Here is a 64,843-nt window from a genome sequence, read left to right as displayed (position 1 = left end):
AGGCTACTTAATCTTTTTTACTTCCGTGCGGACGGAGGCGCGGGCGAAAGGTAGCAATCACAGTATATATTTGAATAATTCTTTTTAGTACAAAGGTTATAGATCTCAAATCGAAATAAATAAGATTAATTAATAATGCACGTATAATGAAAATAAAATACGTGTCTTAAACATATCTAATTTAAATTCAAAATTTAAGATTTGTATATATTTTCTTTGTTATTGATATTATTATATTTGTATTAAATTTATTTTGTGGGATATTCCAGGGTAATACTGGCGGTGCTGGACGGGCTGCTGAGCAACGAGCTGTCGGACGCGCTGCGCAAGCTGGCCGCCTGGCGCGAGACCTCCAGCCCTAATAAACGATACCCATCATTTTACAGGTACGTAACCTCTCCAAGTAACATATATAACACTAGTCTAGTTTAACCAAGAAAATAAAAGTCTTGGCATGAGAGGCATCAATCGGCTTCTTTGTTACATCACTTTTTAAATGGTGCAAAGGACTTAATTCCATATATTTAAGAAATATTACGAGGGTTTTTATTTTTAAAGTCTAACTGTAATTGATTATTTTTATGCGCTTTAGTATGAGATCCCAACCCAAAACCTGCAGTTTACATATCAAGTGAAACCGCTTAGTCACTGACGTTCAAAGACATTTAAATTATGAGAAACAAGTAAAATCTTTCTAACATTATAAATGTAAAAGTATAGATGGATGTATGTATGTTAGTTTGTAGCCTAAACGGCTGAGCAGATCGCTATGAAATTTGACATAAATGCAGAGGATAGTTTGGAAGAAAACATAAACTATTAATTTTCTTTTCATTCCACTCGTACGGAGTCGCGGACGAAAGCTAGAATGTATATAAATGTGTTACAGAGACATAGTGTTCCTGTCGATGTGGGCGCTGGGCGAGCAGAACATCGACCTGGTGGCGCTGCAGCGCGAGTACACGCGCGCGCTGGAGCAGCTCGGCGGCGAGGCGCGCCCCACCGACCTGCCGCCCTCGCCCACCGCGCTTTGCTGCCGGCATTACTTCAAGCGGCTAGCACTCGCGCGATAGTCCACTATTATATCTTACATGTCTTTACCCCGTCGAAAGTCTCTCCCCTGTCGACACATGTCTGTCCTCTGCAAATAGCCATGTGTAACCACCTTACATAGTGAGGAATATAAATGTATCTCGCCTGTTGACTAATGACTTTCCCCTGCCACTTATAATCAGTATCTGAAGCTAATCTCTAAAAACTAATTAAACTAATACTGGATGAAAGACACCTCACCATTCACATGTCTTTCCCCTGTCAAGTCTAACTCGACTCTGGCCTAATCCGCCGAGGGAATGCCATAAACAAGAAACTCAACTATCAAGTCTCTCCCCATCTCGCCTTACTTATTGGACTACCACAATCTAAATCTTTTGATTTTTGTTTGCTGACCCCTACAGTATGGCGACTAAAGCCTCCTATTAAAAGGTATATATTAACTGTTATGCATGTCACCATGGTTTTACATTTTAATTACTATTTTATAACTAAATGTAGGCATGTAGAGTATGGCGGATCTTATTATAAAACAAATTCGCGTCCATAAGTATTTCCGAGCCGATATAATTTGAATAGGCCAATAAAAAGCGATCATTCAACATTTACTAATCAGTCAAAACAAATACTCGGGCTATGTTACAAATAAAAAATAGCTTTTTAAAATTAGTTATAACAGTTTTACAATGCATATTATTTGTATGCTTAAAAAAAGTTTTCTTTAAAATAATTTTTCAAAAATATTAAAACAATACCAAAAGGAAAATGTAACAAAAACATCAGATTACTTATCCACTTTATTCTCATCATGAGTATAAAAATATATAAGACAAATTTTATTTAATAAAAAGCAAGTTTTTGCAAATACGATGAGATAAAAAGAAGAAAATATGTTCTACTCATGTTTGTGCTTTATCTCTGCCTATCTTTGTACGAACAGCGTGACGCTTTCTTAGTCTAAAACTTCATAAATATTGGCCTAAATTAGATTCAAGTAAGATTGCCCCAATTTGTGGTTATAATTAACAAGCAATATACTTTAAAGGTTTTTAACGAGTTTTGTGCACCTTTCAAAAGCAGACAAATAAGTATTAAATTTTTAATATGCAAATGCAAATTTACTATCATTGAAGGATAACAAAATATTGCTGCGGAGTAAAGATTTGTATCTTTATATTGCCATGAATACAGTCATTTAAATTAAAGACAGAAACATTTAAAAAGTTCTGAAATAAATACTTTTTGAATAATAATTTGTAAATCACACATAGCAACATAGCATTAATTTTTAAAGACTCGAAAATTTATTTTATCATATTTATTTTTATTTATTATACTCCTAATCGAAATAATCATTACATTTTTAATTATATCTTATTAAATATAATCAAATCATCGCTAGTGTATTTTTTATAGTTTTAAAATTCAATATTCTTATAAAATACAACGACATGTATCCTATGTTTTAATTCTCGGATAATCAGGAAATTAATTTGATAACTTTAACGTTTTGTAATTTGGAATGTATTTGCATATTACTCGTGTGCAACTGCCGATTGCCCTATGACGTCACGCGTTAACTATTGAGTAAGCGCGTCGGTGTTGGTGGGGTATCATCGGCAAACCTGCGCATGAGTAATAACAGTAAGTTTCCATTGCAGTGACATTTGTATCGACACTGATATACCCTGGAACGAAAACAAGTCAAAACCCATAGTTACAAATATTTTTTCAATGCATTATCTTTGCTGATTTTTGAATAGTGGGTGCTAAATTGAAGTTTTTAAATTTATATTAGTTGAAAACGAAGTGTACATAATTGTGAATGTTGTTTAGAATAGGCAGAAATTGCCATTTAATGATATAGTATTAAATTATGTTAATCATTTAATTATTATCAATTTTTATTGATAAAATGCATTAAAACCAGCATGTAACGTATTGTGTAAAAAAAAGCATTGATTGCAAAATAAACAATTATTTTACATGTATTGAGTACATTTTGTAATAAATTCATCAACTTTGACTAAAAGGTCAAATTAATGTATTGCCAAATGTCGAAAGTATTATTTATCAAGTCATTGGAAATATAGTTTAAAATTAAATCACTAGAATGGTGTCAGTATGATGGATTAGAGCCTGCCCCACCAAATTGTAAATTGTCTGATTACAATCCAACCAGTGGTGGGACAGGTCCTTAATATTGTAATCTTATAGCATCGGCGAGGGCATCGCCATGCCCCCAGACTTACTATGGCCTAATAATATTACTATTGTGATCAGAGCTTATAATCTACTTCAGTCATATTTAAAACAATTTCAAAGATATTTTAACAGAATTAAGTCACATCACGATTGTAATATTTTTTATTGTTGTTAAAATTCACTATTCTTTTCCCACAGCTCAAGGAATATTATTAGTACAAGCAGGACATTTGGCTTTGTTTCACTTTGAAAATTAGTTTGAATATTTTGTACATGACAAAATAATCCCTATATTCAGATTTTAAATATTTATACGAAAAAAAAGAACGACATTGGTACACACAGGCTAGCATTGTTGTTTTTTTGTAAGAAAATGCAGAGTTTGTCTGGTCGTAAATAACAAGACAATTTTTCTGTAATTGAAACACTATGGATTTCCATGACTGTACATTCAAACATTATTTTGAAAATGGATTCTAAAATAAATGAGAAAGGAATTGAAAGCTTGTGAGGTACAAAATTCTTTATACTGTGACACTCAAAAAGACCTAACAAATAATGCAAACTATTCAACATAAATGTCGTAAGATGTATTTAAAATTATATTTTAGTTAATTTGTGATCATTGCAGCCATATCTTTTGTTTCATATAAAATACAAATGTTAAAGGTCTCATATTGTATTTTTATATCTTGAATAACAATTGTATGTAAAAATATAATAATAAAAGACATGCAATCACTTTGATGTGTACTGTAGCAATATATTACTTGAATATATTTAAGTTATTTTACTGTAATGGACTATATTAAAATGCATATAATTTTTGTATAAAAGAATAAGGCTTGAATGTTGATGTTTCATTTACTCAATTATTCTGATAAACCTAAAACCCTATATAAAAATCTTCCATCATGGTCATAATAGCAATCATTTATTTTGTATGTGGCACCTTTTTTGTATGCTTTTTTAGGAATCCTTATTCGTTCTGGATATTCCATTAATGTGATTGATTTATTGTCTGGTTCTTTATATTCTTTTAAATCATTTTCTTGCTTATAACTTATTAAATCAATTTCCTTATTGTCTACAAATTTTGATTTATCTGTACTTACAGTGTCTATGATTATTCTATCTGGAGTATTCACCTCACTTCCACTTTCTAACCTTTCCTTTATTCTTGTAGTTAAATCCTCTAATGTCATTCTTCTCGGGTCTTTCACTACTCTTTTGTTACTTTTTTCATTGTTACTGTTTTGCTGGTTATCTGGCATTTCTATATCATTTTCAACATTATCTTTTTTAGCACACATTTGTATAATCTGTTCAAACTCACCTATTTTTTGTGCCTGAGTTAAGTCAACTTTTATTGATTTTTTACTGAGAGGGGGTATTTGTCGTTCAGAAAATTTTAAGAAGTGTTTACTTAAGTCCTCAGGTATATTTAAATTTCCCTCCTTAAGTTCTCGCCAATTTCTCATAGCTGATGCATCATGTCGTGCTATTCTTTCTTCATTGGCCGGCTTCCAAGGATATTTTAATAATTTCTGAAACATAGTAAAAGTATGATGAAACAGCTTTGTATTGTTAAACATCGAGATATAACACTAATGCATTTTATAAATGTATTTGTTCCATCTCCAATTTTTATTAATCTGTTGAAAATCGTTATGTTGCAAGAATCAATTACCATGTACCTATCTAATTTAAATTACTATTATAACAATACCTTTACAACTGGTACTGTAACAGGGAAACATTCTGCTATTCTCTGTGGTGTCCATTCATCTGGTTCTGTTGTAGCGAGATGGCGGATTTGTTCTTTTTCACTCCAAGTTAATAAATTAGGCAAATCCTCTTTAAAATACTTCTCCTTTACAATTTTGTATTGCAGGTCATGTTTTCCTATTAAAGTTTCCTTTAAATGATCGTTGTAGGCATCGCCAACCTGGATGAACAGAAACAGTTAATTATGTCTTGTAAATCATAACATAAATAAAATAACAGACCAACTCACGTTATAGAAATTGCTGTTTGATTTTTCAACAAACTCCTCCGCATCATCATCTTCGATCTTAATTCCCTGCTCTTTAAAAGCTTGTATTCTTTTATTCAATCCAGGGTTAGCAGTAACCTCTGGTCTCCGCCTATTTCTTAAATTTCTTACAATAACCTTCCCAGATAAATTTAAAAAATATTTCAATTTCAAACCAAACATTTTCAATGATCAAATAATAATGCAAAACTATACTAAGATATTCAAAACAAGCGTAACCTTTTAGTTTTTTGAATTAAAACAAGGGATTGTAAAAAGTCAACAAATCTATCTAAACGTGACATTGACGCATGCTGAGAAATGAGAAAGTGTAGTCAAGAATCAATATTAATTTTAACAAAAAATTGTAATCTTTCATAGAATTCCAGTCATTTTATTTTACTGTAACTTGTATTTGTAAGTTGAAACTTGTACCTATCTACCTTTTTTAATTACAATTATTTGTTTTGTACTCCATTTTAATGTTATCTGCGGAGAATCGTCCCATTTGTGATGCTTTTTTGTCATTGTCAAATGATTGTCAATTTGACAATCGGTTTGTACATATTGAGGTCAAGATAATTTTAATAATCTTTTAAATGTACTTTATTGACTTATAGTTTTACAATTGTATATTTATATTAAAATCTAATCTATTTATGTAAAATGGATGAATCAAAAAAAGAGCCTCAAACGCTCAGTGTCGAAGAACTTAAAAACAAAGGTAACGAATGTGTAAAAGATGGGAAATTCATTGAGGCAGTTTTACATTATACACATGCTATTAAAATGGACCCTAGCAATTACGTTTTGTATAGTAATAGGTCATTTGCATTTTTGAAACTGGACCAACATTATTTATCATTACAAGATGCAAATGAAACCGTTAAATTACAACCGCAATGGGCAAAGGTATGTTCTGAAAATTACTGTATAAGGTTAATATGACTTTAGCATGTTTTCATTATGTTCCTTATTATTTTTATAGGGTTATTTTCGACGTGCTGAAGTTGAAGCAGCAAGTGGTTTGTATGATGAAGCAATTGTCTCATACACTATAGCTTTAAAACTTGATCCTCAAAATCAGAAACTGATAGAGTCCATTAAAAATATAACGGACACGCAAAAGCAAAAGATACAAAGTAAGTACAAGTATTATTAATTTTTCTATTTTACACCATCACTGATTATAAAAAAAATTGAGGTACTGTTTCTTTAATTTTGTCACTATTCTTTCTACAATTAGTGATGATTGAAGTTCCATTATCATATTTGAAGGCTACATAACAGAAACTCTGTGAATACTGCACTTGCAAGTCTTCATGGATATAACCATTTATGTAATTCCTTACTTAACTGCCTTGCCATACATATTTGTGGAGCCATAAATTTTTAAAATATTTGTTTAACATTGTTTATTTATAAAAGTCATGATAAAATTTTGTACATTAATGTTAAAAAACCAGCCTGCACGGAGCCAAATAGGTTAAGAAACTCCTCCTTTTCAGTCAGATAAAATGTTGTATTTACTTTATTTTCAGGCAATCAAAACACTATTTGGATATGCACATGTCTGGGATTCATTGTTGGTATTGCAGTTGTTATATTGGATTACTGTTGCACAACCAATCCAACATTAGGGGTGAGTATATAACTATTGTAGTTTGAGAAGAAATGTTTTATTTCATTATAAAGATAGTATTTAAGTCGAGTAACATATGGCTCAGTTCAGTATTCTGTGTGCTATATGAAAAATAATAGATTTTATATTTTCAATGCCACTGAAACATTTGACCTTGAAAATATTCATATGGCCTCTGATGTGATAATTTCGTGTCACCCTACTATTCTATGGAATTAAATTAAATCTTTCTTTTCAGCATCCTTTCAGTATGGTTGCATTTTCAATAGCATTGGCAGGTTTAGGCTGGTCTATTGGAAAGGCTGTAACATTGATGAATACATGGGGTGCAGGCAAGTCTCTCCAGCCACCTGAGGATCTAGGTAACTTCTATTTTTTAGTTCTCACCTTTGTTACTTAACTGTTGGTTTATTATATTAGTAATGTTTAATGGATGGAAGGAAGTTTGTTACTATGTATCCTCAAAGTATCTAAAGGATTTCAATTAAAATTAGCACATATGAACACTATCTGCAAGAACACATAACTTGCTAATTTTTTTTTTTAATTCTGCATGTATGAAGTTGTGGGCAGCAGCTAGTTGTGAATAAAAGTTTAATAAGAAATAGTAAGACACTGTTGTCATATTAAGTTCTCAATAATAACAAGTTAACACAACCAACAAACACCTTTTAAAAATTCTAAATTGGTTATGTGTGATGTGTTGTTTTCCAGTTGGAAGTGACAATGCAAATAAAGAAACTGCTCAACCTGAAAAGAAGCCAAAGTACAGCAAAGCACAAGCAAGACAGAGATTTAAACAGGGAAGGCTCTAGTGATTTATTAATGTTCATTAGTTGTAATGGGAATACGGGAAATATTGTAAGAATTTGTTGTTTTTATTGATATACAAAAGACATAAGATACTTGCCATTCTTTTGAATGTTTTACCTTACCCTTAGTAAATGTTTGTAATGTATATTACTTGGATGGGTGTTGAACTGTCCATTTTCTTTCTTCAACCAGTTTTTTTTCATCTTATCAGAAAAGTTTTTCTATTGAACTTCAAAAAACCTTTATAATGAAGCAAGCTTCCAGTCATTCCTACATAACACCAGACAAATTGATCATAATGTGTGACTATTGTTTGTAATTATTTTAAATGCTAAATTAAAAGCCATAAACACGGTCAGTGTAAAAGGCGGGAAAATAAATAAAATTTTGATTATAACTTACATTAAGTGTTTAAATACCTAATTTCGCTTTTTTCACGCAGAAATTTTTACATATTATTTACATTGTATTTATTATATCGCAAAATATGTGAATTACAAGATATGTACTCATAAAATTAATTGCAGGAAATTAAAAAGTGTTAGTGGCTGTTACATAGTCTTTAAGACAATAAAATAATAAATTTCGACCTTAAGATATAAACTCCAGAATCTATAAATACCACAATGTTATTCCTAGGGAATTTAAAAAAAATAGTCACATTTGAAACATTCGTTGAAATATAAAGAAATATCGAAATATATGTAATGTTTGTTGTCCTAAATTAAAATATACAAATCCAAATAAAAACTACCTAAAGGGAAAATATTTTATTGATCCTAGTGTTGTAAAATATTTTTAAAAAAATGTTATTTAATACAATTTTTCATACAGTTGGTCTCGTGTCCTTAAACATAAAAAAAATTCGGGGACTAAAGATCTATACAACAATTATCTATTATTTATATTAACTATTAATGATCTAGGAATTTACAATGCATTCGATGATTGACTTATATGGACATAGTCCAACATTTCTTGGAGAAATGTATACCTTGTAACCATCCAAGTACATTTGTGCAAATATTATTTTTTTGTAAGCAAATGCAGCAAAGTAATAATTGTTGAGTAACGATTTGTAAAATAAAGTTAATTAATTAAATAAAATACTAACAGGGGATAATTTCAAAGTAGAATTGTAAAAAAATCAGTCCAGCCCAAATAAGTTTTGACAGTATTCTGCTCAGTGAGGTCATATATGCAATTAAGTTATATTATTACTTATGTTAAATCAAAGCTCCTTATTCTATGTTATATACCTTATGTCACTAACATTAAAACTCTGTTTAAACTTTTGACAAAATATGTACTTACCTCAGTTAACAAGTATAAAAGCTATACTAATATTATATACATAAAAAGATTTTATTGTTCTCACGACACTAAGTTACTACATCACTTAATATAGTAATTATTTCACACAGTAGTTATTCTAGGAATCTATTTTGTCCTTCGGTTATAGCCCTAACGTAACTTTATGTACAAGGAAATTTTTTACATAACCAAATAAGGAGCTTTGATATATTAAACAGTATCAGATTTTTTGTGGTGTCTCCAACATAGTATTTCCATGTAGTTATAAATATTAATAATATTTAATTATTACATCCATAAACCAGTACTGCAACAAGTTCGGTTATTTCAACATATGGTAACTAACTCATAGTTTCCTCTATACATAATCAATATTAAAATTGATTATATTTAAATGTTGAACTTTTTCTTTTAAATTTACCAAACTTTTTAAAAAAGTTTCGTCATTCACTGTCTGAAATTGCTTTTTTTCTTCTCTTTGCCTGTTTAGGTTTCACAATTTCTTCCTCCTGAAACATAAACCCAATAAATAATCACTTTTTATAAGTTGTATTAAATACAGATTTAATAATGAAATTTCCTGGGCCTTGAATATTTAAATCGAATTTTTTATTACGCTTACGCAAAAAAGTAATTTCCATATTTTCGCAATATGACAAAGGCTGTTATATTTCTGGGTAGACCATATCTATACTAATATTATAAAGAGGAAAGATTTGTATTTTTGTATGTATCGAAATAACTTAAAAACTACTGGGGCAATTTTAAAAATTCTTTCACCATTAGAAAGGTAATTTATCTATGAGTAACACTGTTTTTTCATTATTTTTTTAATTTCCCGCGGGCGAAGTCGCAAGAAACAGCTAGTAATAGATAAGTTTATACTTTTGAGATGAGATTTGAGAAATAAATTGAATGATAAATAATACCTCACTATCCTCATTAGAGGAATGTAAATTTTGATTAAGAGGTAAAGAATTAGAAATTAACTTTCTGGCTCTTCTTGATATTGGTAGTTCGTCTTCCCATGCCAGAGAGAACAGTTGACTGTATTGTCTCTGAAAGAGAAAAATATGTGTTTTACCTCTGTAAGAGATATTAAAATCTTATGTTAAAACAATGCTTACTCGTAAGCTGTCACTGCTATTGGACTGTGATTGTTGTAGAGCTTTTTGCATACATTCCATTTTGAAAATAGACATATCATTCTGTTCCACACAACGTACCCTTATTTGTTCCAAATGACCTAAAACCTTGAGGAAAAAGTAAAAATATCTTCAATTATAATGTCTTCCTTTTTTGTATTGAAATACAAAATTATACAATATGGTAATTAACTAATATGGATAAAACGTCATGCCAAAGTATACTAAAATAGAACATACTTGCTCAGCAGAAGGTGGTGCGTTGGGAGGTATACTCTGTTTACCAGGGCGTTTTCTTTTATTTGGACTCGTGCCAGGGTATCGAGTGCTTAATAAAACTGAAAGCAAATCTCCAACTTTGTCTTCAAAGTCCTGACACCAATACATAATTGTGGAGACAACAAATGTATCATCATCATCCACTGTTCTACAAAACATTTGTCGCAAAACGTCTGCTGTTGGACGCTCCTGCTTCAACATTAACAAGACAGAGGTGACAGCTTCGGCATGACCTTTATAAGATAATTTGGGAATGATTGGTAAGACATCTTCAACGGAGATATCATGAGCAGTTAAAAGTTGCCAAAGACAATACTGCTCGAATGTCTCCCATCCAAGACTTGTTGAAAGCATTGTTGTAATATCATCAGATTTGAACATCATCAAAGTGCCCTGCAGTGTAAGGCACACAAGGCGCTGTAATTGAACAGCATCCAAAGTTGAAACTATGACATTCAGCAGTTTAATGTGGTTTTGAGCTTGATCTTTGAACTCTCTATAGATATCAGGTATCAACCACACCAGTAGATTAGCATCAGTTTCTTGACACTTTTCAAAGTCGTAGGCCAAATTGTCAGCCAGCTTCGTCTCTAAGTGATTGCAGTAATTTTTATATACATCAACTTTGAATTTAACATTTTTTTTCCTTCCCGCATCTCGCTCTGTCTTTCTATCTCTTTCGTAACATACTTTCAGGTAAAATAATAAACAAAATCCTACATTTTGAAAAGAACTTTGTACATGGATCTCCTTAAATATATCTAGTACTATTTTTCGCTTTGCCTCTGTTCCTTCGGTCAAATAAGTGAACATGGCAAATATAGGAGAATCTAGTACAGCTTCTAGTTCCGTAGGTGTAGGATTAGAAGTAATTTTGACAGGAGGAGCTTCTTGCAAAATTGCTGCAAACAAATCTGCAAGTGCGGACACTGTTGGCATTGGACTTCCACATGCATTAATGAAGGCTTTAGTGGCAGTTGTAGATCTATCATCTAATAATGTTTCAGCAAAAGGACGTAAAAGTAATGGCAGTGCTGCTGCCAACTCTGGTCTTTCCCTTGCTCTCACTTCGGATAGTGGTATATCATCATCATCTGTGTCTTCAGGTAAATTGTTATGAGGTTCGTCTTCATCATCCGAAAATGCAGGTTCATCTGGCCCCATCTTAGGCAAATCATCAAGACCTTCTTCACGGACACCAGAACATCCTTCTCCATTGCTATTGCTGCAGAATTCCTTGAATGTTTCTCTAACAGTTGTCCTTAATTCCCTATCTAATTTGGGTGAATCAAACAATGGTTGCAAATTGGGCAATACCCTTTTCTCAATAATTTGCTGAAGAGAATTAAATATACCTTGTCTGACTTTATCTGAAAATGGTGGATAATAATTTGGAATAATACGACACAAGAAATCTAATAAAGTTGCTGTAACAGCTGGATGTGATCTCATGGAATGGTGCATCACTAAGATTGCTGGTTCAATATTCATTATGTTATCTTTGTCAGGGTCATAGAACAACCAGTCATAAAAGAGTGCAAGTTTGGCATTAGATGCTGCTACATTAGATGTACATGTAGTGAGAAGCCATCCAATAACTGCCCATCTTGGAATGATGTCTGAACATAGCAATTCATTTGTTGGATGTATAACACCTACAATGAATCTTATCATATCACTACGAAGTGATTGAGATTCAGGGGTAGCTAAATATTGCCTTTGAAACCATTCTTGGTATTTTTTATGGTGTCCAAATCTAACTTGAGAGGTAAGAAAAACTAGTTTTCTTTCCATATCTGGTGTTATCCTTGATTGTAAATATCTTCTTGAAGTTCTTGTGTTCAGTATTTGTAAGACACTTGTAAAATTTGGACATAGTGATCTGGGGTTTGTAAGAATGTCTTGCCATAATTGGTGAAATTCAGGTATACGAGCCACATTTTGAAGTAGTCTCACCAAATCCCGCCCTAAAGATAAAACATCTGTGAAATGTTCTCTTATAAGAGTTATTACAAAATTGACTTCTTTTTGACGCAATGTCATTAAATGTGGTACATTGTGATCTTCAATCAATCTCAAGTAAGTATATACAACCATGCAAATTAGGACAGGAAATTTCTCCAACCATGCTTTATTTTCAATGTAAATATCTAAAAGAGATTCTACTAGATAAATGTTTTTTGGTGTTATATCTCCTCCTGATGCATAACGCATTAGGTTCCAACAAACATTATCTACTCCTGTAACAGAATTCCTCATCATTTCTTTTATGAGCCATAATAACTGATTCCTTGTAGTATCATGAAATCTTAAATATCTCTCTAGAATTAAGTTTGACAAATTGTTGAGCACGCATGTTAATCCATCTCTAGTGATAAGTGTTAGATCTCTGTAACATTTGGTTGCATTGTGGGGTTCAGTGAGAATAGAGAGGAGCATTCCAAGTGATATGTCTTCATGATTCTTACAAACAGCATTATTGAGTGCATCGTGTGCCTCCTTCTCGCTACAATCAGCTACAAGAGACTGCAAGAAAGTGTACGCTCTTTCATATCTCTGTAACAAAAAGTTAGGTTAATGGGGACATTCACCACTATCTTAAATATAATTTAAAATTTCGCGCTATGACTACAGCGCCGCCGTCGCTACTACGGTGAAACTGCGTTTTACATGGCCGACTAAATTATTCTTTGTTGAGGAATAGCAAATTTGTACTCATTACCTCTTCAATTTCATCCTTGTTTTCAATAACAGTGCACACAAAAAGTTTAGGTATGTTAACTTTTGCCTGCTCCATCATTAAAATATTTTCACAACTATTTTAAAGATCCAAAGTCTGACTGCATGGCTATTGCCGCTGCCACTGCCGTGGGAGAAAAATACACATATACATCCAATATACCATTGCAGTGTACTCTACTTACAGATTAAAATTCTAGTTGACATGTTGGTGGTACAACAAAATGATAGCGCACTTTTGTGTTGCTATTGGAGAAAAAATCGTGTACCTATGTTCCGTTATCAACAAACATTACTGTTTATTTTCAAAACATAGTTTTATAAGGAGTTACTTTTTTACCTTTTACTTATGCACGTTTGTTTAAAAATCAAGAACTCAATCATCCAAGAGTTTTTTCGTAATAAACCTATTAGACGTTAAGCAATGCATCTTCATTGACACACCTGACTTTCTCTTACGTGTTTGTATGGGTTATGATAACACATACGCTCAATTAAAGTAGCTAACCAAAGTATCTAAATTATATAATAAAAGTTATAAATGATGCTCGAAAAAGATACGTATTACGGCCTTTAAGGTTATAATTTTTCATTTTCATGACCGAAAAAGGCAACATTGAAAGTTGTCAATCTGCCATTTTGTTTTTCGTCATCAACAAGCGGAGTTAAATAAAAAAAACACAGTAATACGCCATTTTGATAGTATTGTAAAAGTTTCCCGCTTTACGTTTGTGTTGTTAAAAATAAAGGTATAATCATAGTACATACATTGTAACCACAACATAAGGTGAGTTAATTTGAATATTTTAAAATGTACATATTTTTTGAACACTTCTGTTTCGTACCGGTGTACCGTGACTGCCGGTGAACTACACGTTAGGTTTTAACGTAATTCTATTATATTTTTAGAGGGGTTATTCCAAAGTAAGTGTCATGGATAATCAAAAAGAAAAGGAACGAGACCGATCTAGGCGTGGGGACAGGCCTTCCCGCTTTTCAGATGTTGAGAGAGATCGATCAAATGACCGCGATCGATCGGAAGGAAAACGGCTGTTTGTTTCAAATATTCCCTACGAATACCGATGGACTGATCTTAAAGATTTATTTAAAGAAAAGGTAATTGTGAACAATTGCATCTCCAAGATCTAACATTGCATTACCAAATACATAATAAATAAAATATCCTATAAGATAAACTTACTAAGATTCATTGATACATTCAGGAAATGAGCTTCATTGATTTATTAACTTACATAAAATAAACATTTCTGTCTCAAATCAGTGTTATGTATAAACTTGCACAATTTCAGGTAGGGGATGTGGCATTTGTTGAATTATTTACTGATGATCATGGGAAGCCTCGGGGATGCGGTGTTGTCACATTCTCCACTGCAGAAGCTGCTAAGAAAGCACTATCAGTTATGCATAGATATGAGTTATTTGGACGAAAACTTGTATTGAAAGAGGAAATGGGTAAGAAAAGCAATGAGGATAATGTTACTAATATTATAAATCATTGTTTGTTAGAATTTGCCACCTAAATGCTGAAGAGATCTTGATGATATTTGGCATAGATGTAAAGCATAGTGTTATAGGACACATAGACTATCTACTTTTGTTTTTTTTTGAATTCCCCACAGAGTGATAGCTAAAACGTGGGAGTGATAGCTAAAACGTGGTATTGGGTCTGTGTTACCGGTATAATGGACAAACCCAATACTTAGTCCTAAGTTTGTTAATTACTTGATTCAATATTGAACTAACTGTTGCTCTTGACCTTGCCCACATAAAATTAATAAAGGGTAAAAATATAGCCTATGTTACTAACTGATAACATAGAATTTTTTAAATTCATCCAGTAGTTTTTGATTTATTTCAATACACACGAAAATCCAAAAATACAAAACTTACTTCTTTATTATGTTAGTATTGATAAAATTATGGTATTACAGGAAATAATGATAGGACTAGAAATAACACAAGATCTGGTGGAGGAAATTCAAGGAATGCTAGAGAAGAAAAAGACAAGTGAGTCGAGATTTTTTTCTGACTTATTATGAAATAAGCAGTTTATACATTTTTTAAGATATAATAATATACATGTTTCTTTAGTTGGGGTCCAAGTAAACCAAGAGAGTCTGAGAATTACAACACATATGGCTTGAGTCTGCAGTTTTTGGATTCCATCAATGTCCAACCACCCCTTGTTAAAAAAGTATTTGTTGCAAATGTAAGTATGAATATTATTAACATTTCTTTATTTAAATGCAAGTAATAATTAGAGGTAAAAAATATTGCATAGTAATAAAACTTTTTTTTTGTAAACTACGGAAATGGAATGAATGATAGATGAAAATATCAATTTTTTCAATGTAGAAGCGTCATAGCAAATTTCTAGATAGTGCTTTTTGTATTATTATTTAATAGTGTTATGATTTATTGTTTAGTTGGACTATAAAGCTGATCGCACAAAGATAAAGGAGGTATTCAAGATGGCGGGAAAAGTTTATAACATTGATTTGGCTGTGGATAAAGATGGAAATAGCAGAGGCTTTGCTGTTATTGAATATGATCATCCTGTTGAGGCTGTACAGGTAAAATTATTTTTTTTCTAAGTAAGTACTTTAAAGTGATTAGTTCTAATTGACTCAAAAAAAAGATTATTGTAAATTTTTTTCTTTCTGTTGTTTGTTTTTCTCAAACATTATTACATTTTCAGGCAATTTCAATGTTTGACAAGCAAATGTTGTATGACCGCAGAATGACAGTCCGTATGGACCGCGGTACATCAGATAAAAATGAATTGAAGCTGCCGGAAGGTTTGAAAGGTATTGGATTAGGTTTGGGACCTAACGGGGAGCCATTGAGAGATGTCGCTAGGAATTTGCCCCAAGGACAGAGTACAACAAACATAGGTTTGTCTGGGACTAACCCGCCTCTGGGGGCGGGAGTGCTGGGCGCTGTGCCCACTGCTGGAGTGGCACTCAATGGCCTGGGCTCCGGCTTGCCTGCAAACACACTTGGCCCTAACACCGCTCTCGGCGGTGGCTTGAGCTTGCAGGTAATTCTAAATAAGGTGAAATATATTTGATTTTTTTTTTATTTCATAACTTTTAACTTGTGCTGGGCTAATTTTTCTTTCTAAGAAATTAATTTCATAGATTAACTTTATAAACTGTAGCCAAATATGTTTAGATTTTTTTTTTTTTATTTATAAAGAACTAAATCTTGCAAATATTATTTTTTTACTTATATTACATTTTCATTTATCCATGTTTTCTTATCTGTTTTCTTTTTTGTTAATTTTTAAATCAACTATTGAGAAACTTCAAACATCAATCATACTAATTGTAGCGCTACTTGTGCATTGCAGGCTCTAGGGTTGACAGGTCTGGGAGCATTGCAGAATCAGTTGCTCCAACAAGGTTTAACAGCGAATGACCTTGCGACTGTGCTCTCAGCGCAGGCAAATGTTAACACAAACAATATGGCAATGAACACAACGGATATGTCATCTAACATGATGCCCAATACAAATATGAACAGCAATGTGATTGGCAACCCTGGACTCAGTAGTGGTCCATTATCAGGTATGTTATGTTGTTATAGAGCGTCGATTATCCGAACTGCAGTCTGTAGTTTTCAAATAAGAATGTTGTTTCTTGTGTTGAATCTTCTTACTAACTTTATAAATGTGTGAGTTTAGATGGATGTTTGTTAGAGTTTGTACATTAACTGTTGAAAGGATCTTAATGAAACTTAGGACAGACTTAACACAGTCTGGAAGAACATATAGACTACCTTCTTTAATTTTTTTTTAATTCCACAAAGATGAAGTTGGCCTTCATCTATACAATGGTAGTTTTCTTTTAAAAATGACAAAAAAGTATGGTTTTTTAAACATTATGATGTTTATCTCTTGTTTAGAAATGCCTCAATCTTATAAACAATATAGTTTAATCTACAAGATTTTTCAGTCTTATTTGATATATTCTTCATACTTTACAATTTTTTTTAGATATCTAAATAAGCTCTTATATTAGTTTGGATGATCGACGCTTCATTACAATTGATTTATTAATGAGTGAAATGTAAAATATTCCTTTAATAGGTTTTGGTCCCGTTCCAGGTCCTAACAGACAGGTAGTGAACACATCAGCTTCCAGTCACCAGAGTCAGAACTATGTCAGAGATACCAGACCTGAACAAAATTCAAGAGATAAAATATCTGATATGGTGATAATTACTAATGTAAGGGATATTTTAATTATTATTTTTGTAACTTTACTATATTGTCTAATATGATTTAGTCTGGCACCATATAGCTTTACTGCCACATGCCAGTTGTCTGCTATTGTAAATTTTGAGCACTACAGGTCTGTTTTACTGGAAAAATGTAAATGCAGCATAAGATAATCTAACATCTTCTCGTATGAAACATTTTTGAAGAAGCGATTGAGGTGTATCTCATGCTAGAATAAAATCCTTTCACTCTGCTTACGCCCATTTAATTACTTTTAGTTCATTGTTTTTGTTTTACATGAAAAATATTATATTAAGTTAATGTAAAAAGCAGCATTGTATATGTTACTATGTGTTACTAGTAAAATTAAGTAGATTTTGCCAGAAGGGAATGCATGTTCTTATGCCAGTTATTAGCTGTTGCTCTTCAAAAAGCGACAGGCGCTCATCATAACTAGTATTGCTATTTCACAATGAAAGGCGTTTTGTCAAACAAGCATTTATTTTGTAAATTGTCAATATTGGATCCGGTTATTTAGGAGCTAGTTACGATTACATTACTAGGGATGAATGAATGAATTAATGATTACATAGCTTTTGTAACGTCGTGTAGTTTTAGCTGTTGTGTTGGTTCGCAGCTGCCGCCGACGGTGACGTGGCAGCTGATCCGCGAGAAGTTCAGCGAGTGCGGCGACGTGAAGTTCGCGGAGATGACGGCCTCCGACACCGCCGTTGTGCGCTTCCACAAGGAGTGGGACGCAGAGAGAGCTATCAGTATCCTTTAGAATTATTGTATAATTAACTTTTTAAAACGAAGTAAAACATGTGTTTTATAAGGTATGTAGGTTCTTTCGTTCGAAAACTAAACAACTTCAAATTCATAGTTTCGAGAAAAATTGCCGTGAATTTCTGTTATTTGAGCGTTTTATTTGTACCTATAGAATGGAAAAAAAATTATGTTTACTGTTTGTTATAGTTTATTTTTTACTAATTATTTATTTCTCATTTAACCGTAAACACTACAGTGTTAGTTTGAAAGTTTTTCTTTTTCCATAAAAATGACTATATTTTTGGAATGGTTCCAAATATTAAGATTCGCTCGACTAAAATGTTCGTTTTTTTGTCAATAATAAAGCAATGAAAATATGATTTAGCTAAAATGGCAGTTGTTTTGTTTTTTAACAACTGGATCAATTTATGAAGAAAATTTATGTAACAGCAATGATTTTCTTAATGAATTTTTCAGAAATGTTTGACAGGACCCGCATCGATGGCAGGACGATTGATGTGCGTTTCTTCTAAATGACAAAGGTTTGAATTTTCATGTTAATTTTTTTATATCTGCATGAAATTGTGTTACACAATTATATAAAATTGAATACAAAATTCCATTGATAATTAAGTAATCTTTATGTATGTTTAATGTATTTAGGTGGGAATTATCATCCTAGTTATTGGGTATAACGAGATTCTCTAGATTAAAGACAGCCCACTAAGAATTACAGCTTGAATTATTTGTTTTTTTAATAAATTATATGTTGAAAATATCATAAACTCAGCTTAAAAAATTTTTAGGTTATTTGTATTACTTACAGTTTCGGCAGTCGTCGCATTATTTGAAACTTCTTGATTATTGTTTGCGGTAATACGCTTTAGGTGTTGGTACGGTTATCTAAAACTTTTATAACAGTAACCAGTTGACAGGTTTTCTTGACTTCAAGTAGAAATTAAAAATATGATGGTATCTCATTTACATCCGATCTCTCGTCTGTGTACTCACACAATCAGATTTTACATCCTTCTAATATTTTAAATGGAAAAGTTTTAATGGACGAAGGAATGGATGGATGTTTGTTAGAAGGCTGAAGAACGGCTCAAAGGGTCTCGATGAAATTTGGCACAGATGCAGAATATAGTCTGGAAGAACACAAAGGCTGCTAATAAAGATTTTTTTAAAATTTCGCACGGACCAAATCACGGGCAACAGATTTGTATTATGTATATTTATATTCGAATTTATACTTTATTTTTAGTATGTGATTTATTCGGAGTTTTACGTATATGTAAGTTGTACAGGATGCATTGACTCTTTTATGTGGTTAATATTATTGTAGTAAATGGTATCATTACAACATTCAAATTTCATAAAACGAAGTTTGCTTTTTCTAACTCAAGTTTATTGTTCGAGCGGCAAATGTATTCGCAAGTCAAGGGAGAAAAGTAGATATTGACTTTTAAGATTTGATCAAATGAATGAAAAAAGGCTTTCTAATCGACTGTGTCACTCGTCTACTATTAAGACACTATTTTTCGATTTCGATCGCATAATCAGATTGGGTACTTGATTTCGATACTCTGTTATCGATTTCCAGCTGTGAAACATGAATTAATTGTTGTTTATTGTGGAACAAAGGAATAAAAACTTCTTTTTGAAATAATGAAACTTGTAATTTTGGTAACAGATAATATGGCACACTTGTAAGTTTGACAGAGATTTTTGCTTCCGCGCCGTTCCTTTGTTGGGTTGAAAAAAAAGTCAGCGGAAACGTCACCATAGATTGTGTAGCAAAAGTATTATCACAGAGCAAACAATGCTGTAGTAGCACAGATAATAAATGTTTTTAGTTCGAAAAATTGTGGTTTATTAAAATAAAAGTTACACGTATGCAACTTGATAGTACTGAGCAGTGCAGGGTGCAAGTTTCCTTTGCACGTGAGACTCACGATCTGGTTGTGAATTGATTTTTTTGTGTTTTCAGGGATGTGATATCGATGTGTGTGTGGTGTGAGGGCGTGTTGTCGTCGTCTTGTCTCGCCGCCGCCGCGCTTCGCCTCCCACTGGTCGATGTCCTCGCTCTCACCCTTTTATATCTTGTACTCTAGAATATTGTAGTGTTAAAGTGTCCTATTGTGTCATGTACGAGGTTTTTTTCAATAAATAAATTACACTTCCAAAGGATGCATTTCATATTACTATCAATGTTGAAGAAGCGTTGGTATTTTAACAAAGGCAAGTATTCTTTCAGTCTAGGTAATGTATATTTTTAATTTTCTTTTTCGTATGTGCCGTAGTCCAAGGAAGATTGGAGTGGATGGTTTTTGTGGCAATATGTACGGATATTTTTTTTTTATTCTATGGAACTTCTAAGGTGAAAAATCGGTTGCTTCAAATGTTTGGTCTATTGGCACAATATGTTTCAAATGTATATCGTAATAAAATTGGTTCTTGTGATGCCCATGGAATCTTATTTATATTTTCTTTATAAATAGTCTAAATACCTCGATAAAATATATTGACTCGTAATCATAAAAATCGCAGTCGCTTAAAACTGATGTCTTAGGTAAGATCCTTCAAATTGTTACAATATGTTGGTAAATTTCTCTATATTTCTACCATTGAGAGAAATTAACCACATGTTTGGGATAATTCTGTTAATTAAGTATACATTTGTTCCGTTCTATTGGTTCCTATATTAAATAATTTATAAATTTTGATGAATCTGCTTTGTATTTTACTTGTTTGAAATGTTCTTCACAGTAGGAGATATGTGGCATTTCCATGGTTTGTTTCAAGGCTGATGGTAAGTTGATTCTATCGAATATGGGTTATTTCTTTGGGTTTTGCATGGACTACTAGACTGACGCAGAGTACATTGAAATTTTACTTGAAAATCGTAGTATGGAATATTTCTTATAACTTGTTGGCGTGTTCAGCAATGATTCTGGTGCGAAATAATTGGTCGTTGGTGGGATTTTTTATGACGAATTCTTCATGTCCTTGTGAATATAATCTACACGTCTTCAACTTTTTACATCGCTAAAAATTTTGTTTGCTTGCTTTTAATTGTTTGAATGTATTACAGGCGTAATTCCAGTGAATGGAATTATAAATGCTACATATGATCTTCAAGACGGATAAGAATGTCGATGAAAAGAGATAAAGCAAACCACAACTATTGAGGGTATTTGGAAAAAGTATGAAGGTAAGCTATAATGGTACTAATTGTATCAAAATTTGCGGATTACAATTTTAATTATTATATTCGACACTTATTTTATGGTTATTTTTTTTTTCGCAGGAGTTAAAAGATACTTCACAATCATCCAGAATGTGGCCTTTTGTCAATATTTGATGGATAGAATTGATTATATTGGTTTTGACCGTGACTTGCGGGAGATTAAGAAATTCATTTAAAATTGTCATATTCCACCAGGTATGAAGTCTTAAAAGTAAAATTTAGATGGTTGGGATATTAATAAAATATAGCTTTTTTTAATCGTCATCAACGTAAACATACGATTCTTATTTATAGAAAGCCAACTTACAAAGTATCATTATTTTGTACGATATGGTTTTCCAACGAATCTTGCGAAAAAAAAAGTAGCGAATTCTAACCTAATATAATTTTTGTTTTAGGTTTCATGTTCAGAAAACGCAGTACTAATGGCATATCGAAAACCTGATTTGAGTTTAAAAGAGTAAAATACATAGTAAAAGTGCAATATGTCTGGATAGCAACACCCCTAATTTACTGAAAATTCAGTCTACCTGCTAACGAATTTAGCTGTAACATGATAATAATGCTGTTAAATTAAGTCATAAAATATATTTTAAGAATAAATTTAAGGGGTTAAATAATGCATAAGAATAGATATAAATGCGTTATTGTTATAATTTTGTTTTATTTTCCTAAACTATCATTCACATATATTTTTTCATACATAAAATATAAACCTAAAAGCCACATGTATGTTCAATTTATAAAAAACTAGCTTTCGCCCGCGACTCCGTTCGCGTGGGATAAAAATAACAAAACCGGGTAGCTTAGGTGTTCTTCCAGATTATCCTCTACATCTATGCCAAATTTCACCGAAATCTGTTCAGCCGTTTAGTCTACAAATTGTAACAAAAATCCATACATACATCTAAACTTTCACATTTATAATATTAGTAAGACATTACGCATATTGATGTCATACAAAATTATATTATCAAGCTTGTATGAAAAACCGGAATTTGTTAAACTGATTTCCTAAATACTGTAGAATATAAAGAGCTCAAATCTCAGGGGAAATTGGATAAAATGTCTACATGTCAATTCTTCATTTTTAGTCACTTATCAAATATGTACGAATTATTCTAATCTAACGATATTTGCACACTCCTAATACAATCTGCAACTGCTCTCTGCGTATTATACGACTGCTACGGTTTTCTACTGACTTGCTACGTAAGCTGTAACAGTTGGCTACGTAAATGCTACGCTAAAACTAGACATTTCCGCCGTCCCATATCCCTTCGTAACTCATGTACGGTTGTGCTGCTGATTCTGGAACAATTCACGAAGAAGTAAAAACACAGTTTATCATTTTTATAAAACAATTTATTAGTATATAATAATATGAAACCAGTAAATAAGTTTTTAAAGGTAAACTTGCTTATTAATATTGTATGACAAAAAATAATCTGATGGGACGGCATTGTTTGTACACAATTTATTTTCCATTAAGTGTACGTTATATTAATAGAGACAACCGTAGAGTGGTTACTCAATATTTTTGTATTTTATTTATCTACGCATGTGAGGAAGAAGGAAAATTTGTAGAGCAAATTGTGTAACAACGCAGGAGGTGTATATTGCAATGGTTATAACTGACATTTATCACTAAATAAGTTGCCTTGTATTTCAAACGGCTAGTATTAAAGTATCAGTGTCCATCTGTCAGGCGGCCAGTCCACTCCGCGTCACACCACACTAAGCCTATCTGATGTGACGTCACTTACATTAAGTCTCGAGCACCGAGCATTTTAGGATCCTAACAACCGAATTATCAATGAGGATGAAGCATTCCGTTAATTTTTTAACGAGCCATTCTAGTTTATTTACTTGTTTCACGTGTAACACGGGAATGGCTTTAACGATTCAGATTGACTTAGAAATTAACATCATAAATAAATATACATAGTCAACATTACATGAAAGAAGTTATGCTGAAACACTTATATCTTTTTGTACAACTTTTAAATTATGTGTAAGCAATAAACCGTTTTCCCTGGAATAAGAGGAAACGGCCCACTCAATGTCAGAACTCTGTAATTTCCTAGTTGTCTACTTTCCGTATTTGGATAGCCGTTTATTTTATTTATAACATTTTCAGTATTACCTCTTGAAAGAGGTAGCTACATTTTTAACATAAAGTCAACAGACAAAGCGTTTTAAGAATTTTGTTGCGTACTACTGCAATGCCGGCGGGGAAGACGCGCAGAGGCGCCCTTCCAGACTTCCTCCGCCCCCGCGTTCTCTCGCACCGCGCTCAACCAGTTGCGCTCTGAGCTACCACACGGTAACACCTTACTTTGTTAACTTATTGACCTTGTTACTATTTTACAATATTCAATACAAGGCTTTTTTGATATCGGGAGAGGGGGGAATCTTCAAAAGGATAGCCTTCCTTCTAGGGAAGACAAGGTTATGTGAGGTTTGTATCCGCTAAAACCTCTAGTGCAATGAAGAGGGTTCCGGGATCACCGTGGAACTCACCTGATCAATACAAAGCCTACTATTTATTTACTAGTCAGCAAAACAGTATATATTTAACAAATGTCTATTTCGAGTAGTAAAAAATATAAAATGTTTCCACTCCACGTACGCCGTAGTCTTATAAATCATTAGTCCACATAGTAGTTGTAGATACTAGAGTTACTGTTATTAACTTTTCCTAACAAGAAGTTGTGTGATCATAGAGTAGTAATTAAAAAACAATAAATTCGAAGTAATATAAATATAATGGTTGAGAAAGTGGCGTTTAAAAAAAGATTTAAAAACAAACGTAAGATTAGACAAAATTATATAAATGATATTAGATCTGGTATTAAGAATTCGACTACGCATGGCTTGCCTTATATTGTGAACCAAGAATTACATTGGATAGAAAGGTATGCTACGATATAACCGTGGATGTCCACTGTTGAATATAGAAAATGTTGCTATCTGAAATGTGATGTATATTTTTTTCTAGATTAATTTGGGCGTCGAGTTTCATATTTTCGCTAATAATTATATACAGTCTGCTTTCATCGCAATTTTCACGATTTGTAGTGAGTATTACAGAACATGGAATTTTTTATCTTTTTTATATTTATACTACGGTTATTTTATATTAAAAAATAATACGAGTATATGTGATTCCTCAAAATATTTTCCTTAACAGAATTCGCCGACAGTAATGAGCGTGGAGATGGATTATTTAGAATGGAATATCTCATATCCAGCCCTCACGTTATGTCCAATAATAAAGATAAATTTGACGACTTTTAATAATTTAGTAGTGTGAGTGACATTTATATTTTAAAATCAGCTACCATTGCTCAAAATTTTACAAAAACGTATTATCGTCCTTCAAATTTTTAATTTATTTTTAATATGGGGTGTATTTGTCTTTACATTTTTCTAAAAAAAATACCACGTTTCTTATAAACTAAAATCTAAATAAAGGAAATGAAATACTGTATTTGATTTAAAGGTAAACGTTGTTACTTATAAAATCGTAGTAAATCTAATAGAAGTCCAAGTCCAATAATGTACATAACCATTGATAGTTGCGAGAAATTGTGAAATTTAATAACCCTTTATTACAATTAACAATGATTCTTTGAATTGTATGACTCATAACACATATTTCAGCGAATTATCTAACAAAACGGGAATATATCTGGAGTCATATGTGTGGGCTATAGCAACAGCTTCTGTGCTGAACTTAAATACCTTAGCTTTGGTGGATCCTGGTAATACCAACGTAAGTAAAATAACAATATAACCTACTACATCGGAACCTCAAATAAGTTGTAACAATCAGGTATATGATAATGCTATTTGCTTATTACTTACTAACTTTCGTCCGAGAATCTTTCCGCGTAGAATTAAAATAAAAATGAGTAGCCTATATGTTATTCCAGACTATCCTCTTCGTCTACGCCAAATTTAATTGAGATCCGTTCAGTCGTTTATGTTACAAACTTGAACAAACATTCCTACATATATCTAAACTTTCCCATTTATAATATTACTAGCTTTCGCCTGCGACTCCGTCCTAGTGAAAGTAAAAAAAAAAGCTCATGTGTTCTTCCAGACTATCATCTACATATATACCAAATTTCATCGGGATCCGGTCACCCGTTTAGCCTGCAACGGGTGCAATTCCTCCATGCATCTAAACTTTTACATTTATAATATTAGTATGATTATGATTTGATATTTAACATAGTTCTTATATTTTGTTTACAATTAAATGCAAAGATAAAGTGTTCTAAGTGCTATGCAATAAAGATGGGTATTTACAGACATCGCTATTCCATTAATTAATGATAAAAGAGTACAGTTGACTTTTCTATTTCAGCCAATAAATCCCGAAGAGTATGCAAAAACAGCAGCTATGCTATTTAATCAATTTGACAAACACGCTCTAACCACAAACTTCAACTATTCTCTGTATATACAATCTGCTATGACTGAATTTGGGATGTGCCATGTCATTAATTCTAACGTCGCAGTATTCGATGACCCTCTGTGAGTACTACTTGAGTTTAATTTGATACAATTCAGATGATTTAACTAGTCATGCCTGAAGTTTTAAATGGGTTAAGTATTTATGCTCGTTACACCTGAATTTGTAGATTTTTTTTTCAAAGAGCTATATTGGGATTTGTTTTTAATAAGTTTTCGGTCGTAGTTCTTAGAGCGTGCGCAACTTTGTTTAAACTATCGCACAATAGTTGTGCGATTGACGATTGTTTCGCAGCCAGCCAATTCAACTGATTAGATGCACAATTAAAAATCAAGTTGTTTGCGCAATTCCATGAGTATACTCATGGGAATGAAAGCGAGACCAAACAGTTGTTTTATAGTTTAGTCAAAAGTGTGCACGCCCTTACTGTAATATTGTAAAAGATTACATACTCGTATAATATTCATGTTTGCAGGAAATGGAGAAGTGATAATGTAAATTATGTTAAAACTAACGTCGAATTATCTGCGTTTGACGCAGATTTCTACGCTGATGTTATTAACGACGATGTTGTATCTCATGTTCGTAAATCCTTTATATTTAATTAAAATACCATATCTAACTAATATTATAAATGCGAAAGTTTAGATGGATGGATGGATGTTTGTTAGAGTTTGTAGCCTAAACGGCTGAACGGATCTCGATGAAATTTGGCATAGACGTAGAGCATAGTCTGGAAGAACACATAGGCTAATCACTTTTGTTTTTTTTTAATTCCACGCGGGCGGAGTCGCGGGCGAAAGCTAGTTATTTATAATGTTACCTTGTATCAGTTTCCGGTGCACAAATTACCGCGTAAAAACATATAATTAATTCTATTATATTTGATCTGTATCTACTAATTTTAAAAAGGGAAAATTTGTATTTTTTGTATGTATTGAAATAGTTCAAACGTAGTGCCGATTTCAAAAAATCATGCACCGTTAAAAAGGTACGTTATCAGTTAGTAACTTAAGCTAGGTTTTTTATTATTTTCTAATTTCCCGCGGATGAAGTTACGGGCAACAGCTAGTCAGGAATAAAGTAGGACAAAAATATATCGTCTTATGTTTTGTTTGAAAAATCGCAATAAATGTATAAGAGATATTAAGAATTTTAAAGATTCGCTTCGTTAAATATTGCCTTTTCTCAGATTTACGTACACAGTCCGAATGAGCCGATGATAAGTACCTTTCCTTCGTACACCGTAGACTCAGATGGCTTTATGACGTACGGCTTTCAAATATGGAGCACAAAAATATCAAAGGAGCTTCGTTCTGCCTCAATACAAGTCCGACAGTGCAGGTACGAGGCAAAACAGCGAATGTTCCACCTCGTTTCAAAAGAATGTCTAACGGACGACTACTGAAAGTAATCACATACACTTCGCTTCTCAAGTGCAATCTTGCCGAAATTTTAATGGAATTTGATTAAATAAACTTTAATTGCTTACGTTAATTGCTGTACAATGTATAAGAAATGCATTGATAATGTGAGATAAATGAAGGTGTAGACGAAGATAGGAGAAGTGTTACGCGGACGGAGTCGCGTGCGATATTTTTTTTTTTTTGTGACTGATTTGTCACTGTTTGCCTTGAAGAGGCATTTACAGATTCACCGGGCTTGAGGTGACCGAGCGCAGATGGCGCTTAGCCTAAGCCTCTTTTATGAGTAACTAGGCTCGAGGGCTCCCTCAGGAGCCTCGGCTCGGGCCGTTACTTCGTTATTATTACCGGATTGGGAGGCCACCGAGCTCTTAGATCGCTTCGGTGGTCGCTCCATGGAGTGACTTAGCACAAGGGTCCCCGAGAGGGGACCTCGGCTTGGGCTGTCACTCAATAAGCGTTTAGCATTCCGATTCAAGGGCGCCCGAGAGGGCCGAACCTCGAATTGATCGGTTGCTGCTATCTGATCATGCGCGTGCGATAGCTAGTAATTTATATCGGGAGGAACAATGAGAGAAACGAAAAGCAAATAAAACGGTATCTTTTTAAATTGTAGATTTCTCGATGAGCCAATAAGTACAAGGTATCCAGTATATTCGTACAATAATTGTTTATTGGAATGTCGTATTCAGTTAATTAAAAAGCTATGCGGCTGTGTACCACATTTTTATAAGATCACAGGTCAGTAGACAGAGGTTAATCCTTAAATTCAATTGGGTATTTAAATTTCAACTCTATGTTCTGTCACATACGTCATTAATTAAAAAAGTTCATTATAACAAAATAACTCTAGTTAATGTATGAAGCTTTTTAAAGGATAAAAACAAAAGTTCATTTTTATTTTCCTTTAAAAATTTAATGTTTTACAAATGAGAACGAGTTTCGCATGAAACGATTCTAGGCCATTAAAGGTTTCTTGTTTGTTAATAAGTACCAACTTTATACATCAACATTTTTAAATACTCATATTTATATTATAAAATACTTCGTATTTTTAAACGATTGTAATACAAAAATGTTTGTACATTTTTTACACGTTAACGATTTTATACTTTATGACAAAAAAGCAAATATAACGTGCGTTATTTTGTCGTTGAGTTTTAGCAACTAATTCCTATACATTGCAGGAAATGAACGCACCTGTAAACTCTCCGAGCTCACTTGTTTTGTTCAGAATAGGAAAGAGATCATGGCATTATCCGTTACTAAGGAGACATTGATGAAATTTAGTTCAAGTGCCCACTTACCTAGAACTCCGAAAGACTGCTCCTGTCTAAGCAACTGTGAGACGGATATTTATCGTAAAGATCGCGAGGAGTACACACCTGAACCGTCTGCGAGCAGAGTGAGAATTATTTTCACCGCATTCCCGAAAATGAGAATCGTAAGAGATAGAATCTTTAGTTTTTCAGATATGTTCTGTAAGTTAATTTCTTATAAAAGTTTAACGTTATAATACTGACACAAATAAAATAATATCCATTGTTACTAAATCATAAAAAAACATAACAGTGCTAGAGCACGCTATAACATCTACGCACGAATTAGCAGGCTCGCCCGGTGTAATACCATGACCACACAGAAAACAGGCGTGAAGTGGGAGCAATTCCGCATTTCGTCTGATGAGTATGGCACCAGAGGCCTAATAAAAGTCCCTTTCTCTTACCATCCTTTTCTTATAAGGAAAGAATAGGAAGGGAAAGTGGATTTGACGTTGGAGGAGACGTACAGGAAAAGGAAATATCCTCTTTATGTGCGACTCCTCCTCCGTCGATTTGGCCGTTTGGCGTTTTGGCGGATTCAGGCGGCCGCTTGCTTGTTTGCCACCTTATGGTATATCATTAAATAAAATCATAAAAAAAGGATTTAGAAATTAATGTGTTTTCACTAATATTACACAATTTTAATTCTCACCTTCACTCTGAGTGTTTTGTGCTAACGTAATTATCTTATGACATTCAGGTGAAGAAGACTAATCGAATGATACCTGCTACGTCAAAATCGGTTCAGTCGTTTAGGTTAAGTCGTTTTAAACTCACGCGCGAAAAACATTACACACTTTTTCAGTCAGTTAATAAAAAGGGAGACATATAAACAATGCCTTAAAAATATTATTTTTTCCAGTGAGAAGTGGTGGCGCTGTGAACACATGTATTGGAGCCTCCGTTATTTCAATAATGGAAATAATTTTAGATATATTTAGATATCCAATATACTATCTAACACAAGCTACTGTAAATTTCGGCCATAAACTAATGTATTATTTTCTACGTAAATTATAAGTTAAGAGTAATTATCGATATTGTTTAATATAGCTAAGTTTAAATAAAATTCCCCGACATATAACATGGAAGAAAATATATATTTTTTTAATTTTTTTAAGCTAGCGATTGACCACGATCCCACCGACTGAGAGTGAAGATTTGGTCGAAAGATGGTACGCGCTACCCTAATAAATACTCATTCACTCTTTTCTTGAAGGCCCCCACGTCATATCTGGCCGTAAAAACCGACGCTGGCAACTTAATTCAAACCTTCTTCTAACCAAAGTGTAATTATGTTTTTTAAGTTCTAAATTCAAGAAAATTCCATTTTAATTTATCTTGTTTCATAGCATTGGCTATTCATACTCGTATACTATTTTAATTAAAATATTTAGTACTGATTTAGAATTTCGTAATTAGTACAAAACATATGTTTTAAATAAAGTTTGTTTTGAACTTTAATGTCTTTAATTATAACGTAATAAAAAGATCTGTCGTTTACAAATATTAATACGATGAAATAAAACCAGTACACAAGAGAAAGGTTTATTAATTTTCCGAATTACTGTTAAATTCATTTCCATTCAACGACGATGTTTAATAACGATTAAACTTTTTTTTTTAAACTCAGCGCTTCAATAATAAACGTTAAAGTACGTATCCATCGTCGAATCGAGTTCTATTCACTGAGAGTCCAATGTTTTTCAATTAGATTAAATGACTGCTTTTGTTCGATTTAAATAAAAAAAATCACGTTTTATTTTACCTTAAAGTAATGTATCAAAAACTATAGTTAAGTATCAATATTGATAAGTGAATACTCAATCATTCCAGCATTATACTTTCAAAAATCATTCCATTACTGAAGGTAAAGGTGCTAGGTGCACTAAGTACAACCATAAGTATCTCCGACAGCTATTTTGTTGGCGATGACTTGCCTAATTGATAGTTCTCATTCCGATTTGCAGGATGTACTTGTAGCGTCGTCAGGTTGGCTCGTACACAAGACGTCTGTTCTTGTTAACTGATTCAATAGTACTGATAATGATTAATTTTGTTTGAGTGCTTCTACTGTTGGCCATGGGATCTCAGTGTGGCCAACATAGACACAATCTATCCCAATTCCCGTCTATTTCGTAACATAAATATAGTCTTCCATTGTAAATATATCACGATATAATCTGTTTCTACTTAAAAGTCTCTTTACCAAAGTAAATGGCTTATTATTTCATCATTACACTTTGTTTTACTAGATAATTATACCGCTGTGGTAATTATTGTAATTGCCACAGACAACATTTCTAATGAACCATTTAAGGCTCGGACTATTTATGACTTTCATTTTTGTGTATTATACTTTAATAATAAAAACAAAGAAAAAATATAAATAAACAGGTGAGACGATACCTATAATAGGAAAGTCTTGACATGGTCACGAAATCAATAATGCTTGTCAACTTCTTGGTTTTTACCTATTAGATCTCACTAAAACAGCGTGAAGTTTTTATGACAGCATGATTTACATATAATGAATTTGTTCGTTTTTTCAATAAATGCCGCATAAAATACTGTGAATTCGTTCGCATTGGAGTATATTTAAAGCTATAACAATATTTATTTATACATACAAGAAAAGTGCTGCAAAATATTGCGACAACACGGTGCATATTTGTTGAAGCGGTGGCTGTAGGCAATCCGCACGAGTGTTATACAAAAAACATTTTATTTTAATTAATGAAAGTAACAATTTTTATACTAAAACTTATTCTACATACAATGTTTAATATAAATGGTTATTTTTGTACTTATTTATCAGTAAGTTATAATAATTATGATCAGAAAGTAACTAAACCTTTGTATTGAAAATTAGGTGACCGACAAAATATAAAATATATAATACGAATACATCCCTGCCTTAATAAAGTTTTTTTCATATAGGTAAGGTATTTAAATAGAAATATTTACTTTAACCGGAACAAGCGCTCTGAATACCATACGATCCGTTTCATTCAGACTTCTATCTTTCAAAATGATTTCCTTACGGAGGATCTTTTTAAAATTACTGTCAAAATTCTCACCTTACAATTTTATTGAGACACGAGACGAACTTGATCCTATAAATTACGTCAGCGTTCATATATTCTGGTTGAAATTCTATGGCATGTGGTACAATAACAGCTCTTGGAAGAAACTGAAGTTTTGGCTTAAAATTTTCTATACTTTCATAGTATTTTGGCTAGTTTGTATAATACCGTGTATAGGAGAGATATTTTACTTGTTACGTCGACGTGGAAACATCGGTCATATAGCTGAAGGGTGAATATTTAAATGTGAATATTTTAGTAGAAGCACTCTCGGTATTTATGAGTTAAACGTAGAAAGCTTTCACAACCAATTAGATTTGTCTATTTCTATCCACTGGCTTATCACTATGAACATAAGTAGGATAAAAATAGAGTATAGAACTAGAAAGAGTGATAAAATACATCTATCCTTAGTACTAACTGTGGCTCGCTACTTCTACTGCGTGAAATTAAAAAACAATAAAAAATATGGCCTATGTTACTCACAGATCTTTCTAACAGTGAAAGAATTAAAAATCGGCCCAGTAGATTAGTTTTAGTAGTAATTTATACTAATGTTATACAGAGGATAGATTTGTATTTTTGTATGTATTGAAATAACTCAAAAACCACTGGGTCGATTTCAAAAATTATTACACCATTAAAAAGCTACGTTATCAGTGAGTAACATGGGTTATATTTTTTTAATTTCACGCGGGCAAAGTCGCGAGCAACAGCTAGGTGTTCGACTATAGGTTTTAATAGAAACTATCGTAATTATTAATGTACCAATTGAATTTCAGACTGTATCTATTTCTCAGCGAAATGTACACGTACTTTAAACTTATAGTTTTTTGGTACAAGAAGAAAGAGATTTTGAATTTACTTAATTTTATGCATTGTCCTGAATTTAAGCCGCAAGAAATTGAACATAATGATATTATAAAAAGAAGAATAAAAACTGCCCGATTCGTGATGTGTGCTTATACGGGGATGTGTGTGGGTGCCGTCTCAGGTATACTACTTTCCAATATTATAAATGCGAAAGTTTAGGTGGATGGATGAATGTTTATTAGAGTTTGTAGCCTAAACTGCTGAACACATTTCGATGAAATTTGGTATAGATGTAGAGGATAGTTTGAAAGAACACATAGGCTACTCCCTTTTGTATCTTTTACTTGCACAATGACGGAGTCGCGTGTGAAAGCTAGTACACATATAAAGGAAAGATAACAGAAAAGGTTATTAAAAGTAACGAATGGATGATTATCTATGGACGTGTAAAACCATATCAGTATTTCGGCATGAACAATACAATTACTTAGCCTTTAATTACTTTTATTATTTTTAATGCGTATATCAACATTTTAAAATTTGTTCATTTGTAATAAACACCATAAACAGATAATCTATAAAATGTCCTGCCAAAGCAATGTAGATTGCGTTAACAACTAAATATTTAACTAGAACATGCTAATACGGTGCAAAGTAAGTATTTACGATTGTTACCAATTTACAACTGTTTTACAATTATTGCTATGAAACCGATTCCGATTAATAAACCGAATTATTTGTTCCAGTGGGAATACTAATGCCAATAACAGAGAACTTTGTTATATTACCAACTAATGTCGAATATCCGTACATCGACGTGTACAAATCACCGACATATTATTTCATTTATTTTCATCACGTAAGCAAGTTTATTTAAATTAGCGATCGATTGGAAGAAATTAGACTATAATTCATAAGCTAAAACTAAAAAAAAACCATGTTTATTAAAACAACAACTCAAACATTCAATATTCAATACACATTTACATTTAGTATTATTCAGAATTTTGCACTAAGGCTGTGGCTAAACATTATGTGCTGTAAGGTTATATTGAGTTTAAATTTCGCTTCTATTCAGATATATTACAAACCCGCTACGTGCATTATTGACGGCGTTATGGACACAATATTGGCTGCTTTTGTTGCGTCTGCAAGTAAGTTTATTTTGTATTATTTTGTATTTTAACCTCCTTTTTTTACCAAATAGCTGTGGTGCAAGCGAAATTAAAAAGTAATCTAATTAGTTTATGGCCATCTACCTGTATTTATTCCAAATTTCATCCTGATACGTTTTTTAGATTTACTTGATTACAATCATCCATACATATTTACTACTTTATATTATTAAATGAAAAAATAAAAAAGTTATTAATTCTTTAGTTCAAATTTAATTAACTACGAGATAACTTTACTTAAATTAATATAGAAATTTCAAGGTTAAGGTTGATCTTTTAAAAAAATAAACATAAATAAAATTCATTCGATTTATATGCGCACCAAACGTGTAGTAGATATTAGTTTAGTTAGAAGGGCTTTGATAGTAGGTAGATTAAATAGTACGCCAGGCTCTGTTAAACGCAATCAATAATAGATCATTACACGTTCAACTGTTTCTGTAAACCATTAGTACAATCCTTGTGAATAAAATAGTACGAACTAATGCTCACTTCTCTGAGATCAATAATATTTCCTAAGTGTTAATCTTACTTCTTACTAATATTATAAATGCGAAAGTTCAGATGTATCCATTTTTTTTTTGCCGTAAAACTCCTGACTAATAGATAAATAGTTTTAATAGCACATATGATGCAATCTTTTTTATTTAAACCTGAAATCTCAGGCAACGACTAATTATAGAATTAAATTTGTATTACCCTAAACCTAGAGACACTGTATACTTAAACACGTGTTTTAACTCTGAACGCTCTAGGTTTTACTAAAAATATATTTACCATACTGTTTTTGGGTATAAGTACGTTCTTATTTATTGGGCTAGATTGCATTTCGCTACTAAGCGTAATAATGTTTAAACCACCATAATTTGCCTAAAATCCGAGCCCGGGCGCTAAAGTCACGGTATAAAAACTTGACGCACGTTTCAACTAAAACGTATTTGAAACTCTGTTTAAGTTTTTTTATCGTAAGGTTCATATGTTTTTCTTTGTTTCAGTTGGACAAATAGAAATATTATCATTTAACTTAAGAAATTTTAAAGCAATGGCCCAACGTCAAGAAAAAAGGCAATTAAAAACTTTTAATTCTAGAAGTCATCCTTATCGCGATGATCATGTGAAGTGTGTTTTGAAGAAATGCATTAAACATCATGATGCTATCATAAGGTTTTATTACAATTTAGACTTTCTATTTTTGAAAAGTACGTAAACTGTATTCAGGTAATGTTACCGACAAAGCGTGAAGGCGACAATAAAAATTTTACAAGTGTCTGACATCATACGTCACTTTAAGAACGAAATCGTGGTATAAAAATCGCTGACTCTAAAACTTGTTAGGCAATTTACAAACAGGCGTTTTACAATTTGTTAGTGACATTTATATATCTATTTCAGGTATATCACAATGATAGAATCTGCATTCAGTTTGTCGTCGGCTCTACAGTTTATGTTAAGTGTCATGGTACTTTGTTTAGTTGGAATCAATTTTTTATCGGTGAGTTTAAATGTGTTATTTAGTGTTATACGATGCCATCGCTCAGTAATAATAAAATTAATATGTCGGAGTGACGAGGGGTATGTAGAATTCAATTTCGAAGGCAGATTATATAAACTGTAACGATTCTCCATTGTAGGCGTGCGTATGCCGGAGATAGTGAAATAACAATTGCTAACATTAGAAACACTATCCTTGGTTGACTACCATCTTAATTGATAACTTCACGACACAATCTAATCAAATTGCAAAAAGTTACAGAGATTAATCCATTGATTTTATAATAACAAATCGTATTTTTTTCACTTTTGACAACTGTCTTCCGTCATTTCATTGTCACCTTGACATCAATCATGTCATGCCCGATGTACATTCAGCCAGTACTCAAAAATATAAGTTGCCAGTAACTTTAATCGTTTAAAAAGTATCAATCAATTCGTCCCGTTAAATATATATATTTTTAAATAAAGTCCAAGACGAGATATTTTGCGTGAAATAAACCCGTATTGTTAACTTAATTTTTTTTTTACTTACTGAATTACAGATCGAAAACCATTTGGATCATTGCATGCAAATAATGTGGATGGCTATATATTTAACATGCATGTTGACAGAAGTGTTCATATTGTGTTGGTTTGGTAATGAATTAATTTTGAAAGTGAGTATGGTTTGCAAACGATATTAATTACACGTTAAAATTGTTGACATTATTCACTAAAATGTTATATAACTAACTAATAACTTTTGATTCGATAATCATCAGAAAAGAAATGAAAATTGTAAATTAACCAGGTTTCATACAAAATCATGCTAATACTAATATTATAAATGCGAAAGTTTAGATAGATGGATGTTTGTTAGAGTTTGTAGTCTAAACTGCTAAACGGATCTCGATGAAATTTGATCCAGATGTAGAGGATAGTCTGGAAGAACACATATTTCACTTTCCTTTTTTTTAATACCACGCGGGCGAAAGCTACTATTAGTTTGAAATTTTAAGAAGTTTTAAGGGTTTCTGATATTAAACTTGATAGGGACGTTGCATGTAAGTTATTATTCAACAGAGTCTGGAACTTCAAAACGCGACATTTGATAGTCCTTGGTTGGACATAGATCAATCTACGAAAATGTACATAATTATATTCATGGAGCGATGCAAGCGCCCCCTTTTAATTACAGCTGGAAAGTATTTCTCCCTCTCACTCAGTACATACACAAACGTGAGTTTTGATGATTTTTTTTTTACTTAAAGCCACTCAGCACATGTGCTGATCTTCCGTGGCCATCTTATTTTATCACTTATGTTTCAATAGTAGTCCTCCATTGGTCGAAATTCTGCACTTTATCTTATATTCACAAGAAATTGAAGAAAATAACACGCAAATGCCTAAAGCTGTGACTTAATAATTATTTTTAACATGTATTCTTATTCTTCGTATTCTCTTTCAGCTTATTAATTGGTCTTACAAAGCATTTGCTGTTATGAGAAATATGAAAAACAACGTTCTAGACAAGTAAATCTGCCAGATTAGTAAAGAAAAATAATGATAAGCTATTCTATCTAATTAGATAAGAGCCAATTAAATTAAAGAAGAAATTTTATTCCATACTCTTATTAGATTTTAGATACGAAAACAATAATCAAATAATAACTGTAATTGTATTTGTTAATCTCTTATTTTTCAATAAAATTATTTCTATTTCTATTTCTAATATTGTTTGAATAGCAGTATTGTATCATTAATGATTAAATTCTGGTTAGTAAGTGTTTTTTTTTATTTACACAATATAACATTTCTAAATGCTCTGGATTAAGGTAGAAATCTTATAATCGATTTCCAGGATCGATCTGAAGATTATTAAATTATGTAAATAGTACTGTTCGGTACAGATATATGTTATGTGGCGAACATATAGTTTTTTTCGCGGCCCTGGTTACTCGGGTAACCGGGCGCATTTTTATTCCGCGAAGGAGGGTAGATTCAAATCCCTCTCCCGTTCGGTCCGTCGCGAGTAGTGCGATGCGGTGAAAAGAGTCGTGTACAAGCAGCCTATCTATTATGTTGGTTATGGAAGTGTTATCTCAAAGGTTGTTGTGTTTACTTGTCCAACAACAATAACGTTGCATACGGGTGCATCTGCAGGCAGCATTGCTGGCACTTATAGACTTGACAGAACTAGACTTGACTCGATTGACACTAACGGTGACCAGGCACCTGCAGGCGGTGAGGCAGTTATCGAACAGGTAAGTGCCACTATATTCCTTTGTTAACAATATTATGCCCTCCGGTTTATGGCTAGTCTAAGGGTAGGTTGTGCCACAGGACCCGAACCCGTCTTGTACGACACAAGTACAAAATAATACAAAAAAATATCTATCGTCCTCTGAGCAAAATAATCAGGATTATCTCCCGTTCAACTTGACTTCCTGTTATTAGCTTTTTATTTGTAACTTTATACAGAGAAAAAATGTACGTTTACTCAGTTCCTGGAAGGTTAAAAAGGTCGCTCGAATTATAAGAAAATATCGTTCGAGAGATAATTAGATATCGCTATCTAGGGCGAGCACTTAATCATATTACCTGCTTCCAACGAATCACTTTATTTTCCATAGGATGACGTTGTCTTTCAAGGAAAACCCGAAATTAAAAATTCCATATTTAGTATTTTACATAAATAATTATGTAAAATATTAAATATGGAGTAATATTATAAAATATGTCCAAAAATAACAAGATAACTCAAGCCCGTAACCCAAAGGGGTAGGCAAAAACCATATATAATGATAAGCTCTGAAACATCTAATAAATATTAATAATTAAAGCAAAAAGAAATTAATGAAAGAATTGTTTCGCGGATGTTTTCATCCGTATATTTCCCCTGAGTGTACAAAGGTATGACAGAAAATGTACTTTTACTTGTTTTTAATTAACGGTCCTTTGTTTTCGGTCAAAAAAAACATGTCTCACTTTATGTTCGAACATGAAAAAGAGAATCTGCAGCGTGGCATTGGCGGCGAGTGCACCGCGCGAGCACGCCCCATCACTTCAGCGTAACCTAATTTGTCTTGGCGTTTCACTTAATTAAGTTTTCAATTTTAAGTATTTAATCTAACCACCAATTAAATCATTTCTTTATTTAATGTTGAAAACTCAAGTTATAACAGTATAAAAGGTCAATAAAAGTGCATTTTCACTATCTTTTAAAAAATGTCCACTGACATCTATACTAATATTATAAAGAGGAAACATTTGTATTTTTGTATGTATTGAAATAACTCAAAAACTACTGGGCCCATTTTAAAAATTCTTTCACCGTAGGAAAGGTAATTTATCTGTGAGTAACATAAGCTATTTTTTTAATTTTAAGCGGGCGAAGTCGCAACCAACAGCTAGTATGTATATAAATTTCTTCGACCATTAGTCATCTCTACCTATAACTTTCTTAGAAAAATAGAATATGACAATTTGTTACCGAAGTGAAAATTCAAGGTTAAATTATTTTTAGAAATGTTTCATGCAACCGTTTAATTCATGTAGAAATTCAAAGAACCTTTGTAATAAAATTGTATTAGTTAATTAAATAACTGAAAAAAACTTCAAGTTTCAAGAGATAATATTAATTAGTGATATTTAAAGTACAGTTTAATTGGGACACTGCAATTAGAGAGATATTTACCATATTTCTTTTGTGTCCGAAATTAATAAAATACCACAGCTAAAAATATTTGGAAAGGTTACTATTCATTTATTTCATTTAACTGCATAAATTACTTTAAGGTTTAACTGCTGTCCGGTCAGTTTTAACTAAAGCCCGCAACATATGCTCAGTTCTAACTAAACACTGAACTGTTCAGCTAAAATGTAACTGTACAGTTCTACTGACATTTAAAATTTAATCATACTTACTTGGTGACTTCCTTACTTGCATGCTTGCTTCCTTACTTGCGCTGGCGCAGCGACCCAAAGTAGGTCATGGCCTCCGACACGAGAGACATCAACATCGTCTGTCCTGCGTCGTCGCCTGCCAGTTCAGGCTCAAAAACCATACTATCTGTTAAAGCTGTTAGTAATAATTAAGTTAGTATAGCGGCCTCAATCATCTTATGACTTTGTTATATAAAATTCAAATATATGGTGGATTTATTTTTCAAACACGTGTGTTGTTTTATGTTAAAACAATAAGTAATTGAAACAAGTATTACTAAATAATGTTCAGGAAAATCTCAGTACCAAATGTTTTTCTTTCTTATTCTTCGTGTTAATTATACGAAATAGCGAAGATTTGAAAAAACCTTAAATCGGGCTTATCGCTTTCAATTCCTTCATCAATAGGCGTTACCAGAACGATATATTGTCTTCGTTCTCGCAGAAAACCACCATTAATTAGAGGTAACGGCAAGCGCCGTTTCTTATTACTGGGGAACACGCGAACGTGTTTTGTACTCGACTTATCAAACCTGAACTTCATTTTACTTCACTCAATTTGATTCTTGTGAAACAATTGCTTGTTATTCTGGCTTTATTTATGTTTTAAAGGGATTCCTTTGATTTTTTTACCTTTTGTTTTAAATTAAATGTTTGAAAACGTAGTTCTCAATTATTAGTGTTAGTGACTCTTATGTTTTACGTCCAAAAGAATAATTTAATAGTCACTAAGGGACCATTAAATGAATTCTTTTAAGGGACAGTCTTAGTGCATATTGAATAGATTTGTGTGTAAATTATGAGAAAATAAGACACATTTCGAAAGATTCTTATTCTCACACATCAGTTTGAGTTACGGAGTACTGGTAGTACAGCTAATAAGTATGAAATCTGCGTTAAGTGAGCCCACTTAACGACTCTGAGTACAGCTGGTAACTACAATTATGTTTCTAGGTAACGAGCCATTACTCTTTCAAAATTCGAAACATAAATTACATTCTGCTTGTAATAAATTACCATTTATAAGAAAAAAGTTTTCCATAATTCCGTCGGTGTGTTATTAATGCTCTCATTAATTTCTGTTAGGAAACTCGCCTAGTGTTTATGGATCAATTACATCAAAACTTCTACGAACTATGGAAAAGTTTAATTAATTTTGCTTCTACACTGAATGTATAAGATATCTTTGATTACGAACGCAAAGTCGTTACAACATTTCGATTGAATTGACGTAAACGTGCTTTAAAGTTTCCTTTATAATGTCTAAAGGAACAAAAATGTTGCTCATGAAAGTTTGTAGATTAATTAATTACACGGGACTTGGTAATTACTGGAACGAAGGTTCTGGAAATTGTTATTTGACAATATCATTAAGTGCTTACATAATTATGGTATTGCTCGAAAATCTCGCCGCTTGCTTTGGAGATTTCCCGAAAGTTGAAAAGAATTCTGCGGTCATGTTTTCCGTGATACACAACACGGTGTTGGCTAAAATGTTTCTACTATTATATTACAAAAAGTCGATAAGAAAATTAAACATTGAAATGGCTGAACTCGGCGCGGACATGGAAGATGATGTGATAATGAATAAACAGCATAAAAAAATTAAATACGGCCTTCTTTTGTATTTTGTTTCCGTTTATTTGTCACTTCTAGCTTATGGTGTAGACAGTTTGAGAAAATGTGTAACTGAAGGTAATTTTAACACTAAATTATATTTACATTAGCTGTTCCCGTGCGGCTTCATCCGCATCAAATTATGAAAATTTTATTTTATTGTTTACATTTGTCAAATTATCAATAGGAAATGTCAAACTGACATGACTTGACAAACCTTGCCAATCTTGTTTCCTTGATGTTGGCACTAACTAATGGTCTCTTTCCCACATTAGGGTTTTTATCCAAAATATTTACCCCCTAAGTTTAAGTCTCTTTAAGTGTGATCTACTATTTTATTTAATATTAGCTGTTATTCGTCACTTCGTCCACGAGAAATTAAAAAGTAATAAAAAATATAGCCTATGAAACTCACTAATAATGTAGCTTTTTAATGGTTAGCAAATTTTTGAAATCGTCCCAGTGGTTTTTGAGCTATTTCCATCCAAAAATAAAAATCTTTCGCCTTTACGCGTATAATATTAGTACTCGTAGATAATTACATTATTTTCAGGGACGCCATTCTATACGGTAGTGACATATTATCCAGGTTATGACAGCACAACATATGTGGCGAGTGTACTGAGAGTATTTTTCTATATGACATGGTTGTATATGATGCTACCGATGATGGCAGCAGATTGTTTGCCTATAGTGCACCTTATTATTATGGCTTATAAATTTATTACATTGTGCAACCATTTCAAGAAAATAAGCAAAGAATTCCGACGAAATAAAACTAATACGAGGAAAGAATCTGCTATATTAAAGCTTAAATTGGGTTGCATGCAAGGAATTTTAATGCACCGGAAATTAAATTTGTAAGTTTTGTGATACAATTAAAATTTAAATTAAATTAATAATAAATTTAACACGTTCGATGCTTCCGCGACTTTTTCATATCTGAACTCAGCGAGTTGCTGGAAACGTGTTATGTTTGTTATGGCTTTTGTTTTTTTATACAGATTATTAAAAGAAGTGAATCGTGTTTTCGGCATGATAATGTCTCTACAAGTTTGTGAGAGTTCTGCTGTTGCTGTTTTACTTCTGTTAAGATTAGCGGTGAGTCAACATTTTATCCTGCAATTACTTATGTTAATAACAATATAATGCGTATTTTTATGTCCGGATCTTTTACAAAATCTTTTAAAGTACTATACCAGTTACGATAATTCTACTCTTAAAAGACTTTATTAATACTTAGTGTTACAATAACTGTTAGGACATTCCAAATGTCACTAAAGTCTAAAAATATCTCCTAGCATTCTACATTTAACAAAATTCGTGGAACAAAACAATATTAAAACATCAAATCAAAATTGTTTCGCGTATACACAGTTCTAAAAAAATTCGGCCACATTTTTACGTCTATATTTAAAACAGGAGTCTCGATCAGAGGATCGATGGGTATATTTTTCAATAATGTAGTTTGGTTCAATTTTATTGTTTTATTTTTTACTAGATATAACTTTTAACATTACAGATATCTCCCCGACAAAATGTAACAGATGCGATAATGACGTATACATTTGTTACCTCCTTATTCATATTATTGGCTCTTAACCTTTGGAATGCCGGTGAAATAACTTACCAGGTACGTCCACTATTCTAATGTCTAAAAGGTTAAGTACACTTATGGCAAAGAGAAACCCGCACGTTATATTAAGTTTATTAAGTACTTACCTAAGTTACTTAAATGAAATTCGTTCTGTTTCTAAAACAATTCTATTGATACTTACCATTGGCATTTGGTTTAAATATTTGTTAATTTGATAAATACTTGACAATAAAGCATTAAAATAAACTAAAGGGATTTTTAATGCAACTACTTAGTCCAATATAATAAAGTGTAAACACACACTTCTTTTTTAGCGTAGGATGTTAGCCATCACAGTATATTTTTAAATAATTCTTACATTATTAAAAAACCCTACACTTACGATATGGGTTAGGCAATATATTTTCACGCAATCAAATTTAGGGGATAAATAGATTGGACAAAACCTTCATGTGGGAAAGGGATCATAAATTATAAGCACCCAAAATTAAGGAAGCAATGTTATTGTGGTAACGGTAATTTTGAAATTTGCAATTGATAATTTGACAAATGTAAATAATAAAATAAAGTTTTTATAATTTCACGCGAATGAAGCCGGACGGGAACAGCTATTGTTATTATAAGTTGAATTCTTTTAAATTATTACCAGGCTTCGCTTTTGTCATTTGACATATATTCCTGCGGCTGGCATCTGTGCGATTCCTTCCCACAGCATCAAAAGGACGTCAAACACCTGGTCCTTGTTAGCACTGCACAAGCGCAGAAGTCGCTTATTTTGAAAGCGTTTGCCATACAAGAATTATCGTATGCAACTTTTGTTTCGGTAAGTTATATATAATAATAATAATCATTAAATCTTGGTTAAAGATATTTAAATGTACATTAAAAACATTCTAAACGCGATTCAGTTGCGAAACAGAAATTGTGACATGTTTCTTCGAATTTGCTTATTGTGGCAATATTGTATTCAGGGATATTTTGGGTGCTGTTATTGAGTTCCGCGGAATCTGTCCATACAAAAAAGCCTTGTAAAACTTAATTAAATAATCTTCCTTTTGGTGTTGTTATTAGTATTGATAAAATATTTTTTTTTTCAGGTGGCCAGACTGACTTATTCTATATTTGCAGTATTTTATAAATGAAATTTTAACTCTATGGCTTCTTGTCATTTAAGTGTATAGAAAGTAAATATCATGTGCACTTAATGTAGGTTATACACAAAAAATAAATAGTATTGAAATAAATTTGTATTCTTGTAATTTCGCCAAAACAAGCACCTGAGCCGAAAACCTTATTTGGCGACTTCAGTTAATTTACTTTCACTTCGCTTGTGTCTACAGCATTTCTTAAATGAGATAACCGAAAGTCGTCTTGGGCAATTTTATCATTGTATTTCTATTGATTCTTCCTTCAAGAAGCGAGCCTACAATTTCCTCAAAGGCCGGCAACGCATCTGTAGTTCCTCTGGTGTTGCGGATGTCCATGGGCGTCGTTGACCACCTTTGTGTTCCCGCCGCTCGTTTGCCCCCTTCTCATATAAAAAAGACTATGTAATGAAAGAAGATAATCATCGTTAGAAAGAAAACAGCCAATAATAGATTGGACGCTAATGATATTGTCTAAAAAACCTGAAACAGTAAAGGTAACATTTAACTATAATAATCTGTGCCCAAAACTCTTTGCATTTATATTGTTACTAGCTTTCGGTCGCGACTCCGTCCGCGTGGTATTAAAAAAAAACAGAAGTGAATAGCCTATGTGTTCTTCCAGACTATCCTCTATGTCTATGCCAAATTTCATCGAAATCCATTCAGCCGTTTAGGCTACAAACTCTAACATCCATCCATCCATCTAAACTTTCGTATTTATGATATTAGTATGAAAGTATGATTTTAATGTGAAAATTTTTAATTAATAATATACGCTGGCTAGTTAGTTAAAACGTAAACATATAACCAAACCAAACTTTTCCAAACTGAAATTAATAACCAACATCATCTTTCTCAAGTTACCAAAATAATAAAAGTGTTTTGTATTGTTTTATATTTCGACACAATGTTTCATTTTATCCTTTTGCTGAAAAATAGACAAAACGATACTATTTCAAAAGAGAAAAAAATTTCAACCGTTTTCAAAAGGCTACTTAAACGGCCTTTGAAACATCTAGTTGACCTAATTAGTGTTCTGTCCTTAACAATCTGACGAGATCTCTGTTCTTTTATTTCTACGCTTGCACAATATCAAAAATTAAAATAGATTTAATATAATTTTGATAGAAGGTGAAGTATCTCAAAGCAACAGAGGAATTATATACACTTACTAGCTGTTGCCGCGCGGCTTCATCCGCATGAAATCATGAAAATTTTATTTTATCGTTTACATTTGTCAAATTATCAATTGCAAATGTCAAAATGACATGACATTACAAACCTTGACAATCTTGCTTCCTTGATGTTGGCAGAAACTTATGGTCTCTTTCCCATATTTGGATTTTTATCCAAGATACTTACCCCCTAAGTTTAATGGCTTGAAAATATATAGCCTAAAGTGTGACGTAAGTGTAGAGCTTTTTATTAAAAAAGATTTATCCAAAAATATGCTGTAATTGCTGACATCTTAGGCAACAAAGAAGTGTGTGTTTACGCTTTATTATAATAGTATAGATAAAGATATTGGAGTGTGAGGGATGATGAGCGATGTTCTCGTGAAAGTATATATATCGCTTACAGTCTTTGCATGTCCACTATAAGTTATCGGAGTTCTTTATTCGGCTCGCTTTGAGGTGAGGCCTGAACATGTGTTTGCATTACTTCGCAATTTTTACAGTCTAAACCCAGAGCTCTTTTATTCATTCCTAGCTGTTCCGGTGCGGCTTCATCCGCATGAAATTATGAAAATTCTATTATTTTATTTACATTTGTCAAATTATCAATTGCAAATGTCAAAATGACATGACCACAATCCATTGCAATATTACTTCCTTGGTGATGGCAGCTATGGTCCCTTTTCCACGTAAGGTTTTTAACAAAATTATTTACCTCCTGAGTTTAAATGCGTGAAAATATATAGTCTAAAGCAACTTACGTGCAGGGCTTTTTTATTAAAGAAAGAGTCATTCAAAAATATGCTGTGATTATATTAGTATAGGTTTTATTACAATAGTTACACTTGTTCGTATTTTTTTTTAATTTTATGTCGGTAGTTACACAAAAAGTCAGTTGTTGTGACGCATCTGCACGGCGCGATGTTTACGTGAACTAAATAAAAGTCAAGGGCTAATATTATCATAGAAATATTAATTAAATGTAACCCGTATTATTATAGTTTAGTGTTGTACGTATCAAATTGTGACCGTCCATGACCTCTTGTTAAAATTCGCTATAAGTGCACTAAAGATTTTTAATTCCGAAAGTTAAAAATAAATGTTGTTTGGAAAGTATGCGTTTCGAATTGTGAGCTACGACGTCATAATTTCGGGTGAGTAAAGCACATTCTTATTTAAAACGATAAAACTTTTAGCGTCTGAAATTTAAATATTCCGACTTACCCATAAGAAGTTAAGTCTCCTCCGTCACTTACAAGTGCTGACTTCGCCTCTTAAGTAGAAGGTTACAGTTACCTTCCGCAAACAACCACTCCCCAATGTCACACTTAAGATGCGTCACTCCAAGGTTATGTAAATTTACACGAATTTACTTTAACAAATCACAATGTTCTATTTCAAAATAACAATCTCCACTTCGCTCTGTAGTTACTATGTAAATCTGTTGGGTAAAAGCCCTACATATGCTTGCTAAGTTATTTTTTATTTAACTTGTTTATGTCAATCTTGAGTACTTATATTAATAGGAAATTGAAACATTTCATTTTACTTAGACGTAGGTCGCTTTATTTTCATTAATATTTCTTTCAACATCAAATACGCAGGAAATGTGTATTTCCTCCATTAAAAACTATATCTAATTTTCTCTTACAAATCGGTATTTTGTCACAACCATATTACCGATTTATCTAATGTTACGAAATCATCGATAAGACAGTGGGTTTCTACTGTAGTGACACTTGCATCGACATACTATAGTCATCCCTTACATTCTCATATAAAAAATAGAGACAATGTGTCTAATAAAAGTGTGACTGCAGTTGAATTTTACTCAGATAGTTCCTTAACCAATAGATTATGCTATTGAATTTGTATGTCATCAATTTCATATATAGAATTTCATTATTTACACTTTTATTAAGGTTACAATGCTTTTAGCAGAACCTTTTCATTTAAATTAAAAATTTATATTGTTTTTTTACAAGTTTTGTTTGATAAATCAAAATGAAACATCAATCTGATATTATTTTAATAATACTAATATATTATTCGTTGTTTATACATTACACTTATTAATAAAATTTTAATAACTGTCAGAATGTCCGCACAAATATTTTGAAAGCCTTCGAAAATTAATTTCTGAAATGTAGACAAATAATCCGATAATGGTGTAAATAGAATTTTAATAATTAATAGAAGCAATATAGATATTAAAAAAAATAAGAGTAAAAACTGACGTTTGGTGTGTGCCTTGTTTAAGTTGGTTTTCATTGCAGATACATTAGTGCGAAAATATATTGCCATCTCAATTTTATCAAAAACAACGTGAAGGACGGCAACATGTTTTTATACATGTGTTTCAGTAATGAAAATTACGGTAAACAGAAGTAATAAGAAATGAATCCTTGAAAGTGTTATTTGTATAAAAACAAGTTGTACTTGTACTGTCAGTCACAAAAAAATGTACTTACTAATAAAAACAATTGAAGTAATGCTAATGAAATACCTATTTATGAGACAACTAGGCTTTTAATTAACCCGCCCACTTAAATAACCTTGACAGTAAATCTGATATTGTGAATATGAAATGTTTATTTTTATAACACGAGCACAAAGGTCGTCACCTATAGAAAACTGGTATAACAATATCTGAGATGGCATTACCTTTTTTATTCAGAGGAATAAATTGCGAGGGTAGTAAACGGAGGAATAAAAGCGATAAACGGAAAAAATATAACTAAATTCCGAATCATTTGTGATTATATTAGTATTCGGAGTTTTGATATCTAATTTACAATTTGATCGTACCGAATGACTTAAAAATATTATTGAATTATCGTCATCATAAACATAAATATAAAAATGAATATTTGTACCAGAAATCTTAGTTTTACATGTTTATTTTATAACTAAGTATATAAGTACAATTTTATATACAATTTCTTTTCATTTTATCTGATAATTTATATAAAATTACAATATTTCCGATAAAGGACATTAGGTTTTCTTTAGAACAAACTTGATACGACTAACTGGAAAATTATTTATATAAATACTTCTGTTTCCAAATAATTTACTGTGACGAGAACTAATAGCTATAAAGCAGGGGTGGCCAACCCGTCGATCGCGACTATTAATCACGGTAAAGTAAAAGAACATAAATACGTAAAATAAGTCGAAGCGAAAGATGTCACAATGCTCACACTGAATATAAATATGTCTAACTAATAATATTTTTGTTTTATGTTTTCCCTTGAAATAAAACAAAAATACTACATGTTTGTATAAATTGCTGCTTCTTCAAGCAGCACGCAATTGGGAGTTTGCACTGGGTTTTGTCAGTAAACAGTAGATCTTGTTCTCAAGTAGACCACCCCTGCTTTAAAGTATTTGTTATTCTATTAATTTGAAGCGGTACAATTAAACACAAAGCAAAGTTGTTTGATTATAATTCTGAAAGTTAGAAGTAGTAGGTAAGTTAAGGCTTACATTTCAAGTTAGAATTGGTCACAGACAAGTTAGTACAACGAATTCAGTAGCGTGTTTAGTCAACTTTGACTTAATAAATATGTTAATGTGCAATGAATTAAGAAATTAATGATAACATTGGTCAACAACATAAAAATAACAATTAGAAGAATTAAAATATAATTAGCTAGGAGTATGGATAAAAAAGATGATCGCGTGGAATTGTTCACAACGTACATTGTTAGGAGAGTAGTTATTATGTAATAGTTGAGACGTATTGTATTGCCGGAGCCCTGTATGGCGGCGGGGTGCTCGCCGCTCAGCACGTGGACGATCACCGATGCAGGGTCTGAACAAAAAATATAGCAATTTAAATATTGCAGCATAAAGTCGCCCTTGCGCAATTCTTGTCTTAGCTTTTAAGTATATGTTTTGTAACTATTGTGGAAAAGATTAAATAAATAAATAATAAAATTGTTAGGTTACAAAAAAGATATTTTCAATGCTATACATAATCCGCAACAACTAAGTATATATGTAATTCCAGTTCAGTTATGGTGGAGATAATAATGAAATGGGAATTGTAAGAAAATGGTTTAAGAGTTTTTTTTATAAAACTCGATTACACTTAATATAATCTAGGGCTTCCAATTTTAAAATACTCGTGATGTTAAGAAACATTTTTAAACTCGCTTATCGTCTTTGAAATATGAGATATCAAATTATGCTCTCGTGTTGGTGTTACGTCAGTGAAACCTCAGCGCAACAAACGCAAAAGCGTATAGTACACGCGCGGTGCAGAATTACGTGGAAGATGTAGTTTGAAAAAATAAACAATGTTTCGTACGTTTACGTTTTTAGATGTTCAGTTGATTACAAGCAACACGTCACAGCAAAGCTCTACCACTGTTAGTTAAAATAAAACTCTATAAAGCCAATTGCTTCCCTAAAAGTGAAGTCAAATTGGGTCGTTACTGTGGACGCGATATCGTTTCAGCTAAAGTGCACAAGAGGGCAGTGCCGCAGCTCGTTTGACTGCTTCACTACCATTCGAATTAAATTGCTGGTTTTTTTGCATCGCCATTTGCAAAGAGATAACAGATGCCAAAAAAATAATGTACAATATTTATTTAGCACTAACAGTACACGCAACGTTGTAAGAATTCGAAATCATCGTACAGTCAAATAAATTAATTTGCTTATCACTGAGGTCTTAATACAGAGAAAGCAAAATTTACAAGATTATATTATTACCAGAAAAAAATACAGGTATTGTAAAATACTTATACTTGTAAAATAATATATTAACGACAATTTCTACCTATCGTATTTTGACCGATAAATGACGTTTATTCGCAATGGGTACGAAATATAAGTCCTCGACCGTAATGTTACTCTTTGAACAGTTTAATCGACTTACCCGAACTGCTCGGCGCGCAAGTATAGTTGCCTGAATCTTGTGGTATAGCTCTTGCGATTAGCAGGCGACTGGTCCTCGTCTTCTGGTCTGTCAGTACATTTATGCCACCTCTCTGCGCGTAATTCACCACGTCTTTGTCTCGAAACCAATAAATAAAACTGCGAAACAAAAAACACATGTATACGTTAACCACCAAGAGCAATGGCTCTTATTAATTAAATTATATTAAATGGGTAAACCCGGGCATTCGATCACGTGAGCATAAGTCATAGTCTCCAAGCATAAGTTTAGGCTCAGTTGAAATCTATACTCATTACAATAAAGCGTAAACACACACTTCTTTATTGCCTAAGATGTCAGCAATTACAGCATATTTTTGAATAGTTCTTTTTTAATAAAAAGCCCTACACTTATGTCACGCTTTATGCTATTTATTTTCAAATATTTTGGATAAAAACCCTAATGTTGGAAAGAGACCATAAGTTGCTGTCAACATCAAGGAAGCAAGGTTGTCATGTTTTGTCATCATGTCATGTCATTTTGACATTTACAATTGATAATTTGACATATGTAAACAATGAAATAAAAATTTTCTTAATTTTATGCGGATGAAGTCGCACGGGACATAAAAATATAGTTAAGGTAATTTTTTTGCTAATAATTTTAATATAAAATGTCTATTCCATCATGTTTTATTCAATGTAAATTTGTAATACCTGGGTGCTTCCGGAGCGTCCTTTGTTACGCATGTCAGATTGATGTCCGATCCACTTCTAACGAATAATTCGTTTCCATTTAAAATTTCCGCCTTCGAAACTGTTTTGCGTTAAAACAAAAACACATTGTACGATTAAAATTACACAATGTTATTTGCGTGTATTGTTTTAAACAGAAAGAGTAAATTTAAAACGAATGCAACTTTTTTACATTAAACTTTACCAGACGAAATAAAGCACTTGAATAATTTAATATAAAGCCTCAGCTTTAGGCCTCATATTAACTGCATTCATATTTCCTCGACAAAGCAAATTAAAAGTTTATTTATTAATTCTACAACATATTGTATACTGTACACGATAACTGTTTATGGAATAGAAAACAATTTTTCCATCAATGGTTTATTAAAAAATTTAATATGTGTATGCAACGTAAAAACTGGTGAAAATTCGAAAGAAAGAACAAAATAGAAACTGTGTTTCGGTAAAAATCAAGTTTAGAAACACCTATCAACAATTCTGACGTAGGATGTTGTGTATTCCTGAACATGACACGTAAAAGATTGCGTTATTCGCAGTTGAAGTTGTTAAGAACAGTATTGCGAAAAATTATAACTACAAAAAAAAATATATAGTTAAATAAACATTTAAAGTAAGTAAATATTAAACCGTTGAAAAGTAGAAAAAAAGAGGTTTGTTTTTTATATCTGCAACAGTTCTATATGGCCACTGAGCGTAAAAAGAAACAGATTTGAAGCGTAAGGTAACATTCCTTTTTTATTCTTTCCTGAACATTATAGAGCATTTAATTATTTTGAAGAATATTACAGAATTAATTAATATAGTCTTTATTACGTACCAACAACGCTTAGTCGAAATGACAGACTAATCTTTGGTTCTGTCGACACTTGGCACTCATATGCACCAGAGTCTGCCGGCTTGACTGGTGAAATCCGTAACGTCCACTCATCGGAGCCCTCAGGGTGGAGCGACACGAAGCGCCCGTCTCCGCTGTACGTGTGGACGCCTACTGATATAATATGCAAGTCACGTTTCCGTATCCACGATACCTGGAATATTAGAATTTATTAGGCGCTGATAACAGGATATACTCGGATATACAGCGCACGTTACTCTACATGGTTACATAAATACCGTAAGCGTCTTCTCAAACACCTATATAAAAATACTGTCATTTTTAAGATAAAAGGTAGTAAACAAGCAAGCGTTTACTTCAATTTGATAAAATAGCAAAGTGACCGTTGCCTGTAGTTAGCATTCGCCTTCTTTAGAATATATTTCCTTTTCCTTTGAGACCAGCTTAGATTTGGCGGGAACCTATTCAGTCGTGTCTATATAATAAAAGGGTGGGAAGCGAGGAGAAATTAGGCCTCCGGCTAGCACTTCACGTGTATCTTTTGTGTAGTCGTGGTATAGCACGAGAAAAATCGGTCCTACCACTATTAAAATTCATTACGATAATAATATGAAGTGGGCGAGGCTGCTCATTTAAAGTGTCTTATATAAATAAACGCATAATAATTTGTTACTTACAGATTTATCGGCAAGATTCCTAACTCTGCACAGTAGGAAGGCCGCCTTTCCGATCGTAGCTGCGACCTCGCGCTTTGTGTTATTGTCGAAGTAGGGCTGCCCCAAATGGTCCCAGTGACCTGGGCGCGCTGACACCCCTATTACACAATTTTATTTTTACATTTGAGGACTGTGTATGGGTTTTATCGTACATACTGTTTGATAACACTTGTTGATTTACTCGTGCAGTATTCGGCCGTTAGTGAGATTTATTAAGCCGCACTTACAGTTAAGGGGTAACACTCAGTGCAAGTTTATCATGAGTAATCTATATAAAGGTATTTTTTAATAACCAATTACGAAAGAAATACTCTTAATATGTTATTCATGGGAAATCTAAAGTTTTTAGGTTTGGATTAAAGTACCTTTTGGAAAGGTATTATACATATCTAGTTTCATTTGCCTGGACATATTTTAAAATTAACAACATTTTTGTATACTTCAAAAATTTACAATAACATTTTATCGAAATCAAATACAACAATGGAAAATGTGGAAAATGCAATACAAATTGGGTTTATTTATTCGGACTAGTGAAATATTACTTTTATCATTGAAACAACCAAATTTGATTTAAAAGCAACACAAATTTGTTTTTGTAATAGTTGCATTTTTTTAGTTTTAATTTTTTAAATTATTTATAAGTATTTTAAACACGATGATTGTGGCTTTTTATTGAACCAAACAAATTAACTCATAGTGATAGAATTCAAGTAAAAAATGTCTGTGAATATTCAAAGATCTTAATTAGGTCAACTTTAAATATATGGTAAAGTATGGGCATATAAAAATTATTTTTTTAAACAACTTTAAAAACAGAATTCATTAAATTAACTGCTTCTAGATTTGTACGTGATTCATGAATCGTGTAAATGAAAACACGAGTCATACCGTCGGCTTCTACTGCTTGAAATAGTAAAAGACATATTGGAATTCTTCGATTTTCAATGAAATCTGGATATCGGTGTTCTGGAAAAACCCACGTTCATTATCACTAGAAAGTACTAGTATATTTTTTATAGCCAAAATTATTCAATGTTTTTCTCAGATCTCTACAGATTACCGCTGAAAAGACGTTCCGACAACCTCCTGATAATTATAGTGTAACGAAAAAAAGAAACATGTCTGTATAAAGTTTTTTTTTTAAATTTAATTAAATATACCAAACAATTTTCAGTTGTATATCTTAAATTGATTACGTACAAAATTCCCAACAGCACCAAAAGTGTAAATAAGCAAAACAAAACACATTTCTATGTTCATCAAACTTATCGAGCGTTTCCCGTTCGGCCGATAGACCCAACAGTCGAGTGATCTATTAGCATTTTTTCCCATTAGGCTGATCGGATCCATACAATCGATACAGCGAATGGGAAACACCCTACTTGTAATGATTTAAATCTAATTGTCCTAAATGTGGCATCAAATACATTGATTATTAGATTATTAAAATAGAAAAATGTTGATCAAAATCTGGTAAAGTTATTGTTACCTGTTGCTCTATCGAAAGTAAATCGACGAAATAAACATCACCATAAATCGAATCTACACTGTTCAGTAAACAACGACTGAAATAGACTTTATTGTTAGTTCAGTGGAGTTTGAATGTACAAAGTAAATAAATACGAATTCTGATACGGTTTAGAACTAAGGCCATTCTAAAGTGGACATTCAGGTTAATACGCATAAAGCGGGAGATTTATTCTATTCTTTTACTTCCTGCGCTACCAGGTACTAGGTGTAACACACCCTGTATATTGTATGTACATTTCTTATTCGCACTGTAAGCGAGATACCTACCAGTTATTTTAGAGTTAGTTTCGCATTAAACGTGTAAAAGGCAAAAGACTAAGTATCGATGTCTGAACAAAATGTGTTGCATTACAAAGTCATCATCTCCCCTGCCTTATCCTACTCCCGTAGGGTCGGCGCACCGGGTTTTCGTCATCCAAAGCATTCTATCATCCGTCATCTCAGTCATCACTCCCTTCTTGATCATGTCACCTTTCACGCAATCCATCCATCTCTTTCTAGGTCTACCTCTACCGATGTACCCCTCCACATTCATAACTAACATTCTTCATTACATTACAAAGTACATTATTATTAAGTACATTACAAAGTGTTATTCAAATTTCGCAATTAGAGAAGAATTTTTTATGCTGTTTCAAAACGTGGGTTTTATTGCATTAATAAAATTGCTATCTAACCTTTTTATAGAGAAGTTGAGCGATATTTTAACTATGTGTCTCTTTGCAATAGATTTCTCGTACTACGACATTACATGTGATAGCTTGACAAGCTTGTGTAGCTTGACGTGAAGATAAGGGTCAAAATTGTTAAATAGAGTTAAATGCAGTCTGCATTGTTGATATGAATTGGCGATATGACACGGACAACAACATACTAACCAACTCACATCACATCTAAACTAAAGGGATAGGCAGAGACAACGAAACTTTATTTAGCTCGATCCTGACACTTTCTCACTTCCACATTCATACACTTACTCATACATATTCGTCGGTTTCGAGTATTCTTAATGAAGTAATAACAATAAGTAAATAAACATATATTTTGGTTTATCAATTTGAGGAACGAATACGCCGTTTCTTAAATGATAAAGTGACAAATGAGCACCTTACATCCACCCTATACGGTATATCGGAGAGCATAGGACCCCTGTCCATAGATAACTACAGTTAGAAAGGTGTAAATGCGTTGCCTACGAGAAGATACATAGATTAGGGTGCGGGAATAGGATATACCTTCCCATACATCTCTGTGTTGTTTTTGAACGTCTGTCAAATCGCCGACATTGTTGAGAGACTCCGAACAAATATCTTATTATTGTTGAAAGAAGAGTAGAGTCTTTCAAAATAAAAACAGAACGCTCTAAGACAGCATTACAATAAGCCCGCTTATCCCACATCTTCCAGAGATTGCTTTTAAAAAAAAATATACAGTTGATATTGAAGTTTGTACAATAAACGATTATTATAAATATCTTACCAAACAGGAACACAAATCCAATAAAAGCCACCCACATTTTGATGTTATTGTTTTTATTCACATCACAAATATCTGTCCAAAAGTCGGGTGTCCACACTTCACGACATTAATTATTAAAAGCTATAATCAAATTCATTAAACAGTAATCAAATCAATATAGAAACTAATAAATGTGTTTTCATTAAAAAAAAAATTACTTTTATAAAATGAAATTGATAATTGAAAAGAAAGAAACAATACTGTAACTTAAAAAGAAACTGAGAAATAGTATGCAATTAAAAAAAACTTATTCAAACTAAAACACTAAAATGTGACAAAACACGATTGAATTTTTTCAAAAGGGCTTTAAATAAGTTACTTCAAATCTGATTGAGTGTAATTTATTTTATGTAAACACTCACTTTGACACAACATAACTTAAAACAACAATAGTAATCGGAACTTTTACTTAAAAAGTTACCTAATTAAAAAAATACAAACATCCTCCATATTTAGATTTTTTAGATAACCACTTTTCCGAAATAAATTCCATCACTTTAATATTTATACTTTATATAATAGTCTATATTATATTGATAAATGTCGCATAATTGTCGTCGAATACAATGTAGAGGTATTTAGTGTGTCCGACACGTGGACTAGACGCGCGGCCGGCACGGGGTTGCGGGGTCGACTACTCTACCGGGATGAAATGGCGCGGCGGCGCGATACTATGTGCGCAGAAATAATCCTTTTGCTTCCAACTTTGAAAATTGGCACTCGCAAGAGGTTTGTTCTGCCCCTCTGATGTTTTAATACGTATGTATCTACATTCATAAAATAAACCTATAGTTACTGAATGCCTTTACAGTCTCTATAATCTTTAGTAAATATTTGATATTTGCGTTTAATGGCTCAATTGTTAAGTAATGTTTATTAGCAAGCTATTAAAAAGTCTAGACTAGAGAATAGACATCGTTACAAGTACGCACTTAAGGGCACGACAGAAAAAATAAGTAAAGTATGCGCATGGTAAAACCTTTTCTTCCAGACATTTCTTCCCTATTTAGTAAAACATGTATGTAATATTCTAATTCACAGTAGAAATTTATATTATTATAAAAAAAAACTGTTGATAAAGCACGTTGGATATGTCTTAATTGTTAATTAAATTTACTTTTTTGCGACATTTTATAATATCGTTAGTAAGATTAAAAGCTGGCGATATTAACAATTTCACGATGACATATATAAAATACAGGCGCCAACAGTGCCCGAAACACAATGTACCATTAAGGGGTTTAAATTTATGATGTGATCGTGTGGTTTAATATCGGCTTCTCTTATATAAAGTTGTTAGGAACTTTTGTTTATTGAGTTACAGCGTACACTGCGTTTATACGCGTATTTTAATAAATTACAAAATTATCTATCAACGTTTACTGTAATTAAATAATTTAGTAACGCTTTTAAGTTAAAAAAAACAAGTATTTTATTTATTTATTTCAACGTAGGTTTTAAGAACTTCTACTGCCTATACACGTGTAAACGAAAATATATGGTTATCACTCTTTTCAATAATAGCCAATAAGACTACAGTGTGACAGTAAAACTAGTTGTTACATATAGTCGTATTAGGAATACACAACAAACAGCGAGACAGTTGAAACCGTAGCGCACAGATAGTTTATTGTATATGTCTTTCGAGAATTTCATTCTAGCTGTTGCTCGCGCCTTCTTCCGCGCGAAACTAAAATTATAATTATAGCCTATGTTACTCAGTGACAACGTAGCTATTTATTGGTGAAAGAATTTTTAAAATCGGCTCAGTAGATTTTGAGTTATTTCAATACATACAAATATATAAATCTTTCATCTTTATAACATTAGTACAGATATTAAACTGAAGCGTAGCTTTTTATAAAGACGCCAACATTAATTCCGTCGGATATTTAATAGTAGAATATTAAAATTTGTTACTTCATTCTTTACCGTTGTACTATTTATTATTCATTCCGAAAAAATGTTGCGTACTTTAATAATTTTTTGTACGAGTACAAAAGAACGCGCTAACTGAGACCTCATTTTTAAGCGGCCACCAGAATTCGCCAAAATAGCGAAGTGAACGACGCCCATAGGCAGTATTACAGGCTCTACCACTAGTGACTTAGTATGCCTGAATATTTCAATTTCCACCTTATAACATTATGTTTCTTGTCTCCAAAAGTAAATATCACCAATTGTGTTAATATGCATGAGTACGCAAAGGGGCGACGCCTATAGCCCATGTAAGTGGTTTGTAAAAAAATTAAATTAAAAACGTCAAAATCGTATGCAAATTTACACATATAGCGTAAAAGTTAGGTCAAACTCAGCTTATTGTAAAATAGTAAGTCAGATTCATGCATTGTAAATAAGCAAGTTTTTTGAATATTGTGATAGTTTCTGAGAACACGACTTAGTTAACACTAAAATTTTAATTGTATACAAATAGTATGTTAATAATCATCACATCTTGTAGTAGCTTAGTTTTACTATACTTATTGTATTTTTTCAAAAAGCATTAAAAAAAATAAACCAACTGACAACTAAGAGCCACCAAACAGGAACAGCTTTAGGCAGTTAGCAAACGTCGCGTCGCTAAAATATGCAGCCAGTTGTAAGCCGGCTGGTTGAAGCAATCCCTATATGTCAGCCTTTATTACTTATGTAGATGTTTTGTCATTTAATATCATGGGTTCTGTGGTAAAACATTTATATAGTAAAGTTGTTAAACAATACATAAATTGAGGTTCCACTAACAAAAGTATTTTCGTCCTACTTTCAAGCTAACATACGTAAAATACATTATGAAAATGTTTTGTTATTAACTTTGTCCAATTACGTATCATTATAAAGTCATGTTAGCAGCGTGCAAAGAGGTCGGGTGTAGAAAAAGCGCATGAAAACTTTTTGCGAGTCGCAACGAGAGCACGACAAGTAGGCGCATCATTAGACTGAGCTGCTAATGAGCGAGCCGACATCTACAATGCCCTGACACTTACACACCTTACTATATGTATGAAATTACTCGTAATTATTACCATATTTTTAAAGTGCCACTTTTAACGTAAGTTTACACGACCCGCGAGGTGCACGGCAATGTAAGCGATAAGTTCTATTTTATTTGATCTAATTCCGCGCAGTCATGTGAACTAAGCCTTAATGGACAGATTTTATTTTTTTTTAGATGAAAGAGGCAAACAATTTACCCTTATATGATATCCGTACATCGAGCGCAGTCGAGCATTAAACTAAGACGTAAGTCTAAAAATAATTTATTACCAAACTTCTGGAATACTATGGAAACGATTTGCAAGACCTGTCACAGTATGATAGAAATATGTTTAAACTTTACCTGATGTCATATAAGTGTACTTATCTTGATTGATATCTTATCACAAGAGCATTTGAGTCGTAAATCGCTTGTACTCCGAGCCTAGTTGGGTTCCCCTGTAACCTCAAATTGGAGTGTTGTACATACAATGAATAAACGGCTTGTACCTTACAGCCAGGTGCGACGGAACGTCCGGCAAAGTAAACAAAGTTCTAACCTCAGCTTTATAGAATAACTTGCATAGTACATTTTAATTTAAAAGTCAATATATGTGGAAAAAAATATCTATGTGTGGTGAATTTGCTAGAAAAGCGTTATTTTGCGTTTTAAATGGAAAAAGGGTTAATCTATTTTTAATCCCCTGTATAAGTCTATATGCAGTAATTATGATGCGTACTTCTATTCTCCCTGGATACAAATATAAATCTTCTATAAATGATAATGAAATTGGAGTGTCTGTATGTAATGTTGAGAACAAAACACATTTCGTAAATATGATGTAGGTATGTTTATTTGCGTTGCTAATAATGAGATGTTATATATTATTTCAGACTGATACTAAGATTTCGTAGTTACTCGTAGTTACTATTTGTTGGCCGTGACTTCATCCGCGCAAAATTACGAAGTTTGTTCAGAATTTTTTTTTAACTCTATGAGTACTTGTTGACTTCTACATTTCTAATATTAGTATGTATTCTAATTCTGCGAAAAAACCCAATCATTATCATTGCTATAAGTTACTGTTACTTTTGTATCTGAATGATCTAACAAGCAAAATTCTCGATAAGTAATAAAAATGTTTTGGAGTAAACGAATACGACTTAAGTCGACATCGATACTCGCAATAATTTTATTACCGTAAATACTCGCGACTACCAAGACCTTTGACTTTTAATAGACAGGAGCTGTCTAGCGCGCATTCCTCTCTAAAAATATAATACAAATGAAAAATAACTTCTAAACGCATCCTTTGTGTATATACATTTTTGAGTCAGTATGCATTCACTAAGACGTTTCTATTTTACGTGCCATTTATACTTACCCCAGCACAAACTGGTAGCGTTTATTTATTACTAGTCCATTACTGTATAATCAAAGTGAAGAACCGACTAACAAGCTTTATGATTTCGGAGATATCACTAGTTGTCGTATGGGATTATTATTTCGAGTTCACTGGTTCCGCCCATAACGTTGGTGCGATACAATTTGATTATGTCACATGCTTTTGTGAATTGCTGTTGCTAGGAAACTTTAGGATTATCGTGAATTTAAAATGTGTTAATATATTAACCCAAAGCATTTAAACCATCATTTACTATTGAATTATAGAGTTTAAAAAGTTTTTGGTGTCGTTTTTCCGTTATTTTGCAATAAATGTTTCCATTCAAATGTAATTGCTAATCAATCTAGTAGGTTTCAGTCATCTGGGCAATTCTATTAACGAATTTAATATTGAAATGAATAACAAATTGCAAAGTGTTTAAAGCATAATCATTTGCACGTGAATAGCGGGAACTGATTAATAAATCGATATAAACTTCTGTAACATATTTATTAGCCTACATTAACCGTTCCTTCCTAAGTATCATAATCCTGTTATTTTTGTAGCTACACTCAGTGGTAAGCTTAGCCAATATTTCGGCAGATATGTGACAAACATCACGAACAGTTCCATTTAAGATTTGCTTTAACGCTAAAGTGGATGATTTACGTTTAGTTTTAACTCCGACTGATGATTCGCATTGTATTCGCTTGTCACTGCATTGGATTACTTTGCAGTTTACAGTTCCACGTAGATGGTACAGACTGAATCGTCAAAGAGAACTGATGGATCTGATGTAGATATTTGATCGTTAGCATCTCACCGTAACCAGAAGATACAGTCAGCTACATATATATGTATACATTTACGGAGCTCAAGTGACGTAGTAAAATGACTTAATATCATAACATTTGCTGAAGATGATTAATTATTATTACATTCGCATACAATGCCACTTTCATATTCATTCCCGGAGATGAGAAAGTCTTTAAGAAGCGTCTTTGTACTAATTTCGGCGGGAGTTTTCGTCTTGATTGCGGCAATAAATCTAACCATTGACACTGCTATGAGCAAACTCGTGAAGATTGTCAAACGAAACCTAATAACTTTACAACTTAACTTGATTAAGTTTAAGTAATATGTTCTCTTCGCGAATTTATTAGGGAGTCTGAGGACGGAATTCGCTCGTATGTTTGAAATATGTTATAATTGATTTTAGTTAGTCTACCCGAGGCAGCGGAGGTATGAACGCAATTAAGTTATTAAGACTTAAAACGTGACTTCCAAGTTACCAAGTTTCAAAGTACGGGTTTAACTCTAACAGTCTTCCTTTACAACCAACTGCGTCACGATCAGCTTGGATTTTTTTGTTGTTTTTTGCTCAGTAAGAAAGCAATATTTCTCGAGGTATATATAGTCAACCAACATGATCCAGTGCGACTTGACTTCAAATATTTTATAGTTCCATAGTCCACATTTGCAGGCTGGATCATGTTATTTTCCTTCACCGTAGGAATGTCGGATACGTACATATCAAATTCGAAAAACTAAAAAACCATGGTGGGTATCAAACCTGGACCGATGCAAATTTCCAGATATCGATCCGGCCCGGTCAAGCGCTTAATAACTGTGCCACCGGCACTGATCACCTTGTCATCCTTCTCACCTATATAAATAAAATAGAGATATCAATATTTTTGTATAAATTTGTCATCGGTATCGGAATTTTCATGTTTTTGTTTCTAGTTGCATTCCTCCTTTTATGAGTACTAGGTAGATGAAAATAGAACCTAAAATTTATGTTATACCGCAAAATCTGGCTGTCTTTTATGTGTTATTTTTAATTCTAGTAATGAATGTTTTGGTCGTATTATTTGAGGTTATTGTGACTTTAGCGTTGAAACTCACGTAAATTTCAGTTAGTTTCATCAATAATATAAGTATTGAAATACAAATAAAATATAAGGTATCCAATAAGCGGCATCATTGATCTCCCTTTGATGTGAGCGGCGACGTGAAATTGATACCATTAATCCATTGAACAATAAATGTCCGCTCCCAAATTGCTACTTCTATAACATTTTGCCTTAATCAAATGCTACGGACATATGTATGTATAGCTATGTAATCTTACTAATATTATAAATGTGAAAGTTTGAATGGATGGATGGGTGGATGTTAATTAGAGTTTGTATCCTAAAAGGCTGAACGGATCTGGATAAAATTTGTCTCTTACTAATATTATAAATGCGAAATTTTGGATGGATGGATGGATGGATGGATGTTTGTTAGAGCTTGTAGCCTAAAAGGCTAAACGGATCTGGATAAAATATGGCTCTTATTAATATTATAAATGTGAAAGTTTGGATGGATAAAATTTGGCTCTTATTAATATTATGAATGTGAAAGTTTGGATGGATGGATGGATGTTTGTTAGAGTTTGTAGCCTAAAAGGGTGAACGGATCTGGATAAAATTTGGCATAGATGTAAAGGATTGTCTGGAAGAACACATAGACTTCTTTCTTTTGTTTTATTAATACTACGCAGACGGAGTAGCGGGCGGAAGCTAGTATGACATAAATATTGCTATTGTATATTCATCTATAGATGAAGTTACGAGTATGTAGAGAGTATAAATAGAACAAATGATATACCAGTAAAATGACATTAACTTAATAATATCAATACAACAGTAGTAGAGCCCGCTTTAATCTTCGCACGAATGGGCTGGCTCGCCCGGTGTAATACCACGACCACACAGAAAACAGGCGTGAAGTGGAAGCAATTCGCCGTTTCGTCTGATGAGTGTGGTGCTGGAGGCCTAATTTTAGTCCCTTTCCCTTTCCACCCTTTTCATGAGAGGAAAGGATGGGAAGGAAAAGTGGATTTGACGGTGGAGGAGACGCACAGGAAGGCAAAATGTCCTCTTTATGTGCGTCTTCTCCACCGTCAATCAAGGGTAGGCAACGCATCTGCAATTGCGGATGTTTATGGGCAGCGGTCGCTTTCCATTTCGATGGATTCAAGTGCTCGTTTGCCATCGTATATTATAAAAAAAAAATCTTTTTACTCTAGTAGAGAACAGAAAGTAATCCTTATTGAACTTCCATCTGAGATACTGAATTCTCATATAATATACGGCATTTAATGATTTAAAAATTGTCTTTTCTTGTAAACATTTAAGGTATTTTTAAAGAAAACATTAACTAAGTTATAAATAATAAAGCGTAGATGTACATTTAAAGGTAGAAAAAAATGTACAGACGAATTGAGAACCTCCTCCTTTTTAAAGTCGGTTAAAAAATCATTAAAATATTAATACATTACAAGTCTATGCTAAATCTAATTTGCTCAAAGCGCATTTATAGTCGTTTAAAAATATCCACACTCCATACGTGCACTGAACGATCATTAAACTTCCCTTTCTTGTTAAAGACCTTTCCTAATTGTAACAACTCGGATACAGAACAACACATCCCACTAATAACAATTTAGCTAATGACTAAAGGCGGAGCAAACCTTTTGAAGATATCTTTAATATTTTACCAAATGTAATATGTAGTCTATTCGCGAATTGGATATAAATGTAACGCTTACTTACAAAACATTTTAATCTATACTAATATAATAAAGCGTAAACACACACTTATTTATTGCCTAAGATCTCAGCAATTACGCCATATTTTTGAACTAATCTTTTTGTAATAAAAAGTCCTACACTTACGTCACGCTTTAGGCTATATATTTTCACGCCATTAAACTTGGGGGTAATTATTTTGGATAAAAACCCTAATATGGGAAAGAGACCATACGTTGCTGCCAACATCAAGGATGTAACATTGCCAAGGTTTTTCATGTCATGTTATTTTGACAATTGCTATTGATAATTTGATAAATGCAAAAAATAAAATGATGAAGCCGCACGAGAACAGCTAGTATATGTAACTGTGTAAATTAAAAAGAGAATAGGAAATCCCTAATTCTGCTTACCCGTAAAGATTTATGGGGTAACAATTATATTATTAAGAAGTTAAAACGCAGTTGTTTAGTTAAATAATATTTGCAAGTTTAAATGTCACAGTCGAGTTAGAACATAAATGTTACTTCCTCTTTATAAAAGTAACTTAGGAGTCTTAAGTGTTTTACTTAATATGTTATTAGGAAGCTTATTAATGCTTATTAAGTGAAGATTTGTCAGTGAAAGTGATTTAGTGTCCTAAACATTTTTGCTGAATCGATCCGGCTCTAACGCGTTATTCACATGGCAAGGTCACTTTCGGGCCTGCGCGGTAACATTTTCGTCTTAAGTCTCAACTTGCAATGTTCCTTTGTAGGCACAAAATAGAGATTTCACGGGAGCTTTATAGCTGGGATAAGAATGTTGATCGCGCACAATTTTCAAGAAGCCTTCATTTTATATTTTGTGTAACCAAAAAATTGTATATATTTAAATAAAAATTTCGGATCGGTTAATTGAAGAAAACTAAGTAACTAATTAAGTAACATAGTGTAAGAAGTAATGAAAACATTTCTAGAACTATTATTTAGTATGACTCTTGGTCTAAATAACATTGATAACTAAATATTTTTATATTCATATATTCCTAATTAATTTAGTCCTTAGCATTTAATGAATTTGCTCTAAAAAATAAATTTTCGGAAACATTGATTTAAAAAATCATACATCTAAGTGTCTATTTAAAAGCTAAGCATTAATTAAAAATAATGTGAAACTTCTTGCGTGAAGTACAAAATAAGTTTCTTATGTAAATATTCAGCAGAGAAACCTTCAACGCTGTCAGATATAATCGAATTCTGTCCCTACCCTGCTCTTATGACTTCCAATCCAATTGGAAAAGCGATCCACTACGCCGGGGGAACACTTCAAGTTTACTCCCGTACAGAAAAAATATACAAGACCAAGTCAACCGACGGTGTTGATCTAGGATTTTTAAATGTATTTTCTTTATGTAATAAAGATTCTTTTCGGAAAACCAAATGTTAATGTGTATTTTTATATCATTAAAACAGTACCATCATCTTTGTTCTTTTTTAGACTTTACTTACAGGACTATATAAAGTATCAGGCGGTCATCATAACTGTATTTACTACTGTTGTTTTTAACTATATTGATTAGTTCTGTATTCTTAAAAGTTCAGTATCAGAAACAAGAGTGTTGTATTGGCTCGGCTACACGACGGCCACATTGGTAGTGGTGGACAAGGATTGTTGTCACATGTAGAAACGGGGTTATTGGTGAGATTATTCTGTGCAAATTCGAAGAAAACTTAAAAGCTAAAGAAGACTATATTTTATTAAACCATAACTTGGTTGTGGCTTCTATACTACCTTATTACACTTATCTTCTTTCACACAATTCATCTATACTTTCATCGCCAATATGTCCGAATTTAACAAACACATCTTTATCCTTACAATATTAGTAAAAATACAAAGAAATCAAGCTAAATATATAATATTAAGATAA

The 64,843-nt window shown here is 32.5% G+C and overlaps 9 protein-coding genes across 14 annotated transcripts in view; 6 read left to right on the top strand and 3 right to left on the bottom strand.

The window, feature by feature from the left end:
• Positions 1–1,762, top strand: part of LOC106104710 (DENN domain-containing protein 4C) — a 23,814-nt gene extending 22,052 nt beyond the window's left edge. Inside the window, exons 35-36 of the mRNA XM_013284838.1 lie at positions 255–386; positions 890–1,762. Coding sequence (XP_013140292.1) covers positions 255–386; positions 890–1,073 — 316 coding nt within the window. The 3' untranslated portion in view covers positions 1,074–1,762. The remainder of the gene's footprint in view (positions 1–254; positions 387–889) is intronic.
• A 2,346-nt stretch (positions 1,763–4,108) lies between these two features.
• Positions 4,109–5,599, bottom strand: LOC106104888. Its single transcript, XM_013285084.1, has 3 exons — positions 5,276–5,599; positions 4,988–5,206; positions 4,109–4,805 (listed from the first exon to the last, which is right to left on the bottom strand). Exons 1-3 carry the CDS (start codon positions 5,474–5,476, stop codon positions 4,131–4,133), a joined length of 1,095 nt encoding a protein of 364 aa, XP_013140538.1. The 5' UTR covers positions 5,477–5,599; the 3' UTR covers positions 4,109–4,130.
• Positions 5,600–5,832: 233 nt separating this feature from the next.
• Positions 5,833–8,151, top strand: LOC106104889 (hsp70-Hsp90 organizing protein 3-like). Its single transcript, XM_013285085.1, has 5 exons — positions 5,833–6,205; positions 6,282–6,435; positions 6,835–6,935; positions 7,174–7,297; positions 7,650–8,151. The coding sequence occupies exons 1-5, from the start codon at positions 5,960–5,962 to the stop codon at positions 7,748–7,750; spliced, it is 726 nt and encodes a 241-aa protein (XP_013140539.1). The 5' UTR covers positions 5,833–5,959; the 3' UTR covers positions 7,751–8,151.
• A 352-nt stretch (positions 8,152–8,503) lies between these two features.
• On the bottom strand, positions 8,504–13,450 carry LOC106104878 (integrator complex subunit 3 homolog). Its single transcript, XM_013285073.1, has 5 exons — positions 13,209–13,450; positions 10,448–13,042; positions 10,190–10,315; positions 9,992–10,120; positions 8,504–9,571 (listed from the first exon to the last, which is right to left on the bottom strand). Exons 1-5 carry the CDS (start codon positions 13,284–13,286, stop codon positions 9,506–9,508), a joined length of 2,994 nt encoding a protein of 997 aa, XP_013140527.1. The 5' UTR covers positions 13,287–13,450; the 3' UTR covers positions 8,504–9,505.
• A 428-nt stretch (positions 13,451–13,878) lies between these two features.
• Positions 13,879–22,139, top strand: LOC106104859 (heterogeneous nuclear ribonucleoprotein M-like). Of its 5 annotated transcripts, XR_001225696.1 has the most exons (14): positions 13,879–14,012; positions 14,135–14,341; positions 14,536–14,698; positions 15,178–15,253; positions 15,338–15,455; positions 15,673–15,819; positions 15,945–16,301; positions 16,599–16,815; positions 17,337–17,476; positions 18,106–18,241; positions 18,714–18,778; positions 21,331–21,450; positions 21,547–21,681; positions 21,885–22,139. XR_001225696.1 is itself a non-coding variant. In XM_013285044.1 (12 exons), the coding sequence occupies exons 2-11, from the start codon at positions 14,159–14,161 to the stop codon at positions 18,767–18,769; spliced, it is 1,593 nt and encodes a 530-aa protein (XP_013140498.1). In that variant the 5' UTR covers positions 13,879–14,012; positions 14,137–14,158; the 3' UTR covers positions 18,770–18,778; positions 20,227–20,426. The 5 variants fall into 5 exon arrangements, 4 of the variants coding, with proteins under 4 accessions (XP_013140498.1, XP_013140500.1, XP_013140501.1 ...); XM_013285044.1 differs by lacking the exons at positions 21,331–21,450; positions 21,547–21,681; positions 21,885–22,139 and adding an exon at positions 20,227–20,426 and having other exon boundaries at positions 14,137–14,341; XM_013285046.1 differs by lacking the exons at positions 21,331–21,450; positions 21,547–21,681; positions 21,885–22,139 and adding an exon at positions 20,227–20,426 and having other exon boundaries at positions 17,355–17,476.
• A 2,555-nt stretch (positions 22,140–24,694) lies between these two features.
• On the top strand, positions 24,695–30,035 carry LOC106104709. The gene is made up of 9 exons (XM_013284837.1): positions 24,695–24,798; positions 25,153–25,264; positions 25,865–26,034; positions 26,448–26,553; positions 27,165–27,316; positions 28,013–28,137; positions 28,584–28,877; positions 29,581–29,745; positions 29,844–30,035. The coding sequence occupies exons 1-8, from the start codon at positions 24,695–24,697 to the stop codon at positions 29,736–29,738; spliced, it is 1,221 nt and encodes a 406-aa protein (XP_013140291.1). The 3' UTR covers positions 29,739–29,745; positions 29,844–30,035.
• Positions 30,036–31,749: 1,714 nt separating this feature from the next.
• LOC106104708 (odorant receptor Or2-like) lies at positions 31,750–36,820 on the top strand. The gene is made up of 9 exons (XM_013284836.1): positions 31,750–32,036; positions 32,587–32,798; positions 33,364–33,476; positions 33,696–33,771; positions 34,788–34,956; positions 35,185–35,284; positions 35,829–35,942; positions 36,349–36,504; positions 36,734–36,820. Exons 1-9 carry the CDS (start codon positions 31,750–31,752, stop codon positions 36,800–36,802), a joined length of 1,296 nt encoding a protein of 431 aa, XP_013140290.1. The 3' UTR covers positions 36,803–36,820.
• Positions 36,821–40,479: 3,659 nt separating this feature from the next.
• Positions 40,480–43,566, top strand: LOC106104810. The gene is made up of 6 exons (XM_013284951.1): positions 40,480–40,905; positions 41,381–41,687; positions 41,832–41,928; positions 42,350–42,460; positions 43,074–43,247; positions 43,522–43,566. Exons 1-6 carry the CDS (start codon positions 40,488–40,490, stop codon positions 43,564–43,566), a joined length of 1,152 nt encoding a protein of 383 aa, XP_013140405.1. The 5' UTR covers positions 40,480–40,487.
• A 4,403-nt stretch (positions 43,567–47,969) lies between these two features.
• Positions 47,970–55,614, bottom strand: LOC106104791 (protein sidekick-1-like). 2 transcript variants are annotated; one of them, XM_013284930.1, is made up of 7 exons: positions 55,417–55,614; positions 54,957–55,076; positions 51,906–52,042; positions 51,211–51,421; positions 50,352–50,451; positions 49,636–49,793; positions 47,970–48,564 (listed from the first exon to the last, which is right to left on the bottom strand). In XM_013284930.1, exons 2-7 carry the CDS (start codon positions 54,991–54,993, stop codon positions 48,296–48,298), a joined length of 912 nt encoding a protein of 303 aa, XP_013140384.1. In that variant the 5' UTR covers positions 54,994–55,076; positions 55,417–55,614; the 3' UTR covers positions 47,970–48,295. The 2 variants fall into 2 exon arrangements, with proteins under 2 accessions (XP_013140384.1, XP_013140383.1); XM_013284929.1 differs by having other exon boundaries at positions 55,437–55,614.
• Positions 55,615–64,843: the final 9,229 nt, after the last annotated feature.

The sequence above is a fragment of the Papilio polytes genome, unplaced genomic scaffold (assembly GCF_000836215.1).
Source record: "Papilio polytes unplaced genomic scaffold, Ppol_1.0 DF823399.1, whole genome shotgun sequence".
NCBI classification, from domain to species: domain Eukaryota; kingdom Metazoa; phylum Arthropoda; class Insecta; order Lepidoptera; family Papilionidae; genus Papilio; species Papilio polytes.
This window is presented reverse-complemented; position numbering and strand designations above follow the sequence as displayed.

Excerpts from the sequence above, each read along its gene's own strand:
- LOC106104889 (XM_013285085.1), top strand. The coding sequence starts at position 5,960 with ATGGATGAATCAAAAAAAGAGCCTCAAACGCTCAGTGTCGAAGAACTT. Across the intron at positions 6,436-6,834 it reads GCAAAAGCAAAAGATACAAA|GCAATCAAAACACTATTTGG; the intron begins GTAAGTACAAGT and ends CTTTATTTTCAG. Across the intron at positions 6,936-7,173 it reads CAACCAATCCAACATTAGGG|CATCCTTTCAGTATGGTTGC; the intron begins GTGAGTATATAA and ends CTTTCTTTTCAG.
- LOC106104709 (XM_013284837.1), top strand. The coding sequence starts at position 24,695 with ATGAGCGTGGAGATGGATTATTTAGAATGGAATATCTCATATCCAGCC. Across the intron at positions 26,554-27,164 it reads ACGACGATGTTGTATCTCAT|ATTTACGTACACAGTCCGAA; the intron begins GTTCGTAAATCC and ends GCCTTTTCTCAG. Across the intron at positions 28,878-29,580 it reads TAGTTTTTCAGATATGTTCT|TGAGAAGTGGTGGCGCTGTG; the intron begins GTAAGTTAATTT and ends TATTTTTTCCAG.
- LOC106104888 (XM_013285084.1), bottom strand. The coding sequence starts at position 5,476 with ATGTTTGGTTTGAAATTGAAATATTTTTTAAATTTATCTGGGAAGGTT. Across the intron at positions 5,207-5,275 it reads CAAACAGCAATTTCTATAAC|GTTGGCGATGCCTACAACGA; the intron begins GTGAGTTGGTCT and ends CTGTTCATCCAG. Across the intron at positions 4,806-4,987 it reads TTACAGTACCAGTTGTAAAG|AAATTATTAAAATATCCTTG; the intron begins GTATTGTTATAA and ends ACTATGTTTCAG.
- LOC106104859 (XM_013285044.1), top strand. The coding sequence starts at position 14,159 with ATGGATAATCAAAAAGAAAAGGAACGAGACCGATCTAGGCGTGGGGAC. Across the intron at positions 14,342-14,535 it reads AAGATTTATTTAAAGAAAAG|GTAGGGGATGTGGCATTTGT; the intron begins GTAATTGTGAAC and ends GCACAATTTCAG. Across the intron at positions 17,477-18,105 it reads ATATGGTGATAATTACTAAT|CTGCCGCCGACGGTGACGTG; the intron begins GTAAGGGATATT and ends GTTGGTTCGCAG.
- LOC106104878 (XM_013285073.1), bottom strand. The coding sequence starts at position 13,286 with ATGATGGAGCAGGCAAAAGTTAACATACCTAAACTTTTTGTGTGCACT. Across the intron at positions 13,043-13,208 it reads ACAAGGATGAAATTGAAGAG|AGATATGAAAGAGCGTACAC; the intron begins GTAATGAGTACA and ends TTTTTGTTACAG. Across the intron at positions 9,572-9,991 it reads CCTCTAATGAGGATAGTGAG|GAGGAAGAAATTGTGAAACC; the intron begins GTATTATTTATC and ends TTTATGTTTCAG.
- LOC106104708 (XM_013284836.1), top strand. The coding sequence starts at position 31,750 with ATGATTTCCTTACGGAGGATCTTTTTAAAATTACTGTCAAAATTCTCA. Across the intron at positions 32,037-32,586 it reads ATCGGTCATATAGCTGAAGG|ACTGTATCTATTTCTCAGCG; the intron begins GTGAATATTTAA and ends ATTGAATTTCAG. Across the intron at positions 34,957-35,184 it reads CATCATGATGCTATCATAAG|GTATATCACAATGATAGAAT; the intron begins GTTTTATTACAA and ends TATCTATTTCAG.
- LOC106104810 (XM_013284951.1), top strand. The coding sequence starts at position 40,488 with ATGTTGCTCATGAAAGTTTGTAGATTAATTAATTACACGGGACTTGGT. Across the intron at positions 42,461-43,073 it reads CCGGTGAAATAACTTACCAG|GCTTCGCTTTTGTCATTTGA; the intron begins GTACGTCCACTA and ends AATTATTACCAG. Across the intron at positions 43,248-43,521 it reads CGTATGCAACTTTTGTTTCG|GTGGCCAGACTGACTTATTC; the intron begins GTAAGTTATATA and ends TTTTTTTTTCAG.
- LOC106104791 (XM_013284930.1), bottom strand. The coding sequence starts at position 54,993 with ATGTGGGTGGCTTTTATTGGATTTGTGTTCCTGTTTG. Across the intron at positions 52,043-54,956 it reads TGGATTTGTGTTCCTGTTTG|GGGTGTCAGCGCGCCCAGGT; the intron begins GTAAGATATTTA and ends ATTGTGTAATAG. Across the intron at positions 48,565-49,635 it reads TTGCGCGCCGAGCAGTTCGG|ACCCTGCATCGGTGATCGTC; the intron begins GTAAGTCGATTA and ends TTTTTTGTTCAG.